General features: G+C 38.6%; 1 protein-coding gene across 4 annotated transcripts; it reads left to right on the plus strand.

The window, feature by feature from the left end:
* Positions 1 to 4,105: 4,105 nt before the first annotated feature.
* LOC147638291 (putative protein S-acyltransferase 14) lies at positions 4,106 to 25,945 on the plus strand. Of its 4 annotated transcripts, none has more exons than XM_086798197.1 (10): positions 4,106 to 4,366; positions 4,971 to 5,070; positions 5,164 to 5,267; positions 5,355 to 5,610; positions 23,092 to 23,183; positions 23,288 to 23,414; positions 23,940 to 24,025; positions 24,107 to 24,172; positions 24,391 to 24,737; positions 24,865 to 25,945. In XM_086798197.1, exons 2-9 carry the CDS (start codon positions 5,061 to 5,063, stop codon positions 24,514 to 24,516), a joined length of 867 nt encoding a protein of 288 aa, XP_086654323.1. In that variant the 5' UTR covers positions 4,106 to 4,366; positions 4,971 to 5,060; the 3' UTR covers positions 24,517 to 24,737; positions 24,865 to 25,945. The 4 variants fall into 4 exon arrangements, with proteins under 4 accessions (XP_086654323.1, XP_086654324.1, XP_086654322.1 ...); XM_086798198.1 differs by having other exon boundaries at positions 4,106 to 4,327; XM_086798196.1 differs by having other exon boundaries at positions 4,106 to 4,327; positions 4,971 to 5,267.
* The last annotated feature ends 46,144 nt before the right edge of the window (positions 25,946 to 72,089 follow it).

The raw sequence follows: 72,089 nt of genomic DNA on the forward strand, positions 1-72,089 counted from the left end.
TTGAGGGATGGATCATCGAGATACGTGATTCGTGATTTTCATTGAGAAATCCTGGGTTAAAAATAAGGGAGTCTCATGAAACCAAACTCAATGGGAAATTATTACTTGCATAGAAACTCTGTTTTTTTAAAGGACTATCTTACGCCAGAATGCTGGAGGAAGCATTTGGCTTATGGTTTAATCTAAGGAGAGTTATGTTGCAAAAGCTGGCCAGGGAGTCATCAAAGGACGTCTCCTGCGTGGCAAAGCCTGCCAAGGTCTTGACCAGCCTCGATATGGTTGAAAATGGTACGCTTCTGGTACGATGGGCGAGGGCCGACAAAGCGGTCCCTAAATGAAGTACTAGGACACCTAAGGAGGATCCTAGAGGGTTCTGACCAGGCGATGCACGGGCTCGCGGCTGCTAGGATACCCATGCATATGTTGAGGAAGACATTCATGGATTGGTGAGAAATTATCTAAGTGAGATGGAAACTTGAAATTGGATCTCATTGGTTGACTAGCTAGTCTTCAACGGAGAGTCCGGATGACAAATTGTTTGTAAAACAATGGAACTGGAATTTTGAGGATTATGATGGAAACACTGTGGTTTCATTCCAATTCTGTTTGAAGATAGTTGAATCTGAGAAAAGGCAATTTCATATTGGGTGCGTAAGTGATGTGTCTATTGTGCATTTTGCATGAGTGCCGGCTAGGGAGCATGGGAACTCTTTTCCTTGGTACCCGGGATAAAACACAACCAAATTTTTAGAATCCCACCAATACAGTGGTTGAGTGGTTGACTAACCCATGGGCCGGTTGGTGGATCGGTGGATTCCTACAACTAAATTTAGTTAAGATCAAGTTACGATAGTTAAAGTTAGTCCTAGGAAGATTCTTGTTCTATGGGAAAGAATCAATGGTTGTGCCTCGCTTAAGGGGATAAAAGCGGCGATTTTTATGAACCAAGTGCAAGTTCCTCCTTGATTCGGCCATGTGACCCATGGGTTCGATCGGAATAAAAGAGGATAGATAAGGCCCTTGACTACGTTAGAAGATTTTCATGGAGGAATCGTCTATGCTTTCTGGGCGAGGGAAGTTTTTCTCGGGTTCGGTTTTGGAAGAACCGTCGGATTAGTCTCTTGTTCAGACATTTGTGGGCAAGTCCTCGAGTGGGAAGCTGTGCCCTGTGTGCAAGGTTGCTACTTCCGCTGCCAGCACTCCAGAGCTCGATGCGCAGAGGGGGCAGGGGTGGTCTCATAGCCAAAGGGATCATGCGAGGACATTGTTGATGCAACATTATGCCGGTCACATATCTGGAGATATGTGAGTGTTTTAAAGCTTACCCAAAACATGCGGGTTAGACAGAGTGCTTTTAATGATATAGAACATGAATTTGTCAAATGGACATTACAAATTGGGGATGGCACTATAGGTCAGCCAAACAATGAAGGAAGAGCGGTAATTCCACCGCAAATGTTGATCCATGGCAACTCTGTTTTGAGTTTGGTAGAATGGGTATACAAAGATCTTCAGAGAGTTGAGGATTATGCATGCTTCTTCAAAGACCGTGCTATTCTTGCACCATGAAATTTAGAGGTTGATGAGATCAATAAACTAGCCTTGAGTTTGTTGCTTGGTCTTGAAAGAGAATACCTCAATGCAGATTCTGTTGTTTCTTCGAGAATGACGCAATATTCTATCCAATTAAGTACTTGAATAGTTTGAACTTAGGTGATGGTTACCCTCCTCACCACTTACTTCTAAAGATTAATGCCCCTATCATTTTGCTCCATAATTTGGACCCTCGACGGGGACTTTGTAATGGTACCAGATTGATAAGCAAGCAATTTAACTCAAAGGTGATAGAAGAAGAAATCATTATAGGTACAAACATTGGAGACAGAGTCTTTATTCCTAGGATAACATTTATGCCTACTATGCTTCAATTGCCTTTTGACATGAGAAGGAGGCAATTTCCTGTCAGGTTAGCTTTTGGTATGTCAATAAATAAGTCCCAAGGACAAACATTGAGTGTATTGGGACTTTATCTGGCCACACAAGTATTCACACATGGACAACTGTACGTTTCTATGTCACATGTTAGATCATCCATGCAGTGAAAGTGTGTGTAAAGCATATTATGGAATATGAAAGCGGCACAAGAGGTTCAAATGAAGTCTTCACAACCAATGTTGTCTACAAGGAGGTTTTGCAAATGGCATCCTGAAGAATGTAAATGTAAATGGCAGCTTGCAAATGTTAGAGACTACATTTATACATATCTTTGTACAATGAAGTAAGCATTTGAATGGAGAATGTTTCTAAAGATGTGCAAGTGCAGTATTTGTTTGCTTTTGGATTGCTTTTATATACAGTGCCATTATATTATTCGTTGCTTGGCTCAAGCTACTGAGCATGCACACATACACACACACAGAGCCATATATATACATGTGTGTGTGTGTGTGTGTGTGTGTGTGTGTGTGTGTGTGTGTGTGTATAGAGAGAGAGAGAGAAAGAGAGAGTGTGTTATATTTGATATTAGGGGTATATTGCTTAGGATGGATGTGGCAAGGAGATCATTTTCGTTCGTTTATAGTGATGGACAAGATATTGAAGGTAAAATTTTTAGACGTTTGCTATAATATAGGTATTATCGTTTTCCAAGATCTATTTAATATTCATGGCTGAATTGTAGACCTTCCATTTTGGGAAAGACAAGCAACAACATCTCTAATTATCAAACTGTTAGAGAGCACTGGTGTTTTACGGTATATATAGAAACTTCCTTTTTATGTAGCTTTTGTGTTTTGTTTGATTAATTTATATTTTTATTGAAACATTCTTTTTGCAATAGGGAATATCTTTACTTTTTAGAACCCAGATTATTGTTAGGCTTTTATGGTCGAGACAGTTATTACGACTAGAGCTTTCGGCTCCTTGGAATTTACAATTTACGATTGCAGAAGGTTGCAGACCAACTTTATGTACGTGTAATGTTTGTGGATTATGAAAAGCCTAATAAGTTAGATTTTTGGTACATAGGCACTGGACAATACATAATTTTTCGATTTGCTGTTTACAAGCCTGTTCAAACGCCGTTCGCCTCAAATATTGATCCACCAAATGAGTTTTGTAAGCTTTTATCCTTATCCTACTTTTTTCAACGAGAATTATATCTTCAATGCTAATGTTTTTTTCTGGCATACATTTTGCCAGATGGAGGCGCGGGGTATAGGCTACCAAGGAGAGATAATCCAGTTGTCCGAAGATTGTTTTAAAGCCGTGCTTAGGTGTATTAAGATTGTCATCATTTTATGGTTTTGTAATGCTAGATGTATATTTATATGCCAAATTTGGTGCTTTAGAAGCTTCTATATGGATATATATGGCAATCATGATGTGTTTATATATAAGGTTGGCAAGTTGAGGACGATGTATACATATATGTATGAGTGTGAACAATATCTATGGATATTATGGGTGCGTGCGCATACATAGACACATATTTACATGTGTGTATGTGACATGCACACATGCATTCATAGGCACACACACATACACATATCTTCCAGTTGTAGCATGTATGGTTTCAATGGATTACACATACACGTACATATACGTACATGTACATACATACATACATACATCTTTATGCGTGTTTGTGTGTAACTCGATGTGCCTAGCTTCTAAAAGGAAAGGAAGGGTGATTTTACACATATTTCTTTTGCCTGTAACTACATGGAAAATGCTTCCTTGAAAATGCAAAATGCTTCCTGCCCGTCGGCGCGACACTAGTAAATAGAAAGGATATGGGTCATTGCATGCCAATAGAAAGGGCAAGGAGGTACATACTAAAATGAAACCTTAGAAAAACACTCTTATTCTTGAAAAACTCACAGAATATATTGAATAGAAATGCAAAACAATATTTTGGTGGCCTTCTTTTGGGCTCATGTGTCGTGTGTGTGTGTGCTTTCGTGCCACTGTCAACAGCCAGTAGGCTTTAAACCTAGTACCTCTTGTATGGGACTTCAACACCTTACCCCGCCGTTAGGCTGTGTCTCTATTGCCCCTCTTTTTCTTGCCTTTCCTAGAAGGTTTGAGCTTTGAGGGGCTTTAATATTCTCTGAAAGCTTTCAGCACCGATGTGGACTGTGTATATATGTATTGGCATACCCTATTAAAAATAAAGAAATTGTGGAGATGCCACGTGGACCGTTTGCCGTGGCACTGTGCGCAATCTGTTGCGGAGCAAACACAACATCCAGCACTGATCTTGCCTTCCTCCCTTCCTGTGATCTCTGGTTTTTTTGAGTTCTCCGGCGCGACGATGGCTTACAAAGTACTTCTCCAACCCTCCTCTCTGTGTGTGTGCATGAAGGTATGAAAAAGCTATGCCCATCTTGTTTTTCGATCTAGCGAAATTCGCACTCGTTTTTTGTCTGGATCGATTCCTTCCACGTGCTATCTGTACGAAAAATCATGCCAATTTTTTTGTCTGGATCGATTCCTTCCACGTGCTCTCTGTACGAAAAATCATGCCAAAAGTTGCGGACGGCATATGTACGACAATATGTACGAGACAGCATCCTTTCGGTACGGCAAACGCAACATATGCCATACGAAGTGTGCTTTGTAAATGGCGCTTTGGAAGGGAATTTTCTGTATTCTAACAAGAACACATACACTCGGGATCTAGAATGCTGCCCATCAAAGCGATTGTGACGCTGTCACTTGATGATATGTAAGGATGCATAAATATGTGATGAGTCAATGCGGGCACATGTTTAATGAGCTCTCTCTTATCAAACGATATGAGGATGCATGTGACAATCCCACTTAACCACATAAGGACGTGTGTGCAACATGTGTGGGCATCTGCATAATGAGCCCACTTGATTCGATGTATTTTTTGTGAACAATTCTAACGTTGCAATTCACAGTTTTCCTGTCTGTCTCAATCACAGATTGGTGTTTTGGATCAGGTTTGGATTGTGGCAACAGTCAGATAGTTAACAACGTGAGTCAAACCTACGGCAACAACAAAAAGGCCTCAATTGAAGAGCTAATTACTCATGATTAGAGGTGTTTATATGGCATGGAATGTGTTCAAATGGTGCAAAGGGCTCAGGATAGTGGGCTCTTTGATGATATTTGCTGTTCTTGCTATTGTAGCAGTCACATACTATTCTATTGTCATTCTAAATTATGGTCCTCAGCTTTTGAGAGGAGGTGCTGGTTTGGCAGTTGCACTTCCGGTTTTGCTCATTTTCCATGCACTGGTAAGGTTCCTTGTCATGGGAAATTTCAGTTTTTTTCTTGCTTTCAAGACATGAAGACCATTTGATTTATGAGCTGTTACCATGCAGTTGGTCATGCTTCTGTGGTGTTACTTTATGACGGTGTTTACGAATCCTGGTAGCGTTCCACAACATTGGAGGCCTGCTACTGATGAAGAAGACTCAGAAGCACAAGTTGTTCCCCTATCGTTGACGCCGCCGTTAGATGGAGCCACTACGAGCTTGGAAGGAGCAACAGGGAATGGGTCAGCTCGATTTCCAGATGTCCGATTTTGCAGGAAATGCTCTCATTTCAAGCCACCACGTAGCCATCATTGTTCTGTTTGTGAGTATTACTTCCATTGTATCCCTAGCTATTGTTCCTTGTTTGTCCCCATTGCCTTTGCCTTTTCTGCTCTCTGGTTATTTTTCTGGTGGTTTTGTTCAAGCTAGGTTGGCTTTGTGGTCTAAGATCCCCTTGTCATAAGGATTGCTCTGGTGTGTGGCAGTGGATCTTACGGATTGTGTGGGCTAGTTTTGCAGCCTTAGTGTGTGATAGTCCTATATACATTAGAATTTAATACTGCAGTCGGAAGCTCCCTCTATACACGGTGCAATGCTTGGGGACCTGTTTGAACATATAGGATGAGATGTGAGAACACATGAGCCCTGCACAAGAACAGGCAGCAGCTGTGGCATTGGACAAATCAATGGGCCATTTTTTCACCAGGATGGTCACAAAAAGATTTTCTTAATTAGAAAACCTAGAATTTTATACTGATAATATGACCCCATCTTAGCGTTCAAAACATTATGCCATACTTTAAAAACTCATTCTACTTTATGTATGTAATGCTCTGCCTCTAAAGTTTCTAGATTCCCATCCGTTCAGCTCAGATGGTTGGCACACCAAGGTGCTCAGGTTACATTATGTGTGCTCATAAGAAGCTAAACCAGGAATGCAGTTTGGACACCTGAAAGATGGCCAGATTGGGTCATCCTCTTGGTTGAAGGCTCGCCTTCGTGTTTGTCCCCATCCCAACCAAAGGATCATACTATAGAATTGGGCAATCGTCACATAAGTTCTTCCTACAGTAGAGCAAGATAATGGAAGAGGAATGGGAAAAAGGTTCAATGGTCAAACAAAAAATTCATCATTACCTTGCGTTCCATGTGCTTAAATCTCATGCTCATGATGAATGGTTGTAACATGCAGTGGAAGTCTTCGTATTGGAGGATCCCGTCACACAAATGCTCACACTGTCTTCTGTATCCTGAGTTTCGCGAGTTTAGCAATCCACTTTAATACTTCAAACTTTAGAGAGATATGAGAGAGAGATGAGAACTGTACACTGTATGGGGTCCCGAATTACCCACTGAAGGGCCCCCCTATCCCGTTACCGAGATAGTGTTTGCTTTATTATCTTTAAAGAGACTGACGGTGTGACTGACGATAAGCCAAACACAAGACCTCTGAAGACCAAGTGTTGGGCTGAACTGTACAGTGCTGTAGAAGCACCAAAGATGTCCAATCTCGAGCCTATGCACTCTTCCCAATGGTATGAGGGAGGGATGCAAAGCTAGGGCTGAGAGAGGGGCTGTTTGGGACTGTTCTAGACTGTATATGAATGCTGTAAATGAATGAGAATGCTGCATTTTACCTTCACCAAGAGGCTGGAGCAAAACGATGATATGATGAATGCTGAAAACTGTGTGGGTGCAGAAAACGCAAGGCTGAATGCTGAACTGATGCGTTTGACTGATGTAGATGGCTGAATGCTCATGCGTTTGAGGCGCCTAGGGCTGTAGGAGACAAACGCTGAAGAGAGGTGGCTGAAACTGCAATCGCTTATGCTCCTGAGGCTGAGGATGACAAGCGCTTGATTGCTCTCTTGCTGAATATGATGAATGATGGAATGATTATGCAAAGGCTCTATTTATATGGACCATATGAGCCAGTCGGCTGGCTACTGAGCTGGCCGATTGCTCATGTCCAATAATAAATGCTTAAATGTGTATAAAATGCTGGGAAAAATACCAGAAAAATCCTAGATAAATATTGGATGCTATCTGGGTTCCTGCAATGGTGTAGATGCTATGCATGAATGATGTGCAATATGCAGGATGCTTTCTGATGCAAACCCTAAGGTTTCTACTGACTATATGTGCATGAATGCGTCTCTTTAAGTGGGTTAAGGGACTTAGACTGATTGACTGATTGACTATGGCTGAGAATGATCTATGTAGCTCGTGTGCCTGACTTATCCTGGACTGAGGATATACAATGGGGTCACGGCATACGACAAATATCATCCTATTGGGTTCTAATAATGTACAGATGTTGCACTGCTGATGATGAGCCAGTTTGTCACCATGCACTACAGTGCAGAGTGCATGTGACATTCCCTCCTGCTTAGCTTGGTGGCAGGTTCATGGCTTCCAAGTAGTCCGCCAACAACTAGGGGTACTCTTGAAAGAACTCCTCGTCTAGCCATATGGCTTCATGGGTACCTCGATCTCGGAATTTCGTATAGAATTGACGTATCCGTCGACCGAAACCATGCTTCCAACGATGAAGAAGGATCTGCTCGGGCTCAATGACTTCTGCTTCGTCTACCATGTCTGGCTGCTGCTCATCTGAAACATCAAACACTTCTAGTCCAACATATGGTTTTAGCCAAGAAACATGGAAAACATCATGCATTGTTCAACTGGTAGGCAACTTCAACTTCATGGAGACATCACTTAACTTCTTAACTATTGGAAAAGGACCAAAACTATGGAATGAAAGCTTGGGACAATGTTTGCCCACTTGTTTCAATCTTTGTTTCATGATACGCAGATAGACCCAATCCTCTTCCTTGAAGTGAATATCTCGTCTAGACTTATTCGCCTGTCTGCTATATGCTTCCTGTGCTTTGGTCGAGCGGTCCTTGACTAACTCAATGATTTTGGAAAATGCTTCCGTGGTTTTATTAGCCTCTAGAGATGGAGACACCAATCTCGTTAAAAGAGAAGAGAAACGGCGTCCAAAGGCTGCTTCATATGGAGTCCGTCCGACACTGGATGAATGAGTGTCGTTCAAATAGCTTGGACCAATGGAAGATAATGTTTCCATTTGGACTGCTGGTCATGACAGTATGACTTGAGAACATCAAAGGCCAACTGGTTATAAATTTCTGTTTGGCCATTTGTCTGCGCGGATGGAATGCACTAGACAACTGCAACTTAGTTTCGAAGTTCTCAAATAATGCCCTCTAGAAATGCAAGGTAAACTTGGAATCTCTATCTGATGTAATGGTGCTAGGCAAATCACAAATTGGGTACCAATGCTTGAGAAACAGACGGGCTACGTCCTCGGCTGTGGCCGTATGCTTGCATGGGATGAGCATGCAGAATTTACTAAAGCGATCCACAATGGTGAAACACTGAGTGTTACGGGATCCGATGGATGCTGGTAGAGGCCCTATAAAGTCCATAGATATGTCGATGAAAGGTCCGTCGGGGATAGGCAAAGGTTGAAGTAAACCAGCCTTCTTTGTATGTGGAACCTTTACTTTTTGACAAATCTTACAGGCTTGTACAGGTGCATAGACATCATGCCTCATCTTTGGCCAATAAAAGGACCGTTCTAATTTTTCGAGGGTACTGTTGATACCTCTATGTCCTCCAACTAAGGAGTCATGGGCATCATGGAGAAGAGCGGAACGCTTTTCCCGAATGACATAGAGGCGGTTCTTGAAGAACAACCAACCGTTCTGGATGGAATAATGGTCTGGCTCAGAATTGAGGGCCAAAATGTACTGAGTACCAAACTCAGGGGAGTCGACATATTGGTCTTTCATACTATCTAAGTCTTTCCCCGTGATTTCGAGAATGGTAGATTCTTGGACTGCCTGGATGCTGGTCTTTCGACTAAGAGCATATGCTAGTGGGTTATGCTTACCAGGGATATATTCAGTCATTCCTCCAAACTGTTGGAAGAGTTGACTCCACCTGGCCTGTCGATCACTCCACTGGGCACTTGGGATAGTTTGAAGCCACTTAAGTGCTTGGTGGTGTGTTTTCACTGTGAAAACCTGTCCATAAAGAAAAGGCTTCCAATGTTTGAGCGCTGTGATCACATCCAAAAGCTCTTTGTCATATACCGAATAATTCTTTTCGGCGACATCCAACTTTCTACTGTAATATGCCACGAGTCTATTGTCCTGCTGGAGAACTGCACCTATGGCTACATTGCTTGCTTCGGTAATGACCTCAAAAGGTTCATCCCAAGATGCTAACTTTAATACATGCGCTTCTGAGGTGGCTTTCTGGAGTGCATCAAGCACCTTGCCTGTAACTGAGACTTTTTGCTTGCGAGTCTTCATCCCCTTGAGCAAGTCGGTAAGAGGTGTTGCAAGGTTGGAAAACTGATGGACATGGGTACTATAGGCCTGACAAAGACCTACGAATGAGCGGATTTCTTGGGCGGTCTTAGGAATGTCCCAACCTAAGATTTCGTGAACCTTTGATGGATCCAGTCTAATCTCATCGGAACCGATGATATAGCCCAAATACTGAACTTCCTTAACACCAAAGACAGACTTTTTGGCATTTATGTAGAGCTCATTATCTTGCAAAAGTTGCAAGACTTTCTCCACATCTTTCTCATGCTGCTCAGCAGTGGTTGAGAAGACTAGTATGTCATCAAGGAATATGAAAACACACTTCCCAATGTGGACTGCGAAAATCCTAGACATCATCTTATTGAAGGTTGCGGGTGCATTTGTAAGCCCAAAAGGCATAACTACAAACTCGTAGTGACCACGCTCTATCCGGAAAGTTGTTTTGGGAATGTCAGCTTCAAAAATGCGGACCTGATGATAACCACTCTTGAGGTCGATCTTAGTGAAAAATTTAGCACCGTCTAAACGCTCCAAAATGTACGCTATCCTTGGCATAGGAAACTTATTCTTGATGGTGAGTTTGTTTAATGCCTTGCAATCTACACAAAGTTGTGCAGACTTGTCCTCCTTTTGGACAAATAGGATAGGTGCAGCAAATGGTGAGAAAGAAAGCCGAATAAATCCGGCTCGGAGAAGCTCAGATAACTGCTTTTCTAATTTGCCCTCTAAAGTCTTGGAAAGACGATAGGGAAACCTGCTAGGAGGATCTGATCCAGGGACCAAATCAATATGATGGTCCTTAGGGCAAGAGGGTGGGAGACTGGGCGGGAGATCGTCCCTAAGCATAATGGCCTGATGTCTGGATAGGAGGTTTGCTAAGTGAGGGACTGAAGATGAAATGGATGCTACCAATGAGGTAGAGAGTGTTTGAGCACGAACATAAAGTAGTGCTCCTTCTGCTCCCTTGCGGATAGCTCGTCTGGCCCCTGAAGATGCGAAATCAATGGGATGCCAAGAATGCTTCTATCCCCACGAATCATGATAGGCTAAGGAAAACCTTTACAGATAGTAAAAGTGTCCTGCCCCCAATCGGGAATAGGCTCATATTGGCGGAACCACTGAATTCCTAAGATCATGTCACATCCCAACAGAGGCGAGACGATGAAATCTCGTTGAAATGAGGCCTTTTGAACTTCAAAGGCAAATTGCTGTGCCTTCTCGGAAATGTGGGTGCGAAGACCAGGTGTAAATCCATCCACATCTAGATGATATGGGACTAATGTGCAGTTCAATTTATTAGCCAACTGGGGAGAGATGGCGTCTTTAGAACTACCCATATCTAAAAGGACTACAAATTGTTGGCCATTGGCAGAGCCATAAGCTCGGATAAGGCTCTTCTGTGCAGCATCGCTCTCACACTCCTGCTTAGCATCAAATACCACTGATGGCATAGGATGCATAGAAGGTAAAAGTTGAATCGCATTGGTGGTAGTAGGCGGGGCTGGAGGAGTTGGAGAGGCTGTGGCAACTATGGCAGAAGGGACTTTAGTGGCTTGTTCCGCTTGCCATTTGTGGCAATCCTTCTTACCATGCCCTATGATGTGACAGAAAAAACATCTATTTTCTGACTGATACTTCTTTTGCTCCTCTGGAGGAAGATAACCTCCAGTAATGCTTGCTTTAGCCTTTTCATCGGGGTTTTTCTTGGGCTTAGATTCTTTATCTTTCTTACCCCCTGAACTGGAGCTATTACTGCCGTCCTTCTTAGCATCTTTAGAGGATGCGTTACCTTTCCCTAGCTGTGCAGTGGATTGCTGCTACTGGGGTTTGGTACTGGACTGAGATGACTACTTGGGCTTGCCTCCGTTCATCTTCATTTCTTCATTCTGAGTGAGAGTCAAAGCCCGGTCATATGTACTAGGTTCAAAGTTACGAACTGTGAACCAAATGTTAGGATCCAATCCACGAATGAATTGCTCCATCTTGGCTTGCGCAGATAGCCCTAACTGCTGTGCTAAAGTAATAACCTTGCCGGAAAACTGAAGCACTGGGGATTCGTTCTGTCTGAGTCCATAGAACTCATCTGCCAGACCGGTCATGTATTGGGGCGGGAGGAATCTGGTCTTTAGGTCATGGACAAAGGTATCCCAGCTGAAAGCTGTGACACCTGTGGTTTGGTCTGTATAGAGATTAGACCAATGCTGCTACCAAGTGACTACCTCACCAATGAGATGGGGAGCCGCTACGTGGACTCTATCCTAAGGATCTGTGATCCTAGCTAATGGAAAATGAGCAGTAAATTGATGAATAAACTGATTTACTGCTAAAGGATCACACTTACCATCATACTTACTGAAATTAGGTTGACTTCGAATGACGGTAGTTGATGCTGCGGACTGCTGGCTGGTGGCACCTGAGGCTGGGGATGCTGAAGAGAGGTGCTGGTATCTAAGATGGATGGCCTCCTTTTTCCTTTGATGCTTGAGTAACATACGTTCTCGATCGAGCTCTTGTTGGTGCTCCCGAGCGGCGAGTTCAGCCTGGCGCCGGTCTTCGTCGATCCTACGTTAGGCTTTCTCATAGTCCTGTCTTTCTGCTTTTTCTTGTTGCTTTCGAGCTTCTGCTTCTGCTTTTTCTTCTCCTTCGGGCCTCATCTTCTCTCCTTTGTTGTTCCATTTGAAAGAAGAGGGAGATGTAGTCGGGTGCTGTTGGAGGTGGAGGAGGACGTGCTACTACTGCCTCCAAGAGTTGGAGACGCTCCATGAGCAGCTGGTTCTGAGCTCTAAGAAGAGCTATGGTGTCTGCGGTAGACGGAAGAGCAAGGTCTCCTTCGGGGGAGATGTCTTCCGGCTGATGAGTACTCTCCTCTGTAGACATGATGCTGAAGTCGGTGGTCGTGCCGGAACGCAATCTGACCATCCAAGGATGCCCTCACGCTAGGATACGGTGTGTGTGGACAAGCTGAATCTGATGTAACATGCAGCGGAAGTCTTCGTATTGGAGGATCCTGTCACACAAATGCTTACACCGTCTTCTGTATCCTGAGTTTTGCGAGTTTAGCAATCCACTTTAATACTTCAAACTTTAGAGAGATATGAGAGAGAGAGATGAGAACTGAACACCGTATGGGGTCCCGAATTACCCATTGAAGGGCCCCCTATCCCGTTACCGAGATAGTATTTGCTTTATTATCTTTAAAGAGACTGACGGTGTGACTGACGATAAGCCAAACGCAAGACCTCTGAAGACCAAGTGTTGGGCTGAACCGTGCACTGCTGTAGAAGCACCAAAGATGTCCAATCTCAAGCCTATGCACTCTTCCCAATGGTATGAGGGAGGGATGCAAAGCTAGGGCTGAGAGAGGGGCTGTTTGGGACTGTTCTAGACTGTATATGAATGCTGGAAATGAATGAGAATGCTGCATTTTACCTTCACCAAGAGGCTGGAGCAAAACGATGATATGATGAATGCTGAAAACTGTGGATGCAGAAAACGCAAGGCTGAATGCTGAACTGATGCGTTTGACTGATGTAGATGGCTGAATGCTCATGGGTTTGAGGTGCCTAGGGCTGTAGGAGACAAATGCTGAAGAGAGTGGCTGAAACTGCAATCGCTTATGCTCCTGAGGCTGAGAGAGAGAGAGAGAGAGAATGATCAGATGCACAGAGAGTTTGCAGGACTCAATGATGATTCTATTGATTGATTGAAGTGCTTCAACTCACCAAGTACAATGATTTTTATAGGCTTTAGAGTAGCCTTATCTTTTGACACATCACATACACAGGACACATGTCAACCACACACTAATGACATGTGGCACACTTATCTTATGCACATATAAGGGGGTGTTCACACCTAAGCTGGCGTTCACACACGTACATATGAATAAGGACTCATACACATAAAATGGTTACACATGAGGTGGAAATAGACGTGAAGCTCCGAAATACCCAACAAACCCTCCTTCGGAGTGACGGAGGTGAGACCCAACACACAAAGGAAGAAGTAACTACCTTCTAACTCCATCACATGTTGCAAGGGAGCGATCTAGCCATGCACACTTGTGTGCCATGCTAATCCTCCAATTAGTAAGTGTTAAAGCCCCGATAGGACCAGATACACAAGCTAAACACACAAGGTTAAAACATATACAAGGATGCATGCAAACTCACCTCCCAACTGTAGATCCCATCAGGAATCTCCCTTGAGCGAGGGCTAAGGTTCCACTCCCCAAAGGCTAAGCTAGTCAACCCTGGCATTCCGTACCATCAAAGCCTATTGTAAGGGACCTTTGGTAAGACCGCCTAAATTGCCATGTATATGGCATATAGTCACAAGAAATGTTTTGTAGCTAAAAAAACCGGTGGTTTCCACACACACACACACACACACACACACACACACACACACACACACACATACATACATATGTATATATATGTGTGTGTGTGTGTGTGTGTGTGTGTGTGTGTGTGTGTATATACACACACACACATACATACATACATATGTATATATATGTGTGTGTGTGTGTGTGTGTGTGTGTGTGTGTGTGTGTGTGTGTGTGTATATATATATATATATATATATATATATATATATATATATACATACATACATATACATACATACATATACATATGTTTCGAAGGTTTCAAATGGATGAATCTAGTGCAACGAAAGATGGTTTAAATATTTGTATTTATATATGTATATATGTAGTTATATATGTATATATGTATATATGTATGTATGTATATATACATACGTATATATACATACATATACATACGTTTCGAAGATTTCGAATGGACGAATCCAGTGCAACGAAGAGCAAGCTGTGGGTCATTAAAAGGTAGTTCTCTAAGCATTTTTCAGTGGGACGAGAATTATCAGTTTAGGGTATGTATGTAGCTAAGGGGAGTTACACAGGGACATGATTTTCTTTCAGTTTTGAGGTTTTTTAGACCAAGAGGAGTTGCACATGCTCATGATTTTTCCTTGCAACCGCCTATTGGCAAGTTCCAGGGGCGTCTTTGGACCAAGAGGGCCACGTAACCCATAAGTCACTTATATAGTGACTATTGCGACTATAAATAACAATCCAGCTATAAATAGCAAGTAACCATGGATTATCACTAATAATGAATCCGAGCCTCTTGTAACTTGCATGTGGCCTTCCCCTAATCTCAAGGCTTCCCAATCGTGTCTAGATTAGGACCTAATCCCAAGGATTAGTGTTAGGTACATAACATACTTCCCCTTCTAAGAACTTTCCTCTCTAGGAAACAAAATTAGAGAATCTCCGCTCTAAACTAGCAAATGGCTCCCAAGTCCTCCACTACTACCTTGTCTTTCCACTTGATCTTATACTCTGGGATCAACTTATTCCTAAGCTTCCTCTCCTTGAAATCCAACATAAACTCTAGTTCATGTGGAACAAAGGATAAGTCCTCAACCTCTACTAGTTCCTGAGGTCTAACTATTTTATCCTTAGCACTATTATAGGCAAACTCGACCATTGGGATGTACCTCTCTGAGTCAGATGGTCGCCTAGAGAGGTATGCATGAAGCATATCCTCAAGAACTTGATTCATCCTCTCCATTTGTCCATCGGACTGAGGATGATAAGAGGAACTCATGCACAACGTAGTCTCCAATTTCTGGAAAACTAGTTGCCAAAAGTGTGCAAAAAACTTCGAGTTCCTGTCACTCACTATGTCACAAGGCAACCCATACAATCTGAATGTAGCATGCAGTGGAAATATGCGTAGATGAAAGGATCCTATCACACAAAGTCTCACACTGCCTTCTATATCGTGAGTTTCGTGAGTCTTTAGCAATCCACTTTATCACTTCAAACTTTAAGAGAGAGAGAGAGAGAGATCTGTACACAGTATTGGGTCCCAATTACCCACCACTGAATGGTCCCCTCCTATTGCTAGGAGTATTTGCTTCAATCCTAAAGGGTTCTACTGATGTACAATGATGCACTAATGATGAGCCGTCTTGTCACCATGCACTACAGTGCAAAGTGTATGTGACATTCCCTCCTGCTTAGCTTGGCGGCAGGGTCATGGCTTCCAAGTAGTGTGCCAACAGTTGGAGGTACTTCTGAAAGAACTCCTTGTCTAGCCAACTTGCTTTATGGGTATCTCGATCTCGGAACTTTGTGTAAAACTAACAGATTCTTCGATCGGAACCGTGCTTCCAACGATGAAGAAGGATCTGCATAGGCTCAATGACTTCTGCTTTGTCAATGATGTCCTGCTGCCATTCATTTGAAACATCAAAAACTTGTGGACCAACATATGGTTTTAGCCAAGAAACATGGAAAATATCATGCATCGTCCAACTGTTAGGCAACTTTAACTTCATGGAGACATCACTTAGCTTTTAAAATATAGGAAAAGGTCCAAAACTATGAAAAGAAAGCTTGGGACAACGCTTGTCCAGTTGTTTTAATCTCTGTTTCATGATACACAAATAGACCCAATCCCTTTCCTTGAAGTGGACATCTTGTGTAGACTTATTTGTCTGTTTGCTGTAAGCTTCCTGGGCTTTGGTCAAGCAGTCTTTCACTGACTCAATGATTTTGAAGAATGACTCCATCATCTTGTTAGCTTCTAGAGATGGAGACACCATTCTCGTCAAAAGAGAGGAGAAACAGCGACCAAAGGCTGTCTCATACGGAGTACGTCCGACACTGGATGAATGAGTATCATTTACGATGGCTTGGACCAATGGAAGATAATGTACTGGTTAATGGCCAGGCTTAGAAGTGAGGGCCAAACTGTATTGAATACCAAACTCTGCGGAATCGACATACTGATCTTTTATGCTATCCAAGTCTTTTCCAGAGATCTCGAGAATGGTAGACTCCTGCATGGTCTAGATGTTGGTCTTTCTACTAAGAGCATCTGCAACTGGGTTATGCTTACTAGGGATGTACTCGATTATTCCTCCAAAGTGTTGGAAGATCTGACTCCATTTAGCTTGCCGATCATGCCACTGAACACTTGGGATTGTCTGGAGCCACTTAAGTGCTTAGTGGTTTGTTTTGACTGTGAAAACCCGTCCATAAAGAAAAGGCTTCCAATGATTGAGCATTGTGATCACTAATTGCTCGTGCCCTCTAAAGTCTTGGAAAGACGATAGGGAAACTTGCTAGGAGGTTATGTCCTAGATACCAAATCGATATGACGATCCTTAGGACGAGAGGGGGGGAGATTGGGTGGGAGATTGTCCTTAAGCATACTGTCCCGATGTCGAGAACTTACTTTGCTTGCCATTTCTGGCAATCCTTCTTACCATGCCCAATGGTATGACAATAGAAACATCGGTTTTCTAACTGGACTTCCTTTTCTCCTCTGGAGGAAGATAGCCTCTAGTGATGGTTGCTTTAGCCTTTTCCTTAGGGGTTTTCTTAGGCTTGGATTCCTTACTCCTTGAACTAGAGCTAGAACTGTTGTCCTTCTTAGCGTCTTTAGAAGACGGAGCACTCTTCCCCGGTTGGGTTTTGGTACTAGACTAGAGTTGTTTTGGCTTACCTCCGTTCATCTTCATTTCTTTATTTTGAGTGAGAGTCAAAGCTCGGTCATATGTATTGGGTTCAAGTTGCAAACTGTGAACCGAATGTTAGGATCCAATCCACGAATGAATTGATCCATCTTGGCCCGCTCAGATAATGTTAACTGTTGTGCTAAAGTGATAACCTTACTGGAAAGCTGAAGCACGGGCGACCTATTCTGTTTGAGTCCATAGAACTCATATGCCAGATTGGTCATATACTGGGGAGGGAGAAATCTGGTCTTTAGGTCATGGACGAAGGTGTCCCAGTGAAAAGCTGACACCTGTGGGTCGGGTCTGTATGTAAACTAGACCAATGCTGCCACCAAGTGACTGCCTCGCGTGTAAGGTGGAGAGGCGTTACGTGGACTTTGTCTTGCGGATCTGTCAGCTTAGCCAAAGGAAAATCTGTATTAAATTGATTGACAGTTGAATGATCACACTGACCGTCATACTTACTAAAGTTTGGCCGAGTCCGGATGACGGTCGTTGATGTTGTAGGAGTCTGGCTGGTGGCAGCTACTATGGGCGGAGAAAATGAAGAAAGGGTATGTTGGAAGTGTTGGGTTCCCTTTCCCGCTTGTGTTCGAGTAACATTCGCTCATGATTGAGCTCTCGTTGGTGCTCCCGAGCTACGAGGCCAGCCTGACACCGATCTTCTTCAAGCTTGCGTTGGGCTTCCTCATAATCCCGTCTTTCTTCTTTTTCTTGTTGCTTTCTTACTTCTACTTCAGCTTTCTCTTCTTGCCGTCTGGCCTCATCTTCTTGTCTTTGTTGTTCCATCTGAAAGAAAAGAGAGATGAAGTTGGGGATAGCTGGTGGAGTGGGTTTTGCTGCGGTGGCCTCCAAGAGTTGGAGACGCTCCATAAGAAGTTGGTTCTGACCTAAGTAGAGCTATGGTATCTTCTGGTGGTGGAAGTGTATGGTCTCCTTCGAGGGAGACGTCTTCCTGATGGTGTGTAATCTCCTCTGTAGACATGTTGTTGAAGTCGGTGGTCTTGCCGGAGCAAAGTTGGACCATCCAAGGATACTCTCACGCTAGGATGCGGTGTGTGTGGACAAGTTGAATTTGATACCGATGTAACATGCACGGAATTATGCGTAGATGAAAGGATCCTATCACACAAAGTCTCACACCGCCTTCTTTATCTTGAGTTTCGTGAGTCTTTAGCAATCCACTTTCACTTCAAACTTTGAGAGAGAGAGAGAGAGAGAGAGAAAGAGAGATGTACACAGTATTGGGTCCCAATTACCCACTGAAGGGCCCCCTCCTATTGCTAGGAGTATTTGCTTTATTTTTTTGAAGAGAATGACTGCAAGACTGACTTTGAGACTATAGGTGAGCCGAATGCAAGACCTTCAAAAGACCAAGAGTAGGGCTGACTGCACACTGATGTAGAAGCACCAATGATGACCAATCTCGATGCCAATGCACTCTTCCAAGGGGCTGTAGGAAGGTTGCAAAATTGAGGCTGAGACAAGGGACTGAATGGGGACTGTGCTAGGCTGTGAGGATGGTTGCCTTTTCCTTCAACAAGAGGGTGGGGAGAAAACGATGAGATGCTGAATATGTAGGCTGAGATGTGCTGCGTTTTCTGCAAGAGATGAGCAGAGGTATGGATGCGCTTCAGCCTGGATGATGATCTATGCTTGATGATGATTGATTGATTAAATGCTTGCTTGAATGATTGAATGAATGAGGAAATTGGTAGGTATTTATATGCAAGTGCAGGGCTGGTCGGTTTGCTCAAGAGAAAGTCGGCTGGCTCTACTCGCTACACGACTGGATAAATAGGTTAATAATGCTGAATATAATGCTTTAATGCTGCCGACTGGCCCATAAGGCTGCCGACTAGGTCATATGCTTTATGCAATGGTTATAATGCTAAGCAAAGTAGAGAGATGCTAATGAAAGGTTCATATGCACATGAGATGAATGATATGCAATGCAGACCAAACCTAATGCAAACCCTAAGGCTTCTAGATTGACTTCTACATGCATGAATGATTCTCTTCAAGTGGGTTAAGGGACTTGACTGATTGATTGACCTTCTATGGCTGAGGAAAGACCTACGTAGCTCGTGCGCGACATGTCCTGGATTGGGGCTCAATGGGGCCACGATATACGACAAAATCATATCCTAAAGGGTCATACTGATGTTCAATGATGCACTGATGATTAGCCATCTTATCACCACGCACTACAATGTAGAGTGCATGTGACACTGAACAACTGCTCTGAGCCAAATTAGTTGCTATGAGGATTGACCTTGTAGGTAAAAACCTTGCCATCTATGTCAATCTGTCAACCACCACCCAGATAACATCGTGCCCTTTGCTGGCTTATGGCAATCCGACAATAAAATCCATGGAAATACTTTCCCACTTTCCAAAAGGGATCTATAGAGGATGTAACAACCCTCTAGCTCTAAGATGCTCACTACAATGCAGAGTGCATGTGACACTGAACAACTGCTCTGAGCCAAATTAATTGCTCTGAGGATTGACCTTGTAGGTAAAAACCTTGCCATCTTTATCAATCTGTGAACCACCACCCAGATAACATCATGCCCTCTGCTGGTTCGTGGCAATCTTACAATAAAATCCATGGAAATACTTTCCCACTTTCCAAAAGGGATCTCTAGATGATGTAACAACTCTGTAGGTCTAAGACGCTCACTACAATGCAGAGTGCATGTGACACTGAACAACTACTGTGAGCCAAATTAGTTGCTCTGAGGATTGATCTTGTAGGTAAAAACCTTGCCACCTTTGTCAATCTGTCAACCACCACCCAGATAACATCATGCCCTCTGCTGGTTCATGGCAATCTGACAATAAAATCCATGGAAATACTTTCCCACTTTCCAAAAGGGATCTCTAGAAGATGTAACAACCCTCCAACTCTAAGACGCTCATTCACCTAACATTGACAACACTTGTTATGTACTGGTTACTAATCCTTGGATTAGTGGGCCTAATCCAACAAGGTTAGGAGAGCCCTAAGATTAGGAGAAAGGAGGCTAAAATGGGTGGCTAAGGTTATTATTAATAAATCCATGTGTATTTATGTTATGCACGTGGTTACTAATCGTCAAATTAGTGGGCCTAATCCAGTAAGGTTAGGGGAGCCCTAGGAGAAAGTAGGCGAATATGGGTGGCTAAGGTTATTATTAATAAATTCATGTGCGGTGACTATTTATAACAGTTTGGTTATTTATAGTAGCAGTGGGTACTATATAAGTGAACTATGGGGGGTTATTGTTGTTGTAACTTCAATATTGGTCAGAGTTTGACCAAGACTCCGGCTAACTCTGACCAAGACTCTGGCTATGTGTGTGGCGGAGCATAGATTGGCATGCCGAAGGACTAGCATGGATCTGTGGGAGTCAAACCTTAGCCTATGGCCTGGCGGTGGTTCAAAGCATAGAACCTTGGTTGGGAGATGAGCTAGCCTGCACCCCTCTTAGGGGGTTTGTACTAATCACTCCTATTTTTGTGGGGTTGCAACACTTGGTATCAGAGCGGCCTAAATGCGGAAGGTATCGTGATGCACGGGAGAAGGTCTTAGTAAGCTTTTCCGTTTTTCTTTCTATGGATTCGCAAGATCAAGGTATTCTCTACGCTTTTGTGCTAAGGTTGATTTGAAGGTATTTCTCTACACCATACCTAAGTTTTCATCTCAAGAAAAAAGTTTATGCTTTTTAGGGTTTTGCTGACATGTTAGGTTGCATGGATTCTGAGAGTGGGAGAAATGCTTCCCTCTTAAACCCTTACACCTTGAGATTCTTACCAGTGATTGGCGTGGGACATAACTATGGGGAGCAGAATTCGCACTTCTCTTTTTGTGCATGGAACGCTAGGTAAGTGGTTCATGCAATGATCTCAAAATTATCTCAATTTTTTTCCCTTTTCCTTTCCTGAACATCTAGAATCCGTATATAGTTTATCATGCCCTTGTAGCAGCAGAAGACACCCTTTTCTCCCTATTGGCTGGCTAGGGAGTAGCATGACCATTAGATGGCCTCTTGTGAGTGAAATAAGCACTTGGGCTTGGTGGTTGTGGTCACGACAGGAGCACTTGTTTCCTGTGGCACCTTCTTTCACCTCTCAGGCTTCTGTGGGTGAGGAGTAGACACAGAGGAAAACTAGGCATTGGCAGACATTATGTTTTATGGCATAGGCCAATGGGGAAGCTTAGTTTGCTTTTGTTGGATATTTTGTGCTTTCTTGCTCCACCAAACCCTTACCTCATCGCACAAGGCGTTAATCCTTCGCCATCATACTTTATGAAGTGGTTGTTGGGGAGTGACTTGATCCGAGTAGATTTATGTCTTGGAGCGGAACAATTTGAGTTTTCCTTCATGAATCCTTCCAGATACCTGATGGCTCTTTCCCCTTCATTAGAGGGTACCGTGGCCCTTCACACCCACGAGGAGTAGACATAGGTGGAGGGAGAGTTGTTTGAGTATGTAGTGAGAAGCATATTTTTAGATTCTTGATTTGTATGTGTTGGTAATGGCTTAGTTGAACAACTTGGACGAGAATTCTCCTTGATTACCTGGACTCGTGGTAGACCGGCTTGAAGCAGTAGATCCGGACGATTGCAGGGGTGATATGAGGGCGTTAATCGTTCGCCGTCATACTTTATGGGGTGGTTGTTGGTGAGTGACTTGATCCGAGTAGATTTTTGTCTTGGAGGGAACAGTTTGAGTTTTCCTTCATGAGCTCTTTCCCTTCCATTAGAGGGTACCATGAGGAGCAGAAATAACTGGAGGGAGAGTTGTTTGCGTATGTAGTGAGAAGCATATTTCTTGATAGCTTCTTGATTTGCATGCGCTCGTAATGCCTTAGCTGAGCAACTTGGACGAGAATTCTCCTTGATTACCTGGACTCGTGGTAGACCGGTCTGAAGTAGTAGATCCGGACCATTGTAGGAGTGATCTAAGGGAGGGGATCCAAGAGTGGTTGATCTCTTGGGAGGTTCAGCTGGAGAGACACTCATTGGAGACATATACCTTGGTGTCACATCTGGTACGCGATATCTGACAGATTATTGTTCTGGATATTTGAGAGGGTCCAATTGTAGAAGGGTGATTTCCTTCTTGGAAACAACCGTGACTTGTAGAGAAGAGTTATTGTAGAGACCATTGACTTGGGAGACCAGAGAGCTTTTTTTTTCCGGGAAAAAGATCCTTCTATTAGTTACCAAGGGAGCAGCCAAAATGGCTAAGTACACATCCGTCCCCAAAAGGAGACACAACTCAAGATGATCAAGGGGGAGGATGCCCTTCTCCATGGCATGAGCTTATGGCTGCAAGCATTTTCAGCAATAGGGTGAAACTGTTGGAAAGCTGAAAATGCATTTGATTTAGCTTTCAAACCATACACCAACAAAATGAGTGTAATCATTAATGAAAGTGATAAAGTACAAATGTCCTACAAAAGATGGTGCCCTCATAGGGCCACATAGATCACTATGTACGAGCTGCAATGGCCGAGTAGCTCACACAGTGCCATCCTTTGGAAAGGACTGATGATGCATCTTTCCCAATGTACATCCCTCGCATACATGCTCGAGTGGGAGTTGCATAGGTGGCAACTTATGAACCATAGACTAAATGTTGCAAACGCATAAGAGGGGAAATTAAGGTGACCAAATTGCCCATTGCTTCACCTTATTTAACCCTTGAGGGCCTTCGTTATGTATATTGGGCAGTTGTTAACACGGATGCAGTTTCCCCCTTCGTCTGCTTGCTTCCCAGTTAAGATGTGAGGATTGAATGCCAAAAAATTATCAGAACAGTCTGTTGATTGATTTATTCAAGAGTTCATTTACATACTCATCGTGTTATGTGGTTTTGGAAAAGGTGGACGATGTGTTTTGAAGATGGACCATCATTGCGTGTGGGTCGTCAATTGTGTCGGGGCTCACAACTACAAGTTCTTTCTGTTGTTCATAGTTAAGTAATTTTTCTTTTATGTTTTGAAACAATGACCAAATTTGCATGATATTGACTATGATTTGGGAAAACTTATGCTAGTTATAAATTTATGTGTATGCAGCTTTACACATTCTTGGAGACTGCACTGTGCACCTTCGCACTTCTTCCACACTTCATTGCCTTTTTTGAAGATATTGGGACGCACCTGGATTCTGCCATCTACCTGGCCACAACATTTCTTGCATTTGGTAATTCTTCTCGGCATCTGTTCACATAAAAGTTTTGTGCTTTTGAAGTGTTTTGAAGAGGCTCTATGTGTATGGCCTCAGGGACCTCGGGTTTAGGGGGGTTAATCAACCAAATTCCTTGTGCTTCTCTTGTCAAAGTGATTCATTTCTTGTTTGTCTGCATTGATGGTCTGTGCTGGGACTACATCAGATGCCTCCTGCTCACTCAGTCACTGCTGTCTTCAGCTTCCTATGTGTCTGCAAGGGGCTCCTCTAGACTATCTTTTTTCCATGGCACTGGGTATCATTGTACTATTCATGGTCTCATAGGCCCTGTGGGTCTTTTGTAGATGTTAATATATCTTTCTCTCTTTCTTTCTCTGTTGATTTTTGTGGTCTACGTTGTCCTCATACTCAGTGGGCATCTGGTCGGGTCTAATAGGGATGCAACTGCTTGAAAGCAAGTCAATACAAGTAGTTGGCTGCAAGTTCTGGAGGTTATATTGAGACGAATTATGGTTAATGAAAATGCTAGCTATTTTGCAGTGCTAAATGTGGCTTTTGCATTGAGTTTACTCGGGTTTCTCATATTGCATACCTCTTTGGTGACTAGCAACACTACTACAATAGAGGTAAAGCTTTCATTTTACAGCCTTTTATGTTTCACATGAGGGTGGTCAAAGAGTGTTACAATGAGTTTTTGTGTGCTTTAGGCTCATGAAAAGAAAAATACACCAAGGTGGAGATATGATCTAGGTGTGCGGCAAAATTTTGAACAGGTTTGGTCCCTTTGATTTGTGACTATTTTAGGCTGGTTACATCACCACCCGCTCATCCACGCCATCTGTGAGGGATAGACAGGCTGTCATCCCCTTCTGTCATCCCCTTCCAACTCCCGGATTGCTGTAGTAGCATGGGCAACCAGCCTTAGTGCATTTTAAGACAAGCTTCTAATAGATAGTCAAGGTGTGAACTCCTATTTTTGGCCATGTGACAGGTTTTTGGAACAAGCAAATTGTACTGGCTTGTTCCGGCATATGCTGACAGTGACATACAAAACATGCCAGTGCTTCAAGGGTTGGAATATCCAGTGAGACCTGATTTTGAAGGGCAATATTTTTAGCCATTTCGACATATTTTCTTCTCTGCACATACATTCATCACTAATCAATTTTTTCTCGGGTGTGGTCGTGTTGACCAGGAACGTGAATTAGCTTGCATGTCCTTGTGTCCCTTATTTTCACTAAACATTTTTGGCCATTAAACCTTAGTCATTATGTGCGAAAAGATGGGGGGAAGCTCTGATTCAAGGATGCTGTTGATGTGAAATTTATGTCCAGAAAGGTACCCATTGTCTGACACTCTTCATGTAAACTTGGTCACTTTTGGTGATAGCAAGATCTGGTAATGCTTAGGAGAAGTGCTTTGACAGTGTTAATCTTTTGGCTAATCTACATGACTCTGTGGTCAGATCTGCATGGACTCAACTTACTGAGCAGATCTCTTCGGGACGAGAATAAGTCTTCAGTGTTTTGCTACAAAGCAAGTTTTTCCAACTCGTAAATATATCCAAAACAGAATATGGAAAAAACATTCTCTCGGTTGATTGTACCAAGGTGATATGTACAAGGCTTGAACTTTGTAACATAGCATGTGCCAAGCAATGATGGTAGCTAGACTCAGTTTCATTCATGCCAAGCATATCTTGTGTAACATTTGCGCTTCACAGAGTGGTTAGCACAAGGGGCCTACCTAACCAAGAGGAGGTGAGTCTGAAACACAACCCCTCTTGAAAGAAAAACAAAAGCGCTTTTCATGCAGCTTGCACTTCTGATTTTGGATATGATGGTGATGGCGACTTACTGGGCTCTTCTTTGAGTTATTTCGGGAGATCTCTAATTAAGTCCAATGTTACAGCAGAATGACTGCTGATTGCAGTCTGGCCCTCGTTAAAACTGGACATAAGATGCAGATGCTAAAACTTTGTTAAGTGTCATGAAGTTTTTGAAGAACCTCACGTGGCTCAAACCCTTCCCACTTTTGTTTATCTTACAGTTCATGATGCACAAGGTTGCCCACACTTCCAGAGCATGCATTGAAAAAATCCCCCAAAACCAGCGGTATGCAGATGAATGAAGGGCTAATTACAAGCACTTTAAGTCTGAGCTCGACAAAGGAATAATTGCAACAAAGGAGGTGAAGAGAAAATGCATTAACTTCAACCGATGGAAGAATAGGAACTTCCTCACGCGGCATGTTGAAGGTACGATCAAATTTTTGATCAGCAGAAGGTTGGAAAACTTCATGAGTGGCATCCACCTAGTCAAATTACAGATCCCTACATCTGCAGCACTTACACCCAGCCCCATTCTTCTAACCTTTTTGAAACAGCCAAGCAATCAGAAGGTTACCTAATGGAAGAGCCAAGGATTATGAGGGCTTGCAATCAGATTGTTTTGCATCTGGTTGAAAATGTGCTTGTCTGTGACCTCAATTTTTGTTTTTTGTTTTTTTCCGGATATCAATGGCTTTAGAGGAAGGGTTCTTGTCACAGGTTACTCTCTCACATGTTGCGCTGGTAAGTTGTAGGTTGTCTCTAAACTTTGGAAGGGATGATCGATAAGTTGGGTAGGGGTTAAGCAAGGTTGTCCTCTTTCCCCAACACTGTTTGGTCACCCTCATCAACCATACCCTTTCCCTTTCTACTTCAATTCAACATCTTTCAATTTGCCCCAATCTCTGCCCCCACCTTCTACACCATCCTTCATTGCATCAACACCTCGCAGTGGCAACAACCAACCCTTGCCACTCTCTTGTCTTCTACGACCAATCCATTTTCTTCTTGGACACGCCACCCTCCTTTACTCTATATCGAATCTCACCCGGTTGTGTTGAACGTTGCCATGTGGTGCCACTTGTTTGTCGACTCTATGTTTTTTACGGAGGAAGATCACTTCCACGAGCTCACGGCATTCCCCAGCCTCAACTACTCCATCAAAACGGAGATTTGTTGATTTACTCCGCCATGGTAGCATGAAGACCCTCATTCGTAAAGGAGTGAAGTTAACCTACCACCAGTTTTTCCATATGCCCAACAACCGTGAAATACAAGCCTCATGGCATCCTTCAACTATATCAAATAGTCTACACATACCTTGAGCAAGCCCTCACAACAACTGGAGACGCCACCATTCAAACCATTCATGTGGCTTACCTGAAAGACCTTTCCATCAACGAGGCACACAAGGCCTATGCCTTTTTTAGAAGCAACAAACCCATACATGAAGGCGGCGACCTTGGATGGCACAGAAGATCCCAGGAGAAATACCCAAACCCCCTAGCAGTGTGCAATCTTGAATCCACCCCACCAATTGCTCCACCCTATCCAAACCACACCCACCCCCCACCCAAAACCCTCCCGTCAATCCTAATGCATCATCATCCATGGGATTACCTACTAAATCCATATTTCAACCCCTCTTGCTCGAGCTTCTTCTTTGCCTTACATCTTCCATGGCAACTTCCACCATATCCTTGACACATCCTTTGATATGGTTGAAGTCCGATTGGTAATAATGAATCAACAAATGGACAGCATGTTTACCCAATGGAAGATCGATCAGAGAAGGCTAGCAATTTATTGATGCAAGGGACTGCATGGCCATAGGTTATCTCGGTGGCATAAGCCTTATCTTTCGACTACCAGATGTAGAGAGAGTACATGTCTACATCAACAAGAGAAGACCGTATCGACCCAAGGTTTATGCCGATCAAAAGAAGGTGGTCGTGGTGCAAGTTCTTATGGAAGGGAATGGGCCCATCTATAACTTTCCTTAAATTGATAGACCCACATCACTCACCACCATAGAGATGTGGATCCAATGAAATATTTCAATGATATGCCGTTTCTTCTAGTTCATTATCCTCATCCTCGAAGAGGTGCTAAAGGACTAATGGACAAGTAAAGAAATCGACCTACAGACTTCACTTGATGATGTAGGCATGCACTCTCTCTACATCGTGGCGGGCAATCCAATCAATGGATTTCTTGTCAGTCCTATCGGTGTATCTTTGGCAGCAATGCGAGTTGGTAAGTCTCACTGACGTAGTAGGCTCAACTTCATGACCTTGATTCTCCAAAACGAGGATGAAAGGTGAATGTCAAAGAAAGCAGAGAGTTGGAGTTCTCACATAGTTATCACATGGAGGAGTGCACACACAGGAACCCATCGGTCCTCATAGCCCATGGATGGCATCTGCATTTCTCACAAGGGCGCATCTTGCATACATAGGCACTCACAATAGCTAGCACTCGCACCGAGTCTTATCATCCAGGTAAAACTCTAGATGGGGAGACTGTGGTGTTGGTCCATGGTACAACCCATCGCATGGATCCTCTTCTTTGAGCGTGTAAGAGCCTCCAAGGTCTTCAAAGAAAATAACTCCTTGCGGTTTCCATTGGGACCATTTACCTCTTCAACTATCTTCACCGTTCCACAACAAGAACCTCACCACCAAAGAGCAATAAGCAACAATCTCTAATTTCACCATGAGATTTGGGAGATCACACCTTGCCACGTCGAACAATTTGTGACCACCATCGGAAATCAAATGAAAGGTATTCTTGGCACATGAACTTGCAAGCAAAGCCAAGGGTTATCTTTCCTTATATGAGTCCAACCAACTCACAACCCTAGAGATGAGGCCTCACACCAACCATTCTCACTCTCATATTACACCAAATGCATCCTCAACATGCTTCCTAACTCAAGGGCCAACCGACCTCTCCAACGGCCCTGAAGCATGTGGATCAGTCTCGTCATCACAGACTATAACTCCACACCTCTTTGGAGTTGACATCTTCACCATCGAGCTTGGCGATGCAAAGACATGATCGTCATTACGAAGGGGGGTATGTTAACTAGTTTGCAAGTTTACTCACCTGACCTACCATAAGAAGGTGCTTTGTGATCTTACCACACGGGTAACAGAAGCCCATCTTTTGTAAAATGGTGGTGGACTTTATTAAGTGGCCTTGCCATAAGCTTAATGCCAAATAGGAGAGTCATCGACTTTGTGTACATATTTCCTTACGACTAGAAATAGTGGCTTGGGACTATTTTTCAATTTTTGGCCTAGTGCAAAAGCTAGTCCTTTATATATATAATAACATTAAGCAATACACATTCATTCCCTTATAATAGAATACTTGTTAGCTCTCTCTTCTTTACTTTTTCTTGCTAGTATTTTTTTCTTGCATGCTTGATTTACTTCATTAGGAAAGAATTGGAGTCAATTTCGGGCCTTTTTGCTCTAGAGCGAGAAAGGATTTGGACCAATAGGAAGAGAGCCTCCGTAACGAAACTTTTGATAATTAGATAATAATATATTCTTTATATGAATATATTATTAATAGAGAAAATCAAATTGCATTTGCAAAATACGTAGATCACGCTTTATATTGACTGTTTATTAATGCACATGAAAACTAGTGTTGTCAGCTCATTTAATAAAGGTAGTTTTTCCTCTAAAAATTCTTAGAATTTCTCAACTCATTTAATAAAGGTAGTTTTTCCTCTAAAAATTCTTAGAATTTCTCAGCTCATTTAATGAATAGATTTTTCTCTAATAATTTCACACGTTTTCGAGGTTATCTATTCTTCCATCTTCTTGCGTTTTGAAGGTTATCTCTTCTTTCGTCTACGTTTGTGCTTGTGTTTGCTTCAATGGAAACCATACATCCTAGGCGTCCCTAGTCCTCTGTTAGAGCTACTATAGTATATAACAGCTTTATATGGAGAATCAAAGGTGGATTTTTATTACCATCTCTATTGGTAGCTGGGTTATATTGTAGACGAGGAAGAGAAAAAATGCAACGAAGGAGTTCATCGATACTTACAAAGGCACAGTTAAAGATTTCAAGCTATTTGACATAGGTAGGAGCATTAAGGAAGTCCTTATACAACATGCTTACATGTACTCAGAACTACGTTTGTAACATTTGTCTAATGGCATTCCACTCCATGCTAAACTGTAAGTGTGTTTTTTTGTAAGGGTTTTACATTATGTTTATGTAACGTATTTTATATTTATACTTACACTTATCTTGTATTTGTTTGTATAGATATATATTCTTCAAACATGGTAGACTAGTAGTTTATAGACAGTATAGTGGAAATCATCGATGCATTTTATGCTTCTATTGGTGATAAACTATACAAAGAAAGCTCAAGCAAGTCTTTGGCAAAGAGAAGAGTTTTCTTATTTGATAAATTTTACACGGCACATCATAGTGTTATAAGTTATGGATCTTTGAATGCATTACCACTGCCTTCATTTGAAAGTCAAGAATGGCCAATACCTACTATAGAAACATGTAAGTGCTTTAGATTAAAGATATACCAAGACCTACAAAGATGTATGAAACCAAATGTAGCAAATTGCCAAGTGAAAATTGTTGTCTTTATGCCATTGCATGTTTTTGTTGACTTTTTTATGACGAGGTCACAAAAACATTGTCAATGTTTATCCATAGCTCAAAGAAATGTTTAGATTTCTTAGATCAAAACTGGGATGTGAAAGAATTAAATAGAGTTATTTACAAAATCCATCGAAATTCTATTGTCTGTAAATTTATGATTAGCTCTCAAAATTTTATTTCAGTCTTTTATTATATGAGATGACATTATGTCAATGGAAATCTTGTAGAAATTGATGATGACTTGGAGGACGACATTGAAAATCCATTGATTTTATTAGAGATATGGTTTGAACATGAGCTCTTGACAATACTCAATATTAGGTTAAACATCTCCCTGCGTCAAGTGAGAACATATTTGGTAAACGAGGAGGACCTACAAGTACCTGATGATTATATGTTCGAATGTAACGACCATAAGATATGCCAATCACTCTAATCTTGAATTCAACAATGTCATAATCATTATTATTTATATATATCTATCATTTCTTAAAATAGGTACCAAGGAGAAAAGAAAGGAGGGTTTCATGTAAAGACATTACCAGGAAGCAAGTTCTCTTGGTGCAACTGATTATGTCATAAGAATCATTACAACATGGATACATATGTGACAGACATCTTGGAGACATTAAAAAAGAGACTCTTATATTCTTGATTCAATGCCTTGTTTATCTCAATCATGAAACTATTTTGTATTTCTGAGAGCAATATAAGCAAAATCAATATGCTTTTATATTGTTAAATATTTTGCATTTTTACATTGGATCACAACTTTGTTCAAAAAATTAGGAGTACGCTATGTGGTTTGGGAAGTGGGAGGGGAAGCTTGTTGTTCTTGGGGAGAGAAAGCTTGCTCTTCTCGGGGTGGTGAAGCTTGATATTCTTGGGAAGCGGAAGCTTGCATTTGTCGGGGAGGAAAAGATTCCTTTTGTTGCGTTTCTTTCGTTTTAAATATTTTAAAATTTTATTCATATCGTTTGTCATTACCACATTTCGGTCCCATTTAGTTATACGTCTTTGGATACTTGCTGATGCATAATTTTGCATCTTTTTAACAAATAATTAGAATACAAGGTTGAATGATGGCTGTGCCAAATCACTACAACGCGTGAAGGGTATGATTTTGTCTCATGGTCTCATATCGCATTGTTATGATCTTTCCTTTTTGTGGTAGTGTCAATGTTATTTTGTCACCAATTAATGCATTATTGTGCTATTGGGGTACTTTTCTATTTAAATCACTACAATACGATATACTAACTCTCAAGGATCTCAAAGACCTCGTATTGATTTGTCTTTTTTTCTTGTCCATTAATGTTACTCGTCAACGGATTCTTGTGTGTTGATGCATTTTTCTGCCTTTCTATCTTTTAGATGGCTCTGTTGGAAATTGAGATCAAGCATGATGTTGATGTTGAAGAAACCCCCTGAGGAGAAGTTGTTTGACTTCTTGCACAAAGTTCGCCAGCATCATCGCCAATCGACTATGTTATGAGAATCATTACAACATGGAGATACATATGTGACACACATCTTGGAGACATTCAAAAAGAGCCTTTTATATTTATGATGGAAAATAGTTACAAAGGATCAATGCCTTGTTTATGTCGATCATGAAACCATTTTGTATTTCTGAGAGCAATAAAAGAAAAATTAATATGTTTTTACATTGTAAAATATTTTGCATTTTGACATTAGAACATAGCTTTGTTCAAAAAAATTAGGAGTATACTATCTGGCTTGGGAAGTGGGAGGAGAAACTTGTTCTTGGGGAGGGAAAGCTTGCTCTTCTCGGGGTAGTGAAGCTTGATGTCCTTGGGAAACAGAAGCTTGCGTTTGCCGGGGAGGGGAAGATTGGATTTGTTACGTTTCTTTTGTTTGTTGTGTTTCTTCTGTTTGTGCAGTTTGCTCTTCAGATTATTTAGCATCCAAAAGATCAGTTACTACCCTGTCGGTCTCAGTGGTTATCGATTCGGTGATGGCTATGGACATGGCCTTGGTGGAGGTGGGATGATGAACGCAACTAGGACATGAGGAGGCCAACCTCAAATATTGTTTATAAAGTTCTCAATCGTCTAGGCCCTGAACAAGTGTAAATCCAAATCCGTGTAGCGTGACAATGACGGATTCTACACAAAAGCGACAAATCAGATACGTACCATCATTTTCAAGAAGAACGAATGAAGAAGGAAGGAAACTACGATAAATTGGATTCTACACACGAATGAAGAAAGGAAACTAAGATATCATATAAAAAAAGGTGCATGCTTACCGTTCTTGAGGGCAACTCAAAAATAGAGTGTAGCAACAACATTGTGTTGTAGCACACACTCCACCCACAACTATGGCCATCAGATTATTTCTTAAGGACTTTGCATTTCAGGATCTCTCTCTCTCTCTCTCTCTCTCTCTCTCTCTCTCTCTCTCTCTCTCTCTCTCTCTCTCTCTCTCTCTCTCTCTCTCCTGGATATATCAAAATGATTGTGTAGATTTACTGTCTAATGGTGCCATGATAGCCTTCAACTAAATTGGCCAAGTAACAATGCTTCGATTCCATATCATAAGCGATTAAACTCCAGTGCGAACTACAGAAGGCAGTTAAGGATATGCATAGTCACAAGAAATGTTTCTAGGTTTTGAAAGTTTCGAGGTTTCTAAGGTTTTTTTTCAAAAGGTTTTGTTCATCATCACTAAAAAAATTGAAGGTTTTTTGGGATTTTTATTAAAATTATATATATATATATATATATATATATATAGAGAGAGAGAGAGAGAGAGAGAGAGAGAGAGAGAGAGAGAGAGAGAGAGAGAGAGAGAGAGAGAGAGAGAGAGAGAGATGTGCATTGTAAATCGTGATGAAAGGGAGGTGGTAGAAGGAGAAGAAGAGGGTAAAGGAGACGAAGCAAGCTTTAAGTAGAAGAAGATGGCAAAGGGGAGAAATTGGGAGGAGGATGGAAGGAGACGAAGAGGGGAAGGAAGAAAAGGAGAAGAGGAGGAGATGGTATGCGAATAAGAGAGGGAAAAGGGAGGAGGTGAAATAAGGAGCAGAAGAGGGAGAGGGAGAAAGGAGAGGAAGTGGAAGAAAAAGAGGAGGAAGTGAAAGAAAAGAGGAAGCAACAGAGGTTAAGAGTAGACAAGGAGGAAGAGCGATTGAAGGTGAAGAGGAAGAGATGGAAGCAAAAAAAAAAACCCAAAAGAATGAAAAAAACAAAACTTGAAATTTGGGCAAAACTACCTTACTACAAAGGTTTTGAGGTTTTTTTAAAGGAGAGGACTTGGAAGGTGATGAGGAAGATATGGATGAAAACCCAAGCAAACCAAAAATAAATAAAAATAAAAAGAAACCTAAAATTTGGGGAAAACTACCATACTGTAGAGGTTTTGAGGTTTTTAAAAAACATTTCAAAGTTTCGAGGTTTTTAGGTTTCAAAAGTTAGAAACGGGTTTTTTTTGTGACTATGAGCGTATGAGAAGTAAGGGAAGGGAAAAAGACATAAAATATAATGTCAAAATTAATGGAGCTAAACCACGGGCATCTATCCAAGAGGAAAGTCTCTTGTGAAGTTAGAACAACTGAAAGGAGGAATCTACAATATAAACTCTCTCTTGAGATTGTGACGGGAGATTTGAGAAAACCAGGTTGCATAGCAAAATAACATTATATCAACCACTTTAAGCAAGCAAAATACTTTAGAATTAAGATGATGATAAGGATTTATCAAACCTTAGAGCAGCTAATAAAACTTTATCGTTGACCTCCTTGTGCATATCCTATAGAATTCGAATCTCCTCTATGTCAAAAGGAAAGTATTGTGGATTGTTTCGTATGGGAAGTCTGACATAAAATAAGGGACCCAAGATACGCAATGATTCAACATTAATATGATGAATCACTTGACATGCATCTTCAATAGTAACATCCCTCCTCCGTCTCTCTTCCAGCTCTTGATCCCTAGCTTCAATAGTAGCATCCCTCCTCCGTCTCTCTTCCAGCTCTTGATCCCTAGCTTAGTTGCCTCTAGCTTTTGAATTAAGCCGTGTGTCACGAGAATGAGTGACATTTGTCACATATGTGACCTTAACCTTTCCCCTCAAAGAAGGGATTTCAAGAAATTATGTCTTTCATCTTCGTGTCGAAAAGAAGCACAGGCGCGAGTCTTGCCATATCAAAATCTAACAAGCCGAAGGGAGTTAATAAGAGCAATGTTTGATTAGGTGTGTCTCCTATATTCCCTTATATTCTCTTTTCTTGGTATCAACATGAAGGTGGTATTCAAAAAAAATGTAGGGCCTTGTCTTACGTTGTAGTGATTTGTCACGCATGTAATGATTTTTGACATGGGAATGTCAGAAAAAACCACCATTTCTCATGCAGAGGAGTTCAAAAAAATTAACGCAGAAACACAAGAAATAAAAACACAATTGGTAATATAAGATAAAAACAATGCGAGGAAATCACGTTGTAGTGATTGACGCTTAAGGATATATCACAGATAAAGTATCACAAATGTATCAAAAGTGTATCACAAATGTATAAAATGAATCATAAATGTATTGGAATGCATAAAATGAACGGACACACTATAACGTGAAAAGGAAATTCAAAAAACATTGAAAGCCTTATCTCGTGTTGTGGTGATTTGTATGTAGTTACCTTTATTGATGAAGAGGATGAAGAGGTGGAGCTTGCAAGATCATAGACGAGATCACATAACAATCAACGTAGTGAAAGCAAGAAGTAGAGTGACACGTGTACGTATTAATAACTAATTATGATGCGAAATGATTACACCCAATGCATGTGTGACACGTGTCCACAATGCATGGTTGACACGTGGCCCCAACACATGTTGAAGATTATGTAAGGCAGTGGCCAATGCATGAGTACCACGTGTAAAGACCATTAGATAAAGCATGCCCACATTCATTATCGATTACATGAACTAAGGTCATTCTTTCTCTTGTCGTCGATTTTTTTTGGTGCATTCTTTAGATCGTTGCCGTTACCACTTTTCAGTCCCATTTATAACTTTGAGGTATATTTTCAAAGTCTTCAACATTCAATTCAACAAATGTTTCTTACGTTTCAATTTTTTATTCATATTGTTGTTGTTACCACTTTTCGATTCCATTTAGTTATATGTCTTTGGATACTTGCTGATGCATAATTTTGCACCTTTTCAACAAACTTAAACAACAACATGAGAACGGCATGATGATTTTGTCTCATGGTCTCATATCGCGTTGCTATGATCTTTCTTTTCCTTCAGTAGTTTCAATGTCATTTGTCACCAATTTATGCATTATTGTGCTATTAGGGTTCTTTTCTATTCAAATCACATGCTACCCCTCAAGGATCTTGAAGACCTCATATCGCGTTGTATTTATTTGTCTTTCTTTCTTGTTCTTTAATGTTGCTCGTCTCACGGATTCCTACATGATGCATTTTTTTTGTCTTTTCATCTTTTAGATGGATGCGTTTAGTAATATATCTCTAGATACTTGCTGATGCATAAATTTGTACCATTTTAATAAATAATTAGAATGCATGGTTGAATGATGGCTATCTGATGTCCCCATATGACAAATTACTACAATGCAAAAAGGGCATAATGATTTTGTCTAATGGTCTCATATCGTGTTGTTATAATCTTATATTTTTGGTATTTTCAATGTCATTTGTCACCAATTAATGCATTATTGTGCTATTGGATTCCTTTTCTATTCAAATCACTACAACACTATACGCTACCTCTCAAGGATCTCAAAGACCTTGTATTGTGTTTTATTGATTTGACTTTTTTTCTTGTCCTTCAATGTTGCTCGCCACGGATTCCTGCATGTTGATGTATTTTTCTACACTTTTAGATAGCTCCGTTGGTGTAAGATTCCTCCCCCACCCCCTTTTTGATGTCTAGTATCTTTCCCTGTAATCAATCCCTCTTCAGAAATATAAAGACCTTGTTTCTATCTGTTTTAGCCTAGAGAGAGAAAAATATTCTAGAGAGAGAATATTCAAATTTTGAATATTTTTGGATAGAAAAATATCTCTTCTAATTCAGATGAGTTCCCCTGAAACAGAAATTCAAAAAGAATTTTCCAATGTGCAATTGGAATTAATTGAAAATAGGTATAAAGAACCTTAGCCTAAGGGTCTAGATTTTCAGAAATCTTTAGACTATGGTCCAATTAAGGTTCCTATGGACCAATAGCATCAATCCATGTGTAGGGAGGAGATAAATCCAAATTTGTAAAAAAGAAGATACCCAAAAATGAGTAAATGCTCACATAAGGTGAAGAGTTGAAAATGTACAAGGTTTATTAGTAAAAAACTATGAGCAATATTAAAAATATGAGATATTTTGGGTATCCAAAAATGAGTAAATGCTCACATAAGATGAAGAGTTGAAAATGTACAAGGTTATTAGTAAAAAACTATGAGCAATATTAAAATGATGCCATTATGACACATATGTAAGGAAGGGGAATTCTTTAAAGGAGGTGCATATTTCACATAAGATGAAGAGTTGAAAATGTACAAGGTTTATTAGTAAAAAACTATGAGCAATATTAAAATGATTCCATTATGACACATATGTAAGGAAGGGGAATTCTTTAAAGGAGGTGCATATTTCACATAAGATGAAGAGTTGAAAATGTACAAGGTTTATTAGTAAAAAAAAACTATGAGCAATATTAAAATGATTCCATTATGACACATATGTAAGGAAGGGGAGTTCTTTAAAGGAGGTGCATATTTCACATGCTTGAATGAGTTTTAAACTCATAAAAATTGAGATATTTCATCTCTCCTCTCTCCTCATTCAAGTCTAGTTCCAAAAAGTTAGCTTAACTGACCAAAAAATGGTCAAATATTGACCAAACTGATTTAGAAAATTCTAGAATCAGTTTGTTTGGTTAGGAGCTCAATTTTTCCTATAAATAGAAGCCTCCCCCTTGTTGAAAAATATATAGTGTTTATGCATCGTTACTCTACTCCACCTAAGCCAGAAACTGTGAATTCATTTAATAATTCACTAGTTTTTGGAGCTTCCCTCTTTCTTCAATCCCCATTAGTGGCTCCATCAACATACTTAACCAATTGATTGGTTGGGGGCCTCTACCGTGAACAAAGAATCAAGCAAGTTGTAAGGTAATTAGTGAATATTGATCTTTCTATAATTTCTCAATGTTTCTCTCTTCTCAACCCCTCTCAAGCTTGAGAAGTTTAATTGGTATGGTTTTTTTTAAATACTATTGAAGTTTGAATAGTAGTGAAGAGTTACATAAGTTAATAAATGCTATTGAAGTTAATTTTCATTTATGTTTAAATTCTAATGATTTTTATGTAAATTCTCTCTCTCACTCAAGAAATGGTCATACTCATGACCCGTTCTCAATCCAAATCAAGCTTTTCATAAAGCTTTTCCTTAACCCAAGATTAAGCTATGCTTGAGACCAATTTAATGGCTTTTTTCTATGCTTTTAGTTTATGCATATTGATGATTCAATCCACTATAGATTAATGATCCAATTAGAGATCATTTTAATTATTTCCTTAATGATAAGCTTTATCCCTTAGAAAAAATTGAGATTTATCAGTCATAGCAGCGGAGCTATGGCAAAATTTTTATAAAAATTATGCATAAAATAATTTCATTCAAAGCATAAAAAGAGGACTTCCTACCATATTCTAGGAATTATCATCCTAGATTAATTGAAAGAATTTCATTATAATCATGGAGAAATTGAATTTTAATATCATGCATAAAGGATAATTTTTTTATATCAAAAGTGTTACTTTTATCATTTTTAATTTTCATGCATAGAAGTATGCATAAAGGAAAATTTTTATATCAAAAGTGATACTTTTATCATTTTTAATTTTCATGCATAGAAGTATGCATAAAGGATAATTTTTTTTATATTAAAAGTGTTATTTTTATCATTTTTAATTTTCATGCATAGAAGGATGCATAAAGGAAAATTTTTATATCAAAAGTGTTACTTTTATCATTTTTAATTTTCATGCATAGAAGTATGCATAAAGGATAATTTTTTTATATCAAAAGTGTTACTTTTATCATATTGGATTTCATGCATAGAGGTATGCATAAAAGTTGAATATTTTATTATAAAAGTGTTACTTTTAGCATAATTGAATTTCATGCATAGAGGTATGCATAAAAGATATGGGAAGTGATAAGATATGATAAGATGCATGTGGATGTGGATGTGGATGTATGAATGTGGATGTATGGATGTGAATGTGGATGTGGATGTGGATGTATGAATGTGGATGTATGGATGTGGATGTGGATGTATGAATGTGGATGTATGGATGTGAATGTGGATGTGGATGTGGATGTATGAATGTGGATGTATGGATGTATGAATGTGGATGTATGGATGTGAATGAGGATGTAGATGTGGATGCATGGATGTAAATGTGGATGTGGATGTATGGATGTATGCATGTAGATGTGGATGCATGAATGTGGATGTATGGATGTGAATGAGGATATAGATGTGGATATATGGATGTGAATGTACTTGTAGATAAAGATGTATATATGTGAATGGGAATGTGGATGTGGATGTATGTATGCATGTGGATGTGGATATGGATGTGTATGTATGAATGTGGATATGGGATGTGGATGTATAAATGAGGATGTGAAAATGGAGATAAGCATGTAGATGTGGATGCATGAATGTGGATGTATGGATGTGAATGAGGATATAGATGTGGATGTATGGATGTGAATGTGCATGTAGATATGGATGTATATATGTGAATGGGAATGTGGATGTGGATGTATGTATGCATGTGGATGTGGATATGGATGTGTATGTATAAATGTGGATATGGGATGTGGATGTATAAATGAGGATGTGAAAATGGAGATAAGCATGTAGATGTGGATGTATGGATGTGAATGTGGATGTGGATGTGGATGTATGAATGTGGATGTATGGATGTGAATGAGGATGTGGATGTGGATGCATGGATGTAAATGTGGATGTGTATGTATGGATGTAGGCATGTAGATGTGGATGCATGAATGTGGATGTATGGATGTGAATGAGGATATAGATGTGGATGTATGGATGTGAATGTGCATGTAGATATGGATGTATAGATGTGAATGAGAATGTGGATGTGGATGTGGATGTATGTATGTATGTATGTGGATGTGGATGTATGAATGAGGACGTGATAATGAATGTATGCATGTGGATGTGGATATGGATGTGTATGTATGAATGCGGATATGGATGTGGATATGGATGTGTATGTATGAATGTGGATATGGGATGTGGATGTATAAATGAGGATGTGAAAATGGAGATAAGCATGTAGATGTGGATGTATGGATGTGAATGTGGATGTGGATGTGGATGTATGGATGTGGATATGGATGTGAATATATGATATGTGATGTGAAGGAATCTGAAGTGAAGAGATGGAAAATGATATGATTGGATGAGTACACATATAAATGAAATGTGGAATAAGTAATGTGGATTGCATGAGGGATAATGTGGAAAAATGAGAGTTAATATAGAAATTGTATTTGTAAACTGTTTGTAAATGCTGTTTGTAAATGCTGTTTGTAAATGACTGTTTTATGTCAAGAATGCTGGGAAAGCATTTTGACCGTCTTGTGATTAAGGTCGTGGAGACCTAACTGATAAAGTTGCAACTGCTGACGGAGAGTCAATGGAGGACGTCTCGCGTAGCAAGGTCGGCCGAGGTCTTGACCAGCCTCGGTTCGATTAAAATGGTGAGCTTCCGGTACGGTGGATGAGGGACCAAGGAAGCGGCCTATGAGTGAAGCGCTAGGTCACCTGCGAAGGATCCTAGAGGGTGCTGACCATACGGTGCTCGGGCTCTGGGTCGCCCAGGATACCCACGCGTGCGTCGAGGAAGATATTGGAACAAGGAGTAAGAGTTGTTTTCTGGAACCGGGCATGGATCTGGTTGACTGACCTTGCTGGTCCTCAACGGATGAGTCCATGGCTCTTTTATATGGATCTGTTGGTTGATCTTGCTGATCTTCAACGAGAGTCCATCTTGATAAGTGATTATATTGTTGAGTATTATGGGCTAGGAACTATTGAAACGGCCCCTGTGTGGACAGGTGGTGAGCGTTCTAGTTGCCAATGATGCCATAGATACTCTGATGAAGGAATGATGGGAAATTATGAATCAACTGGATAATTTGGGAGATTGTGATCAGTGGTACTATGGTTTCATTAAAGGATTGTTTTAAAGTTAGCTGATGCTAAGAAAAAGGCAATTTTCATATTGGGTGTGTAAGTGGTGTGGCTAGTTTTATGTTTGCATGAAATTCCGGCTAGGGGGCCTTGGAACTCTTTTCCTTGGTACCCGGGACAAAACCTAACCAAATTCCAAATTGGATCCCATCACTACAGTGGTTGGGCGGTTGGCTAACCCATGGGATCGGATGGGGTTAGGCTGGACTGATGGATCCGTAAACCGAGACTCAGTTTCTGTTATTACGATAGATGAAGTAAGTCCCGGATAGTAATTGTTCTATGGATAGGAATCAACGGCTGTGCCTCTTGATGGGGAAAAAAGCGTTGATCCCAATGATCCAAGTGCAAGTTTCTTCCTTGATCCGACCGAGTATCTTTATAGGTGCAGTTGGATCAGCGTGATCAGTAATGATCTTGACTACGTTAGAGTAAAAAATTATCCTGGTGGAATCGCCCGTGCTTTCCGGGTAAGGGAAGTTTTTTCCGGGTTCGTTTTTGGAAAAACCGACGGATTAGTCTCTTGTCCGGATATCCGTGGACGAGGCCCCGAATGTGGGACCCCTGTCCCGTGCGAGAAGTGCTACTTCCGCTGTTAGTACCCGAATCCGTTGCTCGGTGGGAACAGGGGGATCTCACAGTTGGAAATTGAGATAAGCTTGACGTTGATGTTGAAGAAACCCTTGAGGAGAAATTGTTCGACTTCTTGCATAAAGTTTGCCAACATCATCATTGCAATTTTTCCATCAGACATGCTCTTGTCTGCATGCTTGTATCTCCAAGAAAAAGAGCAACAATTTTGGGAAATCAGTTCAACCAATGCAGTCATTTATGAGACGATGTTCAATATGTGTATGTCAATGATCTTTTGGTTGCAACGTGCCAAGGCAGAAGTTCAACAAGGATGTCTTAAAGGTGCCCGAGGATAAGAACTAGATAGATAATAAATGTCCCGCTCACAATAAAAAATATTGTCTCCTAAACTATCACTACAATTTTATTTTCTATCTTCATGTGTTGCTTGAGGATGAACAAGTTAGGAAGGAAGATGTCAAGGAGCAAGTAGAGGGAGCTCCAAGGGCAAAAGATGATGCTGAAGAGATTGCAGAGGACATGAACTTGGATGCGGAGAGGGAGATAAGTGGACAAGTTGATATTGATGCTCTCAGAAGAGAAAACACTGATGTGATAAAAAGTGATGAGGAGGCCTGGCCTCTGTGAGATAGAGGAAATTGGTGGCCTTCTACTCCCGCTCCTCCTCACATTTCCTATTGGTGATAATGAATATGTTTTAACTATAGATATTCAAGTTGTATTTGACACTCATTTGATATAAGAGAGGAATACTGTCTCACATTCATTTCACAGAATCTTGAGGAACATGAGGATTCTGTCGATCCATATCTTGATAATAAATATCTCTTACTAGATTCAAATGTCAAGGACAGTCAGTTCCATTCTAATGCCGGGACATAAGCTATGATGTACAGGGATGCAGTTCAGTATGACGCCAACTTTCCCACTACTAAAGAGGAGTTTCAAGCTATTCAACGAAGATTGAATATTTCTCATAGGGGAAAGAAAGGGGAGTCCTCATCAGTCCAGGAAACCAACTGAACAATCAACATATGGACATATGATTTACTTGTTAATGACAAGAATTAGAAGGTATGTTTATAGCAATGTTTATTATCATACTGAAGTTCCTTATTACATTTGTTTTGTTGGCTCATGGACATCATTGTTTTGCAGCTTGTGGTGTTTGAGGATGATTTAGCGCACCGCGGTGCAGGAAAACGTGTGGGAGCACTGGGATGCTAAGTGATTATGGGAAAAAGGAGCTTCTAAGATTTAAAAAACCTAGGGTTCCTCCACTTTTACAATTTTTAGGATGTTGGAGAGCCATCTTCAAAAAGGGCAAGGCTTCATGTACCTGAGGATGTTAAAAATGAGTAGTAGTAGACTCCTATCTCTTGTAATAACCACTTCTACAAAAGTTTGAATATTAATCAATGATCTACGGGTATCCAAAACTTTCCATGTCTTTGTTTTGTGCATCGCCGTTCTGCATGCTTAATACCTGCATTAGATCTCCTCTATATATATTGCTTTCTTTCTGTGTTTATAATTTTCACTGCTTGATTAATTTCTGATGCTTTGAACTATTCCTTCTTTTTGGCTTTGTGAAAAATCTTTCTATAATGCAATTCTTCTAAGATGTTAGCTTTTTTTGCTCCTCCACCATGTTTGTATAGTTGAAATACCCGAAGAGTGCTTGATAATGTGTTTTCTCTATTCCTTTGGTTGACCATATGAACAAGATCACTAGAAGGATTCCCACTAATGATCGAATGAAAACAATGTTCCTCTCACAAGGTATAGAATCCCATGCAACAACACAAATGGTATGTGTAATCTTGGCAGAATGTAGGGATTTGTATTGGTTCCATAGTTCATGGAAAAGATAAAGGATTTGTCAAGGTAGCTCACTAATGCACCCTGAGAGAAAAGAAAAATTTTAGATCCTAGTTCTTGAATGACCTTAATAGAAAAGCTCATGGTTTCCTTCAAAATAGGAAATTGTATGACTCGTTGGAGGGCAGCCTATGAAAGTGAATGCAAAGCCTATAAAACTCAGATTTTTAAAAAGAATAACAACTCCTAGAGGTAACTTTACCCTTGTTAGAAGAAGTAATGACTCATCATTTTTGTGATCTTTGGAGAGGCAAAGCTACATTTGCATATTGTGTAAGGTAAGAAAATTAAATGTAGAGCTACATTTGCATATTGTTTACGGTAAGAAAATTAAATGTAGCTAAGAAATTGGCACATTAGCTATGACAATGATTTTTCTACTACCTGGTTTTTGGTAGAGAAAACCTATCAGCTTTGGAAATTAGCTAGCCACATGGGTATAGAAAACTAGAGAGTTGTGGTGAGTTCCTAGTACGCTCTCTGGTTTTTTACTTAAGCGACCTGGTCAGTTTTTGTAACTCTTTGTTATTCTCTAACCAGTTAGTTGGTACAAAAAGTTGATGGCTCTAGAAAATCCACAAGTTTTCTAGTTTAGATACTAGCTAACCAACTCAGGGGTGGTTACTCTCTAACCACTTAGTGGGAAGAAAAAATTTGAAGGCTTGTGATATTCACGCTAACTAGCGTATCTTCTTTGACAATAAGCTAGTTGGTCTTTGCAAGCAAACTTACTCTCTAGCCAACTAGCTAGGTGGTAGGAAAAACCAGCTAGCTTGTAGGAAAAACAAGTATCTGGTTCCCTTTCTTAACCTCATCTTTCAATGAACACATGGTTTTAATAGCACAAAACATTGTTGAATGTGACTCGCCCCCCTTTTAAGTTCTGTGATACTAAAAGTGATGTGACTCTGTACCTTGTGTGATGTGGGGGAAGCTCCTATTTTTTAAATATATTTGCCACTATGTGCACATGATAACAACAATTTAATGAAACAAAGAAATTTTTGGTGGATGACACCACATGATACAAAAACTTGTTCAATGACTAGGAGAATTTTATATCTCCATCTGTACTATTTGACTAGAGAGATAATCCCCTAGCTAACATCCCCGTGGAATATTGCAGAGGACATATGTGTTTTTTTCATATAGAACATTTTCTACAATGATAAGGGTGCAATTTCATTACATGTTTTGGATCATTGTATGTGTGGTTCAGGGGTTGGCATACTAGCTAGCGATATATTAAACTTGTAATATTAGTTTGCAGTCTCAATGATATTAATAAGAACTGGTTTATTTAGTGATATAATAGGTGTCATGCTTGGTATATATTAATAGTCATCTTATGCCTACTAATATAATAATCATTGCATGCTAAATTACTATTATATAGCAAACAAATAACAATCTTATTCCTCCTTTTATGTAGTAAACAAATAGCAAGCTTACTAACTGCCATATTGAAACACCCCATAGTAAGAATCCACTTACATGTGTGTACTTATTTCAATCTACTAAAATGGAAGACATGATGCACATGTATTGATGTAATCTGTAAGAAACATCACTAATATTTTTCAAGATCATATAAGGTCCAGAATATCTTATGAGGAGGAAACTTATAAAATTTTTCAATCCACAATACTTGAGAATCTTTTAGGGATTCTCAAGTGGCCTGCTTCCAAGACCCTAGCTAATCTCTTTGGTTACCATAAAATTACACTTTATCATGCATACTCTTTATGCTTTCTCTTGCAAACGGCAACATCTCAGCTTGCCGCTATTTCAAAAAGTCAAATGTAACACTAACTCAAAGTTTCTCTAAGTCAATCATTCACAATGCTCCAGGATGATAACCATACTCAACATAAAAGGGCTCATGATGTTAGTGGTAAAATGCTTAGCACTAGTGTAATTAAACTCTACTAATGGAAGATACTCTCTCCAATTAGAGTGTGCCACAAATACATATACATGTAGCATGTCCTCCTTGGTCACATGCTCTGTCTATCCTATTAGACTCTAGATGATTTGATAAGCTCATACAAGGCTTTGTGTCCAAATTTTTCATCACCTCATGCTAGAAATTGTTGGATATTTCGGAGTCTAGTGTCCTATGGTGTGTGAACACTTGATGACGATTGTGATTTTTAAATACCCCCCATATATTTTACTTATAAATGGGCATAATGTATAATTTTGAGAACAATTAAGGTTATCCCCATAACCTTAATGATGACTTCTCCCGAAAGGATATTATGCATAAATACAAAAAATTGTACATAAAACATCTCCAGGCTATAATCTACACTTTTGACATCTACTAATGCTCAAGTTGCTTCTTCTGCTCCTCCTTTTCTCCTTTGGTGTTTTGTCGACCTTGGCACAGTTGGTGAGATTATGGATGATATACCGCTAGTACTACTGTGTGAAATCTATTGTGGTTCACTAGAGTTATGTAGTGCCAGTTATAGCAATGGACCGAGCTTTGCATGTTTTAGTAGGAAAGTACTTTTCCTTATAGTATGTACACTTATATTTATGATTGTCGAAAAGAGAAGAGAATATAAGAAAATTCGACCATCCATCTCTCTTGTATGCTTGTACACTCTTGTATTTGTGTGCTTGCTTGCAAGGAGCTCAAGCTCTTGTATTTGTGTGCTTGCTTGCAAGGAGCTCAAGCTCAACATCTTCCTTACATTCTTCTCATGGTATTATTAGATCATCGATTTGCATGAAGAGCTTAGGAGGCAAGCAAAGGAAGCAGGTGTAAGGATAACTCCATCTCTTTTCTTTTGATTTGGAAGTGATACATAGGTAAGGGCAACTCCAGTTCTTTCTCTTTGATTTGGAAGCAAATCTCTGAAGATAATAGAAATGGTACACAGTAAAGGCTTTGATTTGGAAGCAAATCTCTATAGGTAGCTACTAGTAAGAAAGGATACACAGTAAGGATAACTCCATCTCTTTCCTTTTGATTTGAAAGTGGTATATGGGTAAGGTAACTCCATCTCTTTTTCTTTGATTTGGAAGTAAACGTCTTCAAGAGAAAGTAAAGGAAGTGGTACATGGATAAGGGTAACTTCTCTTTCCTTTTGATATGGAGGCAGTACTACACGTGTAAGGGTAACTCCATCTCTTTCCTTTTACTTTGAAAGTAGTATACGGGCATCTATCTCAAATGCCTAAGGGTGAAAACATGGTAAGGTGGATAGCTTTTTTAACTATACAGCATAAAAACATAACACATACCATAACATAAAAAAGAACACAAAAAAAAACTTTAATATTTAAAAAGTATATTTCAAATACTCATAGGCTAAAAAAGGATGTTCGTTGCATGATAAGTGTGTATGTTTGTGCCACTACTTCATAAATTGATGTTGAGAAATGTGATGCCATTGAGCTTAGGAGTTGGTAAGCAGTGAGTTGAGTAAGCCAAAGAAGACACTTGTAAGATTCCTCCCCCACCCCCTTTTTGATGTCTAGTATCTTTCCCTGTAATCAATCCCTCTTCAGAAATATAAAGACCTTGTTTCTATCTGTTTTAGCCTAGAGAGAGAAAAATATTCTAGAGAGAGAATATTCAGATTTTGAATATTTTTGGATAGAAAAATATCTCTTCTAATTCAGATGAGTTCCCCTGAAACAGAAATTCAAAAAGAATTTTTCAATGTGCAATTAGAATTAATTGAAAATAGGTATAAAGAACCTTAGCCTAAGGGTCTAGATTTTCAGAAATCTTTAGACTATGGTCCAATTAAGGTTCCTATGGACCAATAGCATCAATCCATGTGTAGGGAGGAGATAAATCCAACTTGTAAAAAAGAAAATACCCAAAAATGAGTAAATGCTCACATGAGGTGAAGAGTTGAAAATGTACAAGGTTTATTAGTAAAAAACTATGTGCAATATTAAAAATATGAGATATTTTGGGTATAATGATTTTATTATGACACATATGTAAGGAAGGGGAGTCCCTTAAATGCTCACATAAGATGAAGAGTTGAAAATGTACAAGGTTTATTAGTAAAAAACTATGAGCAATATTAAAATGATTCCATTATGACACATATGTAAGGAAGGGGAGTTCTTTAAAGGAGGTGCATATTTCACATAAGATGAAGAGTTGAAAATGTACAAGGTTTATTAGTAAAAAAAACTATGAGCAATATTAAAATGATTCCATTATGACACATATGTAAGGAAGGGGAGTTCTTTAAAGGAGGTGCATATTTCACATGCTTGAATGAGTTTTAAACTCATAAAAATTGAGATATTTCATCTCTCCTCTCTCCTCATTCAAGTCTAGTTCCAAAAAGTTAGCTTAACTGACCTAAAAATGGTCAAATATTGACCAAACTGATTTAGAAAATTCTAGAATCAGTTTGTTTGGTTAGGAGCTCAATTTTTCCTATAAATAGAAGCCTCCCCCTTGTTGAAAAATAGTAAGTGTTTATGCATCGTTACTCTACTCCACCTAAGCCAAGAACTGTGAATTCATTTAATAATTCACTAGTTTTTGGAGCTTCCCTCTTTCTTCAATCCCCATTAGTGGCTCCATCAACATACTTAACCAATTGATTGGTTGGGGGCCTCTACCGTGAACAAAGAATCAAGCAAGTTGTAAGGTAATTAGTGAATATTGATCTTTCTATAATTTCTCAATGTTTCTCTCTTCTCAACCCCTCTCAAGCTTGAGAAGTTTAATTGGTATGGTTTTTTTTAAATACTATTGAAGTTTGAATAGTAGTGAAGAGTTACATAAGTTAATAAATGCTATTGAAGTTAATTTTCATTTATGTTTAAATTCTAATGATTTTTATGTAAATTCTCTCTCTCACTCAAGAAATGGTCATACTCATGACCCGTTCTCAATCCAAATCAAGCTTTTCATAAAGCTTTTCCTTAACCCAAGATTAAGCTATGCTTGAGGCCAATTTAATGGCTTTTTTCTATGCTTTTAGTTTATGCATATTGATGATTCAATCCACTATAGATTAATGATCCAATTAGAGATCATTTTAATTATTTCCTTAATGATAAGCTTTATCCCTTAGAAAAATTGAGATTTATCAGTCATAGCAGCGGAGCTATGGCAAAATTTTTATAAAAATTATGCATAAAATAATTTCATTCAAAGTATAAAAAGAGGACTTCCTACCATATTCTAGGAATTATCATCCTAGATTAATTGAAAGATATTCATTGTAATCATAGAGAAATTGATTTTTATATTATGCATAATTGATTTTCATGCATAGAAGTATGCATAAAAGATAATTTTTTATATTAAAAGTGTTACTTTTATCATTTTTAATTTTCATGCATAGAAGTATGCATAAAGGAAAAAATTTTATATCAAAAGTGTTATTTTTACCATTTTTATTTCATGCATAGAAGTATGCATAATGGTTAAATTTTTATATCAAAAGTGTTACTTTTACCATTTTTATTTCATGCATAGAAGTATGCATAATGCTTAAATTTTTATATCAAAAGTGTTACTTTTATTATTTTTATTTTCATGCATAGAAGTATGCATAATGGATAAATTTTTATATCAAAAGTATTATTTTTATTATTTTTATTTTCATGCATAGAAGTATGCATAAAGGATAAATTTTTATATCAAAAGTGTTACTTTTATCATTTTTATTTCATGCATAGAAGTATACATAATGGATAAATTTTTATATCAAAAGTGTTACTTTTATCAAATTTGAATTTCATGCATAGAGGTATGCATAAAAAGTTGATTATTTTATTGTAAGGGTGTTACTTTTATCATATTGGATTTCATGCATAGAGGTATGCATAAAAGACATTCTTTTTATACTAAAAGTGTGATTTTCCTCATAAATGGATTTTATGCATAACTTAGATGCATAAGAGAAATTCTTTTATTCTAAAAGTGTAATTCCTACTAAATTGAATTTATGCATAAGAAGATGCATAAAAAAATTGATTTTTAATTCAAAAAGTGTCATTCTCATCTAAATTGAATTTATGCATAGGAAGATGCATAAAAGATTGAATTTTAATTCAAAAGTGTCATTTTCATTTAAAATGAATTTATGCATAGGAAGATGCATAAAAGATTGATTTTACTTCGGAAGTATTAATCTCCTTAAATAGAATTTATGGATAAGTAAATGTGTAAAGAAATCTTATATCAAATATAAGAATTCTCTTGTATTCTATAAATAGATATGAGATGTGATAGGATGTGATAAGAGGTGTATAAGAGGTGATAAGATGAATTAAGATGTGATAGGATGTGATAAGAGGTGTATAAGAGGTGATAAGAGGTGATAAGATGAATTAAGATGTGATAAGATGTGTATGGGATGAGGTAAGAAGTGTATGTGATAGGATAAGATGTATATGGGTTGTGATAGGGCAAGAATGGATGTGATGTAAAAGATTAGATGTGAAGGCATATGGGGTTATATGAATGGGAATGTGGAAATGGATGTATGTATATGGATGTGTGGATGTGGAGATGGGAGTATGGATGTATGAATGTGAAAATAGATGTATACATGAAGATGTATATGCATAGATGTGAATGTGGATGTAGATGTGGATGTATAGATGTGAATGGGAATGTGGATGTGAATGTGGATGTAGATGTGGATGTATAGATGTGAATGGAAATGTGGATGTGAATGTGGATGTAGATGTGGATGTATAGATGTGAATGGGAATGTGGATATGGATGTATGGATGTGAATGTGGATGTATGGATGTGAATGTGGATGTAGATGTGGATGTATAGATGTGAATGGGAATGTGGATGTGAATGTGGATGTAGATGTGGATAAATAGATGTGAATGGGAATGTGGATGTGAATGTATGTATGTATGTATGTGGATGTATGTATGTATGTGGATGTAGATGTGGATGTATAGATGTGAATGGGAATGTGGATGTGGATGTATGTGAATGTGGATGTAGATGTGGATGTATAGATGTGAATGGGAATGTGGATGTGGATGTATGTATGTATGTGGATGTGGATGTATGAATGAGGACGTGATAATGAATGTATGCATGTGAATGTGGATATGGATGTGTATGTATGAATGCGGATATGGATGTGGATATGGATGTGTATGTATGAATGTGGATATGGGATGTGGATGTATAAATGAGGATGTGAAAATGGAGATAAGCATGTAGATGTGGATGTATGGATGTGAATGTGGATGTGGATGTGGATGTATGGATGTGGATATGGATGTGAATATATGATATGTGATGTGAAGGAATCTGAAGTGAAGAGATGGAAAATGATGTGATTGGATGAGTACACATATAAATGAAATGTGGAATAAGTAATGTGGATTGTATGAGGGATAATGTGGAAAAATGAGAGTTAATATAGAAATTGTATTTGTAAACTGTTGTAAATGCTGTTTGTAAATGGCTGTTTTATGTCAAGAATGCTGGGAAAGCATTTTGACCGTCTTGTGATTAAGGTCGTGGAGACCTATCTGATAAAGTTGCAACTGCTGACGGAGAGTCAATGGAGGACGTCTCGCGTAGCAAGGTCGGCCGAGGTCTTGACCAGCCTCGGTTCGATTAAAATGGTGAGCTTCCGGTACGGTGGATGAGGGACCAAGGAAGCGGCCTATGAGTGAAGCGCTAGGTCACCTGCGAAGGATCCTAGAGGATGCTGACCATACGGTGCTCGGGCTCTGGGTCGCCCAGGATACCCACGCGTGCGTCGAGGAAGATATTGGAACAAGGAGTAAGAGTTGTTTTCTGGAACCGGGCATGGATCTGGTTGACTGACCTTGCTGGTCCTCAACGGATGAGTCCATGGCTCTTTTATATGGATCTGTTGGTTGATCTTGCTGATCTTCAACGAGAGTCCATCTTGATAAGTGATTATATTGTTGAGTATTATGGGCTAGGAACTATTGAAACGGCCCCTGTGTGGACAGGTGGTGAGCGTTCTAGTTGCCAATGATGCCATAGATACTCTGATGAAGGAATGATGGGAAATTATGAATCAACTGGATAAATTGGGAGATTGTGATCAGTGGTACTATGGTTTCATTAAAGGATTGTTTTAAAGTTAGCTGATACTAAGAAAAAGGCAATTTTCATATTGGGTGTGTAAGTGGTGTGGCTAGTTTTATGTTTGCATGAAATTCCGGCTAGGGGGCCTTGGAACTCTTTTCCTTGGTACCCGGGACAAAACCTAACCAAATTCCAAATTGGATCCCATCACTACAGTGGTTGGGCGGTTGGCTAACCCATGGGATCGGATGGGGTTAGGCTGGACTGATGGATCCGTAAATCGAGACTCAATTTCTGTTATTACGATAGATAAAGTAAATCCCGGATAGTAATTGTTCTATGGATAGGAATCAACGGCTGTGCCTCCTTGGTGGGGAAAAAAGCGTTGATCCCAATGATCCAAGTGCAAGTTTCTTCCTTGATCTGACCAAGTATCTTTATAGATGCAGTCGGATCTGTTTGATCAGTAAGGGTTTTGACTACGTTAGAGTAAAAAATTATCCTGGTGGAATCGCCCGTGCTTTCCGGGTAAAGGAAGTTTTTCCGGTTTCGGTTTTGGACAAACCGACGGATTAGTCTCTTGTCCGGATATCCGTGGGCGAGGCCCCGAGTGTGAGACCCCTACCCGCGCATGATGTGTTACTTCCGCTGCCAGTATCCTGAATCCGTTGCTCGGTGGGAACAGGGATCTCACAGTTGGTATCAGAGCATTTGGTTAATAAAGATCAACTGAGAAGACAAATATGTCAAAAATTTATCAAGAAGCACAAAAAGGTTGTAATTGTGTGATATAATTCATACAATTTGATATTCAAACTGAAATTCGTAATTTGGTAATTGGGTCTTCAGATGGAAGTACCGCAATTATATAGAATCCCTGACTTGCTTGAGGCCTAGACATGATGGTATTTACCTTATAATTCCAAGAGCCACGACTACCCGTATATACCGAGAGTATACTGCAGCTCTTTACTGACAGTATATACGAGTAAATCTAAGACTTGAAATTATAAGCGTTAATGCTATCCAGATGATGAATTCGAATGTGGTTGATATGATTTTTAATTCTGTTTGAGAATTGATGAATTGAATTGGATTCTGATTGAAAATTCTGATTGAAAAATGATGATTTCTGAAATTAGTTGAAATATAAAAATCTGAACAAAACCACAATGAGGATGAATAGGATGAGTCCCAGTGATGATATTCATAACTGGAATGATGATAATGAATTCAGCAAATCACTATGAGATTAGTGGTTGTGCTGTCAAATTGTTACTGTTAACACTTGATCAGTAGATCAAGTTAAGGGATGACAAATTGAGAACTTGCTTGACTGAAATTCCCGTGGAGGAATGTTCAGAAGGAAATTTTTCGGTCTAATGGACCATTATCATGTTAAAGATATGAATGATATGATCTGAATATTAATGATGAGTTCTATATAAGGGATATTTATCCCAGTGTTCTGCTGGGTTGACCAGAATATAAGGAACCCCAAAATAAAATTGGATGTTAAGAAAAAGAGTTGTCCTCTACCTTGCGAGATGAGGACATCTCGCACTTTTTAAGTGGGGTAGAATGTAAGATTCCTCCCCAGCCTTCGAGGTATACAGGAGTAAGAATCTCCCTTTCTGATCTTATAATTATTCCCTCTCTAAAATAAAAGAAAGTTCTGTTTAACAAAGGAAGACCCTTTTCCTAGAATACTTCTCAAGAGTCCCACCTGTTTTAAGGATTCAGAACAATGAGTTCAGAAGTGAGAATCGATGTTTTGGATATCAAGGTTTTGGTCTTCATTCGAGTACGGCCCAAAAAGAAGTTCTTTATCTCTTGGGGAGTATATGAAGTTATCCCCCAGATATTGTGAGCCTTATATCTGAATTCAATGAAAGTAGGTGACTTAGCCTATAAGCTTCTTTTATCTCTTCATCTCAAAATTCTTAATGCCTTCTATAGAAAAATGTGTCAAACCCAAATCATGGAAAGACGATAAAACTTCAGTGGCAAGTTACCGTTGGCTTCTAAGTTACGCTAGCTCCTTCCTTTATATAAGTCGTAACTTTTACTTGTCGCTCACAGTAATCTTACTTCCATCGATCTCCTTTCTTTCTTAATCTCCTTCATGGCTTGGCAACAAGAACTAGTTTTATCCCTAATGATTTCTCACCTTCAAGACGCAAGGGAGTCTGTGAAGAAAGATTTTATAGAGCAGTATGAGCGCTCACTTTTCTCTCACTTGGGAACTTCTGTAGCGCAGACAAAATGGCAGACCTATCAAGACATAACTAGGGTAACACCCTGGGGTCAGCAGCACTTTCGTAACAATGTCCGCTTGGCCATGGTTATTGAAGCTTTGGGTTTGGGTCCCCGATACTACTGCGTCATGAGATCAAGGCATCCTGGGTTTTCTGAGCGGGTCTTCTTACTGGCGTGTTTTCTTCCTCATGAGAAGATATGCCTTTACCCCATTTTTGGCTTGCCTCTCAGAGGTCCTTTTGTTAGAACACCTCATACCACTGAGATAGGCGCAGCAATAACCCACAGAATCATTCCCATAGATGAGTTACCTTATACTTGTGCAGCTTGTGAGGACTGCTTTTGTGATCATATGATGGACGGGCTTATGGAAGTGTAAAGAGTTCTTCTATCTTTACTGTATAAGTTCCGAGAATGAATAAAGTTTAAATCTTGTTCTTATTTTGAATCTTGCTCTCTTTAAGACGTTTCTTGGTGGTTAATCTTGATTAAAATTTTTCTCTAAGTCTCATATTCGTGAATCTTACGAAATTATCACAAGTTGCGAGATGAGGACATCTCGCGTTTTTTAAGTGGGGTAGAATGTAAGATTCCTCCCCCACCCCCTTTTTGATGTCTAGTATCTTTCCCTGTAATCAATCCCTCTTCAGAAATATAAAGACCTTGTTTCTATCTGTTTTAGCCTAGAGAGAGAAAAATATTCTAGAGAGAGAATATTCAGATTTTGAATATTTTTGGATAGAAAAATATCTCTTCTAATTCAGATGAGTTCCCCTGAAACAGAAATTCAAAAAGAATTTTTCAATGTGCAATTAGAATTAATTGAAAATAGGTATAAAGAACCTTAGCCTAAGGGTCTAGATTTTCAGAAATCTTTAGACTATGGTCCAATTAAGGTTCCTATGGACCAATAGCATCAATCCATGTGTAGGGAGGAGATAAATCCAACTTGTAAAAAAGAAAATACCCAAAAATGAGTAAATGCTCACATGAGGTGAAGAGTTGAAAATGTACAAGGTTTATTAGTAAAAAACTATGTGCAATATTAAAAATATGAGATATTTTGGGTATAATGATTTTATTATGACACATATGTAAGGAAGGGGAGTCCCTTAAATGCTCACATAAGATGAAGAGTTGAAAATGTACAAGGTTTATTAGTAAAAAACTATGAGCAATATTAAAATGATTCCATTATGACACATATGTAAGGAAGGGGAGTTCTTTAAAGGAGGTGCATATTTCACATAAGATGAAGAGTTGAAAATGTACAAGGTTTATTAGTAAAAAAAACTATGAGCAATATTAAAATGATTCCATTATGACACATATGTAAGGAAGGGGAGTTCTTTAAAGGAGGTGCATATTTCACATGCTTGAATGAGTTTTAAACTCATAAAAATTGAGATATTTCATCTCTCCTCTCTCCTCATTCAAGTCTAGTTCCAAAAAGTTAGCTTAACTGACCTAAAAATGGTCAAATATTGACCAAACTGATTTAGAAAATTCTAGAATCAGTTTGTTTGGTTAGGAGCTCAATTTTTCCTATAAATAGAAGCCTCCCCCTTGTTGAAAAATAGTAAGTGTTTATGCATCGTTACTCTACTCCACCTAAGCCAAGAACTGTGAATTCATTTAATAATTCACTAGTTTTTGGAGCTTCCCTCTTTCTTCAATCCCCATTAGTGGCTCCATCAACATACTTAACCAATTGATTGGTTGGGGGCCTCTACCGTGAACAAAGAATCAAGCAAGTTGTAAGGTAATTAGTGAATATTGATCTTTCTATAATTTCTCAATGTTTCTCTCTTCTCAACCCCTCTCAAGCTTGAGAAGTTTAATTGGTATGGTTTTTTTTAAATACTATTGAAGTTTGAATAGTAGTGAAGAGTTACATAAGTTAATAAATGCTATTGAAGTTAATTTTCATTTATGTTTAAATTCTAATGATTTTTATGTAAATTCTCTCTCTCACTCAAGAAATGGTCATACTCATGACCCGTTCTCAATCCAAATCAAGCTTTTCATAAAGCTTTTCCTTAACCCAAGATTAAGCTATGCTTGAGGCCAATTTAATGGCTTTTTTCTATGCTTTTAGTTTATGCATATTGATGATTCAATCCACTATAGATTAATGATCCAATTAGAGATCATTTTAATTATTTCCTTAATGATAAGCTTTATCCCTTAGAAAAATTGAGATTTATCAGTCATAGCAGCGGAGCTATGGCAAAATTTTTATAAAAATTATGCATAAAATAATTTCATTCAAAGTATAAAAAGAGGACTTCCTACCATATTCTAGGAATTATCATCCTAGATTAATTGAAAGATATTCATTGTAATCATAGAGAAATTGATTTTTATATTATGCATAATTGATTTTCATGCATAGAAGTATGCATAAAAGATAATTTTTTATATTAAAAGTGTTACTTTTATCATTTTTAATTTTCATGCATAGAAGTATGCATAAAGGAAAAAATTTTATATCAAAAGTGTTATTTTTACCATTTTTATTTCATGCATAGAAGTATGCATAATGGTTAAATTTTTATATCAAAAGTGTTACTTTTACCATTTTTATTTCATGCATAGAAGTATGCATAATGCTTAAATTTTTATATCAAAAGTGTTACTTTTATTATTTTTATTTTCATGCATAGAAGTATGCATAATGGATAAATTTTTATATCAAAAGTATTATTTTTATTATTTTTATTTTCATGCATAGAAGTATGCATAAAGGATAAATTTTTATATCAAAAGTGTTACTTTTATCATTTTTATTTCATGCATAGAAGTATACATAATGGATAAATTTTTATATCAAAAGTGTTACTTTTATCAAATTTGAATTTCATGCATAGAGGTATGCATAAAAAGTTGATTATTTTATTGTAAGGGTGTTACTTTTATCATATTGGATTTCATGCATAGAGGTATGCATAAAAGACATTCTTTTTATACTAAAAGTGTGATTTTCCTCATAAATGGATTTTATGCATAACTTAGATGCATAAGAGAAATTCTTTTATTCTAAAAGTGTAATTCCTACTAAATTGAATTTATGCATAAGAAGATGCATAAAAAAATTGATTTTTAATTCAAAAAGTGTCATTCTCATCTAAATTGAATTTATGCATAGGAAGATGCATAAAAGATTGAATTTTAATTCAAAAGTGTCATTTTCATTTAAAATGAATTTATGCATAGGAAGATGCATAAAAGATTGATTTTACTTCGGAAGTATTAATCTCCTTAAATAGAATTTATGGATAAGTAAATGTGTAAAGAAATCTTATATCAAATATAAGAATTCTCTTGTATTCTATAAATAGATATGAGATGTGATAGGATGTGATAAGAGGTGTATAAGAGGTGATAAGATGAATTAAGATGTGATAGGATGTGATAAGAGGTGTATAAGAGGTGATAAGAGGTGATAAGATGAATTAAGATGTGATAAGATGTGTATGGGATGAGGTAAGAAGTGTATGTGATAGGATAAGATGTATATGGGTTGTGATAGGGCAAGAATGGATGTGATGTAAAAGATTAGATGTGAAGGCATATGGGGTTATATGAATGGGAATGTGGAAATGGATGTATGTATATGGATGTGTGGATGTGGAGATGGGAGTATGGATGTATGAATGTGAAAATAGATGTATACATGAAGATGTATATGCATAGATGTGAATGTGGATGTAGATGTGGATGTATAGATGTGAATGGGAATGTGGATGTGAATGTCGATGTAGATGTGGATGTATAGATGTGAATGGAAATGTGGATGTGAATGTGGATGTAGATGTGGATGTATAGATGTGAATGGGAATGTGGATATGGATGTATGGATGTGAATGTGGATGTATGGATGTGAATGTGGATGTAGATGTGGATGTATAGATGTGAATGGGAATGTGGATGTGAATGTGGATGTAGATGTGGATAAATAGATGTGAATGGGAATGTGGATGTGAATGTATGTATGTATGTATGTGGATGTATGTATGTATGTGGATGTAGATGTGGATGTATAGATGTGAATGAGAATGTGGATGTGGATGTATGTGAATGTGGATGTAGATGTGGATGTATAGATGTGAATGGGAATGTGGATGTGGATGTATGTATGTATGTGGATGTGGATGTATGAATGAGGACGTGATAATGAATGTATGCATGTGAATGTGGATATGGATGTGTATGTATGAATGCGGATATGGATGTGGATATGGATGTGTATGTATGAATGTGGATATGGGATGTGGATGTATAAATGAGGATGTGAAAATGGAGATAAGCATGTAGATGTGGATGTATGGATGTGAATGTGGATGTGGATGTGGATGTATGGATGTGGATATGGATGTGAATATATGATATGTGATGTGAAGGAATCTGAAGTGAAGAGATGGAAAATGATGTGATTGGATGAGTACACATATAAATGAAATGTGGAATAAGTAATGTGGATTGTATGAGGGATAATGTGGAAAAATGAGAGTTAATATAGAAATTGTATTTGTAAACTGTTGTAAATGCTGTTTGTAAATGGCTGTTTTATGTCAAGAATGCTGGGAAAGCATTTTGACCGTCTTGTGATTAAGGTCGTGGAGACCTATCTGATAAAGTTGCAACTGCTGACGGAGAGTCAATGGAGGACGTCTCGCGTAGCAAGGTCGGCCGAGGTCTTGACCAGCCTCGGTTCGATTAAAATGGTGAGCTTCCGGTACGGTGGATGAGGGACCAAGGAAGCGGCCTATGAGTGAAGCGCTAGGTCACCTGCGAAGGATCCTAGAGGGTGCTGACCATACGGTGCTCGGGCTCTGGGTCGCCCAGGATACCCACGCGTGCGTCGAGGAAGATATTGGAACAAGGAGTAAGAGTTGTTTTCTGGAACCGGGCATGGATCTGGTTGACTGACCTTGCTGGTCCTCAACGGATGAGTCCATGGCTCTTTTATATGGATCTGTTGGTTGATCTTGCTGATCTTCAACGAGAGTCCATCTTGATAAGTGTGATTATATTGTTGAGTATTATGGGCTAGGAACTATTGAAACGGCCCCTGTGTGGACAGGTGGTGAGCGTTCTAGTTGCCAATGATGCCATAGATACTCTGATGAAGGAATGATGGGAAATTATGAATCAACTGGATAAATTGGGAGATTGTGATCAGTGGTACTATGGTTTCATTAAAGGATTGTTTTAAAGTTAGCTGATACTAAGAAAAAGGCAATTTTCATATTGGGTGTGTAAGTGGTGTGGCTAGTTTTATGTTTGCATGAAATTCCGGCTAGGGGGCCTTGGAACTCTTTTCCTTGGTACCCGGGACAAAACCTAACCAAATTCCAAATTGGATCCCATCACTACAGTGGTTGGGCGGTTGGCTAACCCATGGGATCGGATGGGGTTAGGCTGGACTGATGGATCCGTAAATCGAGACTCAATTTCTGTTATTACGATAGATAAAGTAAATCCCGGATAGCAATTGTTCTATGGATAGGAATCAACGGCTGTGCCTCCTTGGTGGGGAAAAAAGCGTTGATCCCAATGATCCAAGTGCAAGTTTCTTCCTTGATCTGACCAAGTATCTTTATAGATGCAGTCGGATCTGTTTGATCAGTAAGGGTTTTGACTACGTTAGAGTAAAAAATTATCCTGGTGGAATCGCCCGTGCTTTCCGGGTAAAGGAAGTTTTTCCGGTTTCGGTTTTGGACAAACCGACGGATTAGTCTCTTGTCCGGATATCTGTGGGCGAGGCCCCGAGTGTGAGACCCCTACCCGCGCATGATGTGTTACTTCCGCTGCCAGTATCCTGAATCCGTTGCTCGGTGGGAACAGGGATCTCACAGTTGGTATCAGAGCATTTGGTTAATAAAGATCAACTGAGAAGACAAATATGTCAAAAATTTATCAAGAAGCACAAAAAGGTTGTAATTGTGTGATATAATTCATACAATTTGATATTCAAACTGAAATTCGTAATTTGGTAATTGGGTCTTCAGATGGAAGTACCGCAATTATATAGAATCCATGACTTGCTTGAGGCCTAGACATGATGGTATTTACCTTATAATTCCAAGAGCCACGACTACCCGTATATACCGAGAGTATACTGCAGCTCTTTACTGACAGTATATACGAGTAAATCTAAGACTTGAAATTATAAGCGTTAATGCTATCCAGATGATGAATTCGAATGTGGTTGATATGATTTTTAATTCTGTTTGAGAATTGATGAATTGAATTGGATTCTGATTGAAAATTCTGATTGAAAAATGATGATTTCTGAAATTAGTTGAAATATAAAAATCTGAACAAAACCACAATGAGGATGAATGGGACGAGTCCCAGTGATGATATTCATAACTGGAATGATGATAATGAATTCAGCAAATCACTATGAGATTAGTGGTTGTGCTGTCAAATTGTTACTGTTAACACTTGATCAGTAGATCAAGTTAAGGGATGACAAATTGAGAACTTGCTTGACTGAAATTCCCGTGGAGGAATGTTCAGAAGGAAATTTTTCGGTCTAATGGACCATTATCATGTTAAAGATATGAATGATATGATCTGAATATTAATGATGAGTTCTATATAAGGGATATTTATCCCAGTGTTCTGCTGGGTTGACCAGAATATAAGGAACCCCAAAATAAAATTGGATGTTAAGAAAAAGAGTTGTCCTCTACCTTGCGAGATGAGGACATCTCGCACTTTTTAAGTGGGGTAGAATGTAAGATTCCTCCCCAGCCTTCGAGGTATACAGGAGTAAGAATCTCCCTTTCTGATCTTATAATTATTCCCTCTCTAAAATAAAAGAAAGTTCTGTTTAACAAAGGAAGACCCTTTTCCTAGAATACTTCTCAAGAGTCCCACCTGTTTTAAGGATTCAGAACAATGAGTTCAGAAGTGAGAATCGATGTTTTGGATATCAAGGTTTTGGTCTTCATTCGAGTACGGCCCAAAAAGAAGTTCTTTATCTCTTGGGGAGTATATGAAGTTATCCCCCAGATATTGTGAGCCTTATATCTGAATTCAATGAAAGTAGGTGACTTAGCCTATAAGCTTCTTTTATCTCTTCATCTCAAAATTCTTAATGCCTTCTATAGAAAAATGTGTCAAACCCAAATCATGGAAAGACGATAAAACTTCAGTGGCAAGTTACCGTTGGCTTCTAAGTTACGCTAGCTCCTTCCTTTATATAAGTCGTAACTTTTACTTGTCGCTCACAGTAATCTTACTTCCATCGATCTCCTTTCTTTCTTAATCTCCTTCATGGCTTGGCAACAAGAACTAGTTTTATCCCTAATGATTTCTCACCTTCAAGACGCAAGGGAGTCTGTGAAGAAAGATTTTATAGAGCAGTATGAGCGCTCACTTTTCTCTCACTTGGGAACTTCTGTAGCGCAGACAAAATGGCAGACCTATCAAGACATAACTAGGGTAACACCCTGGGGTCAGCAGCACTTTCGTAACAATGTCCGCTTGGCCATGGTTATTGAAGCTTTGGGTTTGGGTCCCCGATACTACTGCGTCATGAGATCAAGGCATCCTGGGTTTTCTGAGCGGGTCTTCTTACTGGCGTGTTTTCTTCCTCATGAGAAGATATGCCTTTACCCCATTTTTGGCTTGCCTCTCAGAGGTCCTTTTGTTAGAACACCTCATACCACTGAGATAGGCGCAGCAATAACCCACAGAATCATTCCCATAGATGAGTTACCTTATACTTGTGCAGCTTGTGAGGACTGCTTTTGTGATCATATGATGGACGGGCTTATGGAAGTGTAAAGAGTTCTTCTATCTTTACTGTATAAGTTCCGAGAATGAATAAAGTTTAAATCTTGTTCTTATTTTGAATCTTGCTCTCTTTAAGACGTTTCTTGGTGGTTAATCTTGATTAAAATTTTTCTCTAAGTCTCATATTCGTGAATCTTACGAAATTATCACAAGTTGCGAGATGAGGACATCTCGCGTTTTTTAAGTGGGGTAGAATGTAAGATTCCTCCCCCACCCCCTTTTTGATGTCTAGTATCTTTCCCTGTAATCAATCCCTCTTCAGAAATATAAAGACCTTGTTTCTATCTGTTTTAGCCTAGAGAGAGAAAAATATTCTAGAGAGAGAATATTCAGATTTTGAATATTTTTGGATAGAAAAATATCTCTTCTAATTCAGATGAGTTCCCCTGAAACAGAAATTCAAAAAGAATTTTTCAATGTGCAATTAGAATTAATTGAAAATAGGTATAAAGAACCTTAGCCTAAGGGTCTAGATTTTCAGAAATCTTTAGACTATGGTCCAATTAAGGTTCCTATGGACCAATAGCATCAATCCATGTGTAGGGAGGAGATAAATCCAACTTGTAAAAAAGAAAATACCCAAAAATGAGTAAATGCTCACATGAGGTGAAGAGTTGAAAATGTACAAGGTTTATTAGTAAAAAACTATGTGCAATATTAAAAATATGAGATATTTTGGGTATAATGATTTTATTATGACACATATGTAAGGAAGGGGAGTCCCTTAAATGCTCACATAAGATGAAGAGTTGAAAATGTACAAGGTTTATTAGTAAAAAACTATGAGCAATATTAAAATGATTCCATTATGACACATATGTAAGGAAGGGGAGTTCTTTAAAGGAGGTGCATATTTCACATAAGATGAAGAGTTGAAAATGTACAAGGTTTATTAGTAAAAAAAACTATGAGCAATATTAAAATGATTCCATTATGACACATATGTAAGGAAGGGGAGTTCTTTAAAGGAGGTGCATATTTCACATGCTTGAATGAGTTTTAAACTCATAAAAATTGAGATATTTCATCTCTCCTCTCTCCTCATTCAAGTCTAGTTCCAAAAAGTTAGCTTAACTGACCTAAAAATGGTCAAATATTGACCAAACTGATTTAGAAAATTCTAGAATCAGTTTGTTTGGTTAGGAGCTCAATTTTTCCTATAAATAGAAGCCTCCCCCTTGTTGAAAAATAGTAAGTGTTTATGCATCGTTACTCTACTCCACCTAAGCCAAGAACTGTGAATTCATTTAATAATTCACTAGTTTTTGGAGCTTCCCTCTTTCTTCAATCCCCATTAGTGGCTCCATCAACATACTTAACCAATTGATTGGTTGGGGGCCTCTACCGTGAACAAAGAATCAAGCAAGTTGTAAGGTAATTAGTGAATATTGATCTTTCTATAATTTCTCAATGTTTCTCTCTTCTCAACCCCTCTCAAGCTTGAGAAGTTTAATTGGTATGGTTTTTTTTAAATACTATTGAAGTTTGAATAGTAGTGAAGAGTTACATAAGTTAATAAATGCTATTGAAGTTAATTTTCATTTATGTTTAAATTCTAATGATTTTTATGTAAATTCTCTCTCTCACTCAAGAAATGGTCATACTCATGACCCGTTCTCAATCCAAATCAAGCTTTTCATAAAGCTTTTCCTTAACCCAAGATTAAGCTATGCTTGAGGCCAATTTAATGGCTTTTTTCTATGCTTTTAGTTTATGCATATTGATGATTCAATCCACTATAGATTAATGATCCAATTAGAGATCATTTTAATTATTTCCTTAATGATAAGCTTTATCCCTTAGAAAAATTGAGATTTATCAGTCATAGCAGCGGAGCTATGGCAAAATTTTTATAAAAATTATGCATAAAATAATTTCATTCAAAGTATAAAAAGAGGACTTCCTACCATATTCTAGGAATTATCATCCTAGATTAATTGAAAGATATTCATTGTAATCATAGAGAAATTGATTTTTATATTATGCATAATTGATTTTCATGCATAGAAGTATGCATAAAAGATAATTTTTTATATTAAAAGTGTTACTTTTATCATTTTTAATTTTCATGCATAGAAGTATGCATAAAGGAAAAAATTTTATATCAAAAGTGTTATTTTTACCATTTTTATTTCATGCATAGAAGTATGCATAATGGTTAAATTTTTATATCAAAAGTGTTACTTTTACCATTTTTATTTCATGCATAGAAGTATGCATAATGCTTAAATTTTTATATCAAAAGTGTTACTTTTATTATTTTTATTTTCATGCATAGAAGTATGCATAATGGATAAATTTTTATATCAAAAGTATTATTTTTATTATTTTTATTTTCATGCATAGAAGTATGCATAAAGGATAAATTTTTATATCAAAAGTGTTACTTTTATCATTTTTATTTCATGCATAGAAGTATACATAATGGATAAATTTTTATATCAAAAGTGTTACTTTTATCAAATTTGAATTTCATGCATAGAGGTATGCATAAAAAGTTGATTATTTTATTGTAAGGGTGTTACTTTTATCATATTGGATTTCATGCATAGAGGTATGCATAAAAGACATTCTTTTTATACTAAAAGTGTGATTTTCCTCATAAATGGATTTTATGCATAACTTAGATGCATAAGAGAAATTCTTTTATTCTAAAAGTGTAATTCCTACTAAATTGAATTTATGCATAAGAAGATGCATAAAAAAATTGATTTTTAATTCAAAAAGTGTCATTCTCATCTAAATTGAATTTATGCATAGGAAGATGCATAAAAGATTGAATTTTAATTCAAAAGTGTCATTTTCATTTAAAATGAATTTATGCATAGGAAGATGCATAAAAGATTGATTTTACTTCGGAAGTATTAATCTCCTTAAATAGAATTTATGGATAAGTAAATGTGTAAAGAAATCTTATATCAAATATAAGAATTCTCTTGTATTCTATAAATAGATATGAGATGTGATAGGATGTGATAAGAGGTGTATAAGAGGTGATAAGATGAATTAAGATGTGATAGGATGTGATAAGAGGTGTATAAGAGGTGATAAGAGGTGATAAGATGAATTAAGATGTGATAAGATGTGTATGGGATGAGGTAAGAAGTGTATGTGATAGGATAAGATGTATATGGGTTGTGATAGGGCAAGAATGGATGTGATGTAAAAGATTAGATGTGAAGGCATATGGGGTTATATGAATGGGAATGTGGAAATGGATGTATGTATATGGATGTGTGGATGTGGAGATGGGAGTATGGATGTATGAATGTGAAAATAGATGTATACATGAAGATGTATATGCATAGATGTGAATGTGGATGTAGATGTGGATGTATAGATGTGAATGGGAATGTGGATGTGAATGTGGATGTAGATGTGGATGTATAGATGTGAATGGAAATGTGGATGTGAATGTGGATGTAGATGTGGATGTATAGATGTGAATGGGAATGTGGATATGGATGTATGGATGTGAATGTGGATGTATGGATGTGAATGTGGATGTAGATGTGGATGTATAGATGTGAATGGGAATGTGGATGTGAATGTGGATGTAGATGTGGATAAATAGATGTGAATGGAAATGTGGATGTGAATGTATGTATGTATGTATGTGGATGTATGTATGTATGTGGATGTAGATGTGGATGTATAGATGTGAATGGGAATGTGGATGTGGATGTATGTGAATGTGGATGTAGATGTGGATGTATAGATGTGAATGGGAATGTGGATGTGGATGTATGTATGTATGTGGATGTGGATGTATGAATGAGGACGTGATAATGAATGTATGCATGTGAATGTGGATATGGATGTGTATGTATGAATGCGGATATGGATGTGGATATGGATGTGTATGTATGAATGTGGATATGGGATGTGGATGTATAAATGAGGATGTGAAAATGGAGATAAGCATGTAGATGTGGATGTATGGATGTGAATGTGGATGTGGATGTGGATGTATGGATGTGGATATGGATGTGAATATATGATATGTGATGTGAAGGAATCTGAAGTGAAGAGATGGAAAATGATGTGATTGGATGAGTACACATATAAATGAAATGTGGAATAAGTAATGTGGATTGTATGAGGGATAATGTGGAAAAATGAGAGTTAATATAGAAATTGTATTTGTAAACTGTTGTAAATGCTGTTTGTAAATGGCTGTTTTATGTCAAGAATGCTGGGAAAGCATTTTGACCGTCTTGTGATTAAGGTCGTGGAGACCTATCTGATAAAGTTGCAACTGCTGACGGAGAGTCAATGGAGGACGTCTCGCGTAGCAAGGTCGGCCGAGGTCTTGACCAGCCTCGGTTCGATTAAAATGGTGAGCTTCCGGTACGGTGGATGAGGGACCAAGGAAGCGGCCTATGAGTGAAGCGCTAGGTCACCTGCGAAGGATCCTAGAGGGTGCTGACCATACGGTGCTCGGGCTCTGGGTCGCCCAGGATACCCACGCGTGCGTCGAGGAAGATATTGGAACAAGGAGTAAGAGTTGTTTTCTGGAACCGGGCATGGATCTGGTTGACTGACCTTGCTGGTCCTCAACGGATGAGTCCATGGCTCTTTTATATGGATCTGTTGGTTGATCTTGCTGATCTTCAACGAGAGTCCATCTTGATAAGTGATTATATTGTTGAGTATTATGGGCTAGGAACTATTGAAACGGCCCCTGTGTGGACAGGTGGTGAGCGTTCTAGTTGCCAATGATGCCATAGATACTCTGATGAAGGAATGATGGGAAATTATGAATCAACTGGATAAATTGGGAGATTGTGATCAGTGGTACTATGGTTTCATTAAAGGATTGTTTTAAAGTTAGCTGATACTAAGAAAAAGGCAATTTTCATATTGGGTGTGTAAGTGGTGTGGCTAGTTTTATGTTTGCATGAAATTCCGGCTAGGGGGCCTTGGAACTCTTTTCCTTGGTACCCGGGACAAAACCTAACCAAATTCCAAATTGGATCCCATCACTACAGTGGTTGGGCGGTTGGCTAACCCATGGGATCGGATGGGGTTAGGCTGGACTGATGGATCCGTAAATCGAGACTCAATTTCTGTTATTACGATAGATAAAGTAAATCCCGGATAGTAATTGTTCTATGGATAGGAATCAACGGCTGTGCCTCCTTGGTGGGGAAAAAAGCGTTGATCCCAATGATCCAAGTGCAAGTTTCTTCCTTGATCTGACCAAGTATCTTTATAGATGCAGTCGGATCTGTTTGATCAGTAAGGGTTTTGACTACGTTAGAGTAAAAAATTATCCTGGTGGAATCGCCCATGCTTTCCGGGTAAAGGAAGTTTTTCCGGTTTCGGTTTTGGACAAACCGACGGATTAGTCTCTTGTCCGGATATCCGTGGGCGAGGCCCCGAGTGTGAGACCCCTACCCGCGCATGATGTGTTACTTCCGCTGCCAGTATCCTGAATCCGTTGCTCGGTGGGAACAGGGATCTCACAACACTGTCCAACAAGAATCCACATAAGCAAAGCTGAATTATCCCACATTGAGCTCGTGCCACTACTTCGTAGACTGATGTTAAGAAATGTGATGCCATTGAGCTCACGAGTTAGTAAGCAGTGAGTTGATTAAGCCAAAGAAGACATTGTCTAGCAAGAAGCCACATAAGCAAAGCTAAATTATCCCACATGAGCTAGCAAAGCAAAAAGGGGCCATTTTCAAGCAATAAAATATGAAGCAAGCTCTTAAGTCTCATATGAAGCAAGGGACCATTTCAGGCAATGAAATATGAAGCAAGCTCTCAAGCCTCTTTACTCAATCTCGTAACCTAATTGTGTTTGATTCTAAGCTTAATTAGTTTAGCAATTGATCATCATGTTTATGCTTAGTTATCATCCACCTTAGATTAGCTTAATCACTAAATTAATATAAGATTAGTACTAATCACCATAGCTATACACATGTCTAGGATATCCATGTTTCTCAACATGGTATCAGAGCCACCCCTCTCCCCATGATCTTCTAGTAGCCTAATCTCATCTTCACTAGCACTAATCAACTCCAATAAAGCCACTAGTCTCATTTAACCATAACTTTATCCCCATCCTCTTCTTGTGGCCAAGCTTGCAAGACCTTATTCTCTTCACTCACTCAAGCATTTCTCAAGCCCTCCTTCAAGGGCTACCTTGCTCATATTTAGGCATCCTTCGTTACTAAGAATCATTGGCAAATTCGGTTGAAAATGCTTGAAAATCGTGCTACATGCCGCTAGGTTACAGACCAAAATTCATTAACTGTAGATCAAATTAAGGCAAAGGTTCTCAAGATTTGTTTCCTCATATCCCAAGCATCTTGCATCTCATATCCCGTGTGATTTCATGAATAAGTTGCTGCACGGTAGTCAAAAGACAAGTCAATTGACACCCAAAATCATGGATTTTGAACCAGTTGTGTTGAGGTTTTTGGCTTGGGGATCTTTAACTAAGTTAGAGCAACATTTCCATGCCAAAAGCCCCATCAACAACCTCTCTTATTTGCTCAATTTTGGCCTCCAAATTCTATTGTTCCTAATCAATATGGTATCAATCTTAACCACAATCATTAAGAGGTAATTATTTAAGTTGAGTCTAATTGAAGCTAAAAGTGGGTCAATGGCGTTGTATTAACCTTGAAGAAACATAAAGCACATCATTGAAGCTAAAAGTGGGTCAATGGCGTATTATTAACCTTGAAGAAACATAAAGCACATCATTTAGCATTGGGTTTGTTTTTGGCAAGCGTTTGAAGCTATTTCACATTGTCAAGATAAGATTTCAAAGTAGAGCAATTTGCACTTGTATCAAATTTCTTGCATCTTAATCATTGCACTTGAGCTTTAAAAACATTACAATATCAAACCCCTTCTTGCATGCCAAATCTCATATGAGATTAGACACTTCCATAGAGACTTAATAAAGCTCATGGGTGGTAAGACCTCAAATGGCAAGCATTTTACATCTCAAAGCATCATTTGCGGAAGGGTTAAATCCTTGGAAAAACACATGTGCATAAGCATCAAAAGAAAAGAAAAGGTGCATTGAATACTATCCTAATCATGCCAAAAGCACACATGCATGAGGTGACTGCATGGCACTCACATAAAAAGCATCAAAGTATCAAGCACAAGCATCAAGTGGCAGCAAGAAGAATGAGGGCCACATCAAAGGATTTGTCCAAGAGCCAAGAGTCAAGCCAAAGAGCAAAGACCAAGAGTTAAGAAGCATCCAATAATGCAAAGAAGAAGAAGAAGGGCACGACATCGTCAAGAAAAAGGAAGCTGAGCAACAAAGCAGCTACCAACCAAAATCCTAACCTAATAAATTTATATGTTGTAAGCCACCAAATGAGTAGGCAAGTCTATGTGTCTAGAAGCACACTTTACCACCTAAGAGTAGGCAGAGAGCACCTACGGAAAGTGATGCAAATGTAAAACACTTCTGACCACCTGAGAGTAGCTAATCAAGCACCCAGGGGGGAAATATTCCATGTCCAAGTCCAAATGTCAATCCACCTACCATTCTACATTAAGGGGGAGGGGGGGGGAGTGGGGGTGAATTATTTATAAGCCTCACATCTGACGTAGAAAAATGGAACCAAGGGGGGGGGGGTGTTAAGAAATGAGGTGCCATCATTAAGCATAGGAGTTGGAGGGAATTTCGTTGAGTAAGCCAAAGAAGACATTGTCCAACAAGAAGCCACATGAGAAAAACTAAATTATCCCACATGAGATAGCAAAGCAAAGTTGTGCCTCCCTCATATTAAAAGGAGTCAGGGCATTTTTTTCTTTACCCTCTTCAAATGCCTCTCTTTCTGTCTCTTATATGCAACATATATTTAATATCACCCACATAGTTGACCCTAAGCCTTTTTTTTTCAATGTTAGTGCTTATGCACACCTCTAGAATGGATTGTAATGGTCAAGGGACCTTTTATGTCTTTATGATGTAGCTTTTACCTCATATGCCTTTTAGGCACTCCACATACATTTTAATATGACTTCCTTTCTTTCTTTCTCTAGACATTAGGAACTCAATGGAGTCTTCTTGGGCCCTTTTATTTGGCAGTTTAAGGAAGTCAAACCTTTTCTCTTAAGAAGAAACGTTTTCTAATTTGAAGCTTCAAAACAGCTACTTTATTCGAATTTGAATTTGGGGGAGAAAATGGAATTTAAAATCTAGCGGATAAAACCATATCATGTAACATATCTATGGAAAGCTCTTGATGCGTAGATCACGGATCTGTAATCTCCGCTCAGATCGGAGCTTGTATGTAGAAGTTATGGAGGTCCAAAAATTGTAAAATTGCCCCCCCCCCCCCCCCCCCCCCTTTTGGGAGAAAAAGTGCACCCTTTGACCACTCTTACACCTCTCTTACAAACCAATGGTTTTTGCTTACATGGCGGGCTCCTATTTGTCAAAAAGTTAAACGTTTTCATAACCTCATGGCAAATTAAAGGGCCCAAGAAGACTCCATTGAGTTCCTAATGGCATGCTCTGTCTCTCTTATAGACAGTATAGGAATGAATGAACTGATTAAAATTTGATTATAAAACTGATGTTGCAATTTGAAAAAAATTGCGGCATTTCACCACTGCTATGGTACCCAATATAGCATGCAAGGCTACAAAAATGTTACAAGAACCAAGGTACATGGAGAATTGATTAATCATAAATTAATAAATCATAAAAATAAATCAAAGATACCATGGCAAAACTCAAGAGCATAAAATCAAAGAATACAAGATTGGGTGCAATCTCCCCCCTCATGCATGTAGCTCCACTTCCACGACATGAGTAAATTGAGATTTTTTCATAAAAATAGCCCAAGGAGCTATTAATAGTTGAGCGTACAAATTGGGCTTTCTTTTCCCACTTTTGGGATATTGCTTTACATATTATTAACCATATCAAAATCCCTAATGTTTGTACATATAAAAACCTTTGCCCAAATATAAATGCTAATGGGCCTTTACACATGAAATAACCTTGTGCACATTTACACATATAATAATCTTGTGCACATTCACACATTATATTAAGCTTATTTTTGCACGCATTAAATCAAGATCATTATGCATTAAAAAATATGATAAAATATATACATGTAACAGTCCTCTCGTTTTTTAGGAAGCAACTGTCCTCAGTTGTGTAGAAGAAAATGCTACAACAAGAAAAACTCGTACAACACCTAAGTTGGTGACCTTTGCACTCATCATCAAAATCATAAATAATAATACAAAATAATTTGATATAGAAAAGATCCCTTATGTGTGACATACACGCATTGCTCATCACCTATTTCTGTAAACATATCCTAATTAATTGCCTTCTGTGTAATTAATCCCAATATGAAACATTGATAGGCACAAACACAACATATATTCACCACTAGTTTCACTATGATGAGAGTATCATTATGTACACATCAACTACATGGTGTGAGTTACCACTTGTTACACTCCAATGAGAATGGCACATTAATTGCATAAACCACTTGTTTCACTTCGACCATGTGCAGTTGTTTAGCATAGTCCACTTGTTTCACTTGACTACAATACAGTTGTCAAGCATGGCACTACTTGTTACACTTTAACAACATACACCTGTCAACAAGCATGGTCTCAAGCTATGCCAATAATACCACTAGGTAATCAGTATTTAATGTGGAGTCACCCACGATACCAATTCAGTAGGATGACACACTAGCGTCCGAGCGTCCCCGTACAACTAAAGGGTGGACATTATTATGTAATATCCATCCTACTTAGATAAGCAACTGACCTCAGATGCGTGTTTGCTTATTGCGAGAAAAGGAGATCAATTGTCTTATAATATATAAATTCGAGTATGTACTCTAATTATAACAAAAGACATTGTATGTTCTCTAATTATAACAAAACATATTGTATCAAGGACTTCTATGTGTAATAAATTCGAGTATGTACTCTAATTATAACAAAAGACATTGTATGTTCTCTAATTATAACAAAACACATTGTATCAAGGACTTCTATGTGTAATAAATTCTAGTGTCCCATACCACCAAAAATTATCTCACACAGATCTAGAGATAAGTATGCATCAGAATCCCTCACACATGATTAATCTCGTGTCCCATACCACAAGACGAATACATAGTGAAAATTTCATAAAGAATAATTCAAAATGGAAGGACTAGTTCCTTCAAGAAGTTCTAGTTTTGATGCATGAAAACTCTCCTTGAAATTTACTAAAAAGTGTTAAATAATCAAATGCAATAAATATGTTACTTCAATAGTCTAAGTAGTCATCATGGTATTCTTCTTCTTCATCATTAATCATATTGAGTCCTAGTAAAATAAACTTTGACTTCCGTGGATAAATTGATGTGATATGTCCAATCTCTTTACACATGTAACACTTCTTTAAATCATGTTTATTAGCTTTTTGTGAAACATTTACTTTGGTGTCAATACCTGTGTTATGGTCATTAAGAAATGTATCAATTGATTTTGGAGAGGGTTTAGAATTTAAAAATGTTGGTGTCGAGGTTTGATGTTGCATTAGTATCTTAGAAAAACCATTTTGCTTTTCATAATTTAAGGCTAATGAAATAGCTGAGCTAAGAGAATGCGGTCTAAATATATTTACCTCTGATCGAATTGTAGGTTTCAAACCTGCTATGAACTTTCTTCTTTAATCCTTGGTGCAGTACGTGCATTTGTAATAAAGTTTGCCAAAACTTGTCCACATAAGTTGGTATATTCTCTCTGTTAAGTTGTCTGAATGTAGATCATCTTTGTCGAGCCTTAGCTTTGTATTGTGAAATATTTCTTCATGAGTTTTTGAAATATCTTCCAAGAGTTTGGTTGCGCTTGTTGATTCTAATGACGTTCCACCATAATGTTGCATTGTCCACCAAGTGATTAGTAGCACATTTGATCTTGTCTTTCTCAGAGAATTCCTTCCTTGAAAAATAATCATCTAGTTGACTGAGCCAAGCAAGTATGGTGGGAGTGTCCTTCTTGCCATCAAAATTTTGGAAAGTAAAAGCTTTGCGGCTAATCTTCTTTTCTTTTGTAGACTCTTGAGCTCTGAGAGTAACTTGTAGGGTTCTTTGAATTTGATCACTATCGGAGTCTGAAGATGTAGCACTGACATGTCTATGCTTCTTTTTGTGATATAACTTGTCTTCTAAATCCATTCTCAACTTCTTCTCAACAACAAGTATTTGATTTTGAAGTGTCTTAAGTTGTTCTTGAATGGTTGGGGGTGTAGAGGATAGGTTGCCATTGTAGAAAAATGAAACAAAATAATATGAAAGTACAAAATAATATAAGATTTCCTTTTCTCTTCAAAGGAGGA

Source organism: Cibotium barometz, chromosome 5 (genome assembly GCF_041138505.1).
Source record: "Cibotium barometz isolate CiBa-2024 chromosome 5, ASM4113850v1, whole genome shotgun sequence".
Lineage (NCBI taxonomy): Eukaryota > Viridiplantae > Streptophyta > Polypodiopsida > Cyatheales > Cibotiaceae > Cibotium > Cibotium barometz.

What these genes read in the sequence shown, in the direction of transcription:
- LOC147638291 (XM_086798196.1), top strand. Translation starts at nt 5,061, where the DNA reads ATGATTAGAGGTGTTTATATGGCATGGAATGTGTTCAAATGGTGCAAA. An exon ending in TAGCCATCATTGTTCTGTTT is followed by an intron (nt 5,611 to 23,091) that starts GTGAGTATTACT and finishes GTTTTGGAAAAG; the next exon opens with GTGGACGATGTGTTTTGAAG. An exon ending in CACAACATTTCTTGCATTTG is followed by an intron (nt 23,415 to 23,939) that starts GTAATTCTTCTC and finishes GCTATTTTGCAG; the next exon opens with TGCTAAATGTGGCTTTTGCA.